General features: G+C 39.1%; 2 protein-coding genes and 1 pseudogene across 2 annotated transcripts; 2 read left to right on the top strand and 1 right to left on the bottom strand.

Moving 5' to 3' along the window:
* Positions 1-29,501: 29,501 nt before the first annotated feature.
* On the top strand, positions 29,502-32,178 carry LOC145907346 (microfibril-associated glycoprotein 4-like). Its single transcript, XM_082994767.1, has 6 exons — positions 29,502-29,742; positions 30,076-30,215; positions 30,525-30,621; positions 30,905-31,001; positions 31,064-31,131; positions 31,736-32,178. Exons 1-6 carry the CDS (start codon positions 29,502-29,504, stop codon positions 31,966-31,968), a joined length of 876 nt encoding a protein of 291 aa, XP_082850893.1. The 3' UTR covers positions 31,969-32,178.
* A 2,462-nt stretch (positions 32,179-34,640) lies between these two features.
* Positions 34,641-36,804, bottom strand: LOC145907345 (uncharacterized). The gene is made up of 4 exons (XM_082994766.1): positions 36,798-36,804; positions 35,307-35,435; positions 35,057-35,166; positions 34,641-34,862 (listed from the first exon to the last, which is right to left on the bottom strand). The coding sequence occupies exons 1-4, from the start codon at positions 36,802-36,804 to the stop codon at positions 34,641-34,643; spliced, it is 468 nt and encodes a 155-aa protein (XP_082850892.1).
* Positions 36,805-56,804: 20,000 nt separating this feature from the next.
* LOC145907344 (uncharacterized) overlaps positions 56,805-72,089 on the top strand; it is a 16,279-nt pseudogene continuing 994 nt past the window's right edge.

Genomic DNA, 72,089 nt, shown 5'->3' with positions numbered 1-72,089 from the left:
TCGTCATCCAGCGCATAAAGCACAACACACAATTGTATTCCACACAAGTCAACCATCGGGCAGCGACACCAACACGCCGGAACTGGAGCGCTTTCTCAATAAAAACTGGAACACAATGTATGCACAACTGATATTAAGCTGCACAAATTGAACACCCACTAACCTGAATTCGTGCGGATTCATCAGTTCCGTTACGTTTCAACGCCACTGACGTGCAAACTCGCTTCAAAACTGCTCCAAGACCGTCACAACACACACAGCTGTTTCCAATATAGAACATGATGGATGGCCGCGACAGCCAGCAACTGACGTAGTTTTTAATTGAAATTGCAATTCAATGTACCTACCGCCGATTTGAAGCACCAAAAGAACTGCACACGCACCAAACTTTAAGCTGTGGCAAACATAGAAATATATTTCTTTCTACATTTAATCCAAATATATTCTATGGGCACCAATTTTACACAGAAACAAAGATATATAAACAATTACCAAAACGTCATCATACGTCATCACTCGTTATCACCCTCTACGAATCATTGACGAACAACAAATCATAAGAAACTTTGAGAACGGTTTCAGTTATATATCTGAGAATATAGAGATATCCCCATACAACAGAAAATATTGACATGTTTTGAGTCGGGTTGTCGAGCACGTGTTTGCACACTCCCAACTTTGACGAAGAATGGTTGTTTTCTTGGTATGTGTGCACTACGGTATATAAGCATATTTTACCGTGCAAAATATTTTTTATGCTGCAGTATCTTTCTATTTCTTCAACTTACTTATAAATGCTTTGACAAATGCCTTAGCCAGGGGTTCACAAATGGATTCATCAGAATTGTCCACAAGCATATGAACAATGCACAATGTTACAGGACCTACGATGCGATGCGTGTTTATGATGCTAAAATGTCATTGCGTAAACCACTAAGTGGCGACAGCAACTCTGGAGCGATGTCTGACTGAAATAGGAAGTCATTATGTTCGTACAACTGACTTGGAGGTCCACAATACAACAGCACACATAGAAATCTGTTTTGAGACCAGATCTTATGCAGAAATATCTCGTCAACTATTTTGCAAGGGAAATATCTTGCGGTGCCAGGTCCGTCACCCAGCACATAGAACACAACACGCAATTGTATTCAATGTTGAGCAGAATGGGAGACGCGACGGAAACACAAACACTACAAAAATTCCCATTTGTTTTGATCTTGATTTATTAATAGCGGCTCGAGGCTCACGCTTTTGGGGAGAAGAGAAAAAAGAGTGTTTTTCTTGTAAATGTGTATTTGCCTTCCGCAGAGTTAATAAAATATGATAGGAATTCCATTTCATGGAAAAAGATTACTTGACCCACAAACAGTTTTTCAAAAAAACGCATGTAATCCATAGTCTAATCTTTTTGCATGTAATTGCTTTAAGCGTAGTTCTTGTTGGCGTTGGCAAAAATTGTTCTGTAAATAATATAACATTTTAAATTAGCCGCTAGATGTCGCAAGTGGTAGCGTATTGACAATATATTTTTATGTGTCATGATCAGTATACTGGGAAAATGTAAGCTGTTGGCTTAGTGCCCAACTTCTTATTTTATGGCAAGTGGTTGGTTTCGAACACGATTCACAAACAGGTTTTGTGATGACGATCACATGCTACTGTCACGTGATTTATGAAATCGGACCCAATCCATCTGTGACCACCTGTGTGATTATTATGTTTTTGTGTTGTGCTAATTACAATTATCTGTGTTTAAAGTGTGCTTGGTATCGAACCTTTTCATTCATTGGTTTAAAATCATTTCAATACGAACAATCCAAAGAAAAACAGCATGAATTTTATCGCAATTCTAGTCCCAGCATTTAGCAGGTTTCGAGACATTGAAATTAGCGAAATACTTGGTTTACTAACTTTTATAGAACATGATAGATGGTCGCGACAACAACGCACCGAAACTGACGTAGTTTTTTTTATTAAAATTGCAACTCAATATACGTACCACCGATTTGAAGCACCACAAAAATTGCACACGCACCAAACTTTAAACTGTGTCTAACACAGAAAAACATTACTTTCCACGTCTTTAATACAAATATTGAGCTCCAATTTTACATATAAACAAGGTTTACAAACAGTTGTTTGTACAGAGAATCCATGAGCAGGAGACGATACATGTCTCTTTGCGGTCGCTGAACTTAACTCTGTGAGTCGGGTTGTCGAGCACGTGTTTGCACACTTCCGACGTTGCCGATCGTTGATGTTCAGCGATGCGTGTCCACAAGTTTCTTCATATCTGTCCAATGTAGGATTGACCACATGAATATGGGAGTTTGTTAACGACGGACTAGAGGAGAAAGGTCGTCTTTTTTTTTAATGGAAAATGCTGCGCAAATTTGTGTTGATCATGTTCCACGATCTATACAGTCTTCCTGTCTGTGCAGCGAATCGGGTTAATTCCTGTCGGAATCGGTGGTTGATACGGTATTCATCACCGAGCATACGCAGTTGGCAATGAACTTGTGTAGGTACCCATCCCTTTGCAGCAAGTATTTATGTCTTCGAATTCACTGTCGATGATTTTATACGTGTTGTTTATCTTGTAGGTACGTAGAAGGATGCAAGAAGCGCATAAGGTTAACCTCTTAATGACGAGGGACAAGGCTCTACTATTTGCTATAGAGATTGGGGCTGGCTATAGCCTCCTGAAGGTTGTGCTGAAGACCTTTCCGGGCGTGGCATTTTTGCCTGAAAATAATCGTTCATTCCTCAAGCCTTCTCAAATATGCTGAATTTACCATTGCCTCCACTTTAACCTCCAACAGCAACGTGTTCGTCCAACCGTCGAGTTAACGTTTAGGGTAAAATGACCTCATCCAACCAGTTCTGTTGATCATTTGTTTCCACACTCCACTCATTTGGATGACCCTTGTGGGTTAAACGACCATTTCACTCTTTGCTGCCAGAAAATTTATGCTAATTTCCTTTATTTCTCAATGAATTTAAATGTAATAAAATGAGTCTGACACAAATTGCGAAGTTTTTAATTAATATTTTGCACATTTTTTGTAATTGTTTTGATGTTATGGACTCAGTTATTTGCACCTACAGAAGTAATTCATGCGTGTAAATGCTTTGCGAAAAGTTTATATGTTTCGATCGCAAGGGCTGGAGGAAATGATAAATACTGGATTGGTCAAAGGCGCTCGAGCCATATACCAAACAAAATGGTATTGGGGCAAACGTGTTCAATTTTCAGTAATGCTTTCTGCATCTCGATTTTAGTGTATATTTTACACTGAAAGCATTCGCTTATGACTATTTTGTCGTTAATATGTGTGCATGACTTTGTGACATACAATATTAATGCTTTCCTGTACTCTTTAACATGTAACATACAGCCACATATTTTTTCCTAATTTTGGGTTGATTTGTTCCCATTATATGTGTGCACTACGGTAAGCAGATAAGTTTGTTTCTAGCGCTGCAGTGATAGAGCATGAATTATGGATAGTAGCTCGAGGTGTCCAGGTTAAAAGCTGCAGGATCTTTGAGTTCGCAGAATCAAACAATATTTGGGAAGGTTTTATCACGATCATTATATTTATTATGAAAGAAACGACCGTTTGCAACTGTTCTGGTCTCGCCTTGTGATTAGTATAATGTGCCACAATCAATCTGTGACTACCTGTGTGATTATTAACACCGTGCGGCATACTGATAGCGATCAACTGTCATATAAATGCGTTCTTGTTATCGAACGTCTTCAGTTGTTGTTTAGCCTACAGTCATTTCGATACGAACAATATAAAGAAACTCAACATTAACAGGGAAACAAAAATGTTTATCTTGGGTTAATTTTTGTTCAATTATATCAACTCACTTATAAATGCTTTGACAAATGCCTTAGTCAGGGGTTCACAAATGGATTCATCAGGCTTGTCCACAAGCATATGAACAATGCACAATGTTACAGGACCTACGATGGGATGCGTGTTTATGATGCTTGAATGTCATTGCGTAAACCACTAAGTGGCGACAGCAACGCTGGAGCGATGTCTGACTCAAATAGGAAGTCATTATGTTCGCACAACTGACTTGGAGGACCGCAATACAACAGCACACATAGAAATCTGTTCAATATCTTGCGTTGCCAGATCCGTCACCCATCACATAGAACACAACACGCAACTGTATTCAATGTTGAGCAGAATGGGAGACGCGACGGAAACACAAACACTACGAAAATTCCCTTTGTTTGAGCTTGATTTATTAATAGCGGCTCGAGGCTCACGCTTTTGGGGAAAGCCTGTTTTTCTTAAAAATGTATATTTGCCTTCTGCAGAGTTATTAAAATACGATAGGGATTCCATTTGATGGCAAGTGATAACATAAGCCACAAAGCGTTTTTAAAAGAAAAAGCGCATGTAGACCATAGTCTAATCTTATGCATATAAATGCTTTAATTGTAGTTCTTGTTGGTGTTGGCTAAAATTGTAGTGGAAATAATAAACCTTTTCAATTTGCCGTTAGATGTCGCAGGTATTAGCTTATTGACAATATATTTTATGTGTTATGTTCACAAAACTGGGAAAATGTAATCTGTTGGCTTAGTGCCCAACTTCGTATTTTATGGCCAGTGGTTGGTTTCGTACACGAGTCATAAACAGGTTTTGACATAACGCATAATGCAGAATTTGAATGAAGTCTGTTTGCAACTGCTGTGACCACGTCCCATGCATTCCACACGACAATGATGACGTTTGCATGCCACTGTCACGTGATTTATGAAATCGGCCCCAATCCATCTGTGACCACCTGTGTGATTATTATGTTTTTGTGTTGTGCTAATTGCAATTATCTGTGTTTAAAGTGTGCTTGGTATCTAACCTTTTCATTCATTGGTTTAAAATCATTTCAATACGAACAATCCAAAGAAAAACAGCATGAATTTTATCGCAATTCCAGTCCCAGCATTTAGCAGGTTTCGAGACATTGAAATTAGCGAAATACTTGGTTTACTGACTTTTCTGACTCCTCTTGCTTAAAGTTCCAGATGATTGATAGGCCACGCTTTCGCGGTCTGTATTCATGCTGAAAATCAAGTGAGCTTTTGCCCTTTTACTCTACGCAAGGTTTCCGTCCTCGCTGAGCTCACCTAAGGTCACCTGTTTTATTCTTTGACAGATGTACCGCCCCAGTCAAACTCCCCGCCTGACAAGGTTTGCAGGGCGGGCGCCACACTTAAGACTAAACAGTGACCCGAAGGTCTCTTCTGCTTTACTGAATAATGACACAACAAGCAAAAGGTTCCATGTTTTAATGTTCCATGTATATTATTTTATGTGTGATGTTTTGTGAAGAAAAGTATTTACAAAATATTCACAGCATCAAGCAAACACACTTGTGAATTCGATGCAATCGTGGTGGTAATAAGTATATGCGGTTAATAAATTGGTAATCACTTTTCAAAGAGTAAAGAAAAAATAGTTTCAGTAATTACGATGATTTCTTTTTATTTTTAGTAAATCACGTAAATAATTCCATTCATTTGTTTTGTTTTATCTTTAATTTTGTTACATCACAGGTCTTATTTTCATTTTCGAACGTTTACGTGATACCGGACTCCAATAGTTCGAATCCTTTGCTCCTGTCGTCTCCTTGTAATACTTTCCGTTCAGGTTGGAGTGATGACAATTCCCATACCACCAAGCTCCATGACGCAAAACAGCACAGTTTTCCCAACTTCTCGAATCGTGATCTCGGTCATGTGTGGTGAATGGCCTCCGATTGTGATAATCCAGCCAATCACCTATTGGTGCAAATTTTTAAAAGTTTAGTTTGCGGTTCAGATGTTAACCATTCAATCACCTTGCATACAATTGAGAGCAGTGTATGTTTAATATATATAGATTTAACGCATTTTGTGCGCAACACAGACAAAAGTGCAAATAACGCTATAATTGCGTAATATTTTATTTTGTAGTTCCGAATTTTTCGTATCGCGGATTCAGACTTCGTAAAAATTTTAGTTCTTGGAGACATTTTTTTTTTTATATTATATATTTTTGTAAAAAAAATACATTTTTTTTTTATAATTTTTATCTTTTTTTTTTTATCTTTTTAATGTTTCGATTTTGGCGGCTAGCTATTTTCACGAATGATAAAAAAATGTTGATCAACCGCCACACAAGTGATTGGCTTGTATATTTACTACAAGTACGCGGACTGTTATGGAAAAAATTCTTGCATAAAAAAGGCGCATCCGAGCCAAATTTAGCACGTCATTAATTGGGAAATGGCACGCGAAAAATATTTCTATATTTGACCAATACAAGCCATAACGCTTGAAAATGACATCGCAGTTTTTTGTAGGATATAAACGGTTACCAGATGAGGATCTAAAAAGTCTTGTCAGGAGGCACGTGACCGAATAGTATAAAATATTTTAGCACGCAACATCATATGAGTTTTGTCACTCAACCACGATTTAGAGCAGGGCTGCACAACCTGCGGCCCTACACATGCTTTATATTACATTTGTATTGTCGGCCGTGCATTGTGAAAAATTTAACAGGTTTTGCTTGGATGTTTGGCTTATGGAATTGGTCAGTCTTTGTTATAAAACAGAATAAAATCATGTGTTTTTTCGTAAGAAATATTGTTAAATATAACATTTCATTACATTTCAAGACATAAGTAAATGCGAAATTGTCAGATTGGGACTCACTGGCGACTGTTGGTAAAATAAAGTCTGTGTGATGCGGCCGGTATTAATAAAAAGGCTGTGCGCCCCTGAGTTAGAGACTTTATTAAACCTCCTTTGTGTCAAGCTAATTAGTTAAACATGTTTGCTCATTTACCTGCGTTACCAGTGTACCCACCAACAGTCAGAGGGTAATTCTCCCCTGATGAACCGATGCTGAAGTTGCTGTCATGATGGTACAAATAGGAACTCAAAAACTTGGCACTCAAACGCACGCATGTAGTTACCTGTACTTTGCATAATACTTTGTGTTATTGAAATTTTGCAGGTCAACGCGGAGCTCTTGACGTTTCCAACTTGTAAGTTCGTGCATCAGCTCCAAGCCTTAATTAATCAACAAACGTTAAGTTTTATTTGTTTATGCTTTTGTAAATATTGTTGGAGTTTGACGATGAAAAGCTTGCACTCAAGAGCGCAGCCCAAGATATGATAATCGCGACGACGAGCAAATACTAACACATTTACACACAAGCCTATCTTCCTTTGTTAGTGTTTGATATTACCGCTGGTGGCGCTAAAGAACAAAACCTAATTGGGAGTTGGTAAAATCTAAATAAACAAAGGAAAAAATTGATTTAAATGCGGGTGATGCCATTGTCGCAATACCTAACCAAAACTCTCCAGTCAAGGAACCAAATCCATTTTCATATTCTCTCCAGTCCCGATAAAAATTAGTTAAACCATCAAATCTTTTCTGCACAACCTGAAAAATTAAAAAGAAAAACAAAATTGACATTGTCTTGCCTGGATTTTCGCTTAATATTTCCATCGAGCAATTACATGCATCTGTTATGTTGCAATGTTCTATGCATGTTATAATTAAATTTGAAACAGATACTTTTAAAGAAAACGTTTGTATTTCCTGCTGTAATTAATTTGAGACATTCCGATTTATTTGTAGTTTCGGTTGGATTGTTTGCATAACATTACCCTGTTTTTTTAATAAAATTAATCATTCTTTGTCAAACCACTACAATTAACCAAAAAATGAAAAAAAATATGAACTCACTAGCCAACCTCCACCATCAGTTTGCATGTCGCAATATCCTTGGTATGGCCGAGGAGAAGATAAATTGTAAACTCCGCTTTGTGTCATTCCGTGTTGCAACGCATCCTTGCAACTGGCGTAAACAACTCGATTCGTATCTCCTACAAAATGAAACGTAAGCATTGGTTTGTTCTCCAATTCATTCTGTTTTGATGCTAATTTCACGACAGAAACGTTTACGCCTGTTAAAAGAATATAATATATTAAAAATTACCTTAAATCATTTGTGCTTAAGGTTTAAACCAAGTGCCACTAACGCAGTTCCCAAATAAACGTAAATGTTTTAACTTTAGCAAAACTAAATACGCCTGAGTTCAGTTTCCATTGCTTCCATCTTTGCTTCCAATCTCCTGAATTCAACTTCCCAGGTGTTATTGGCACCGGGTTCTCCTTTCGGACCCTGGACACCACGAGGCCCAACAGCTCCCGGTGGACCCCGTTCTCCAGGAGGACCCGCTGGTCCTGGTATCGGATCTTCGTTGCTTCCGCCACAAGTCAGGATGACCTGATTTGGTCTTTGGCACAAACTTAGAATTGGACAAGTTAGAAAAAGCAGCAGAATGCAGCTGATATTTGCCATCTGAATTTTGAAAGTAGCCCTACAGAAGTTAAACAAGAAACAACATGAAATGTTACATGCTGATTATGTCAAGTCGGATACAGAAGAATGCCTCAAAAAAGGAAAAAACATTTTTTGTCACAATTTATCCGTTTGTTGTTCATTTGTGTTTAATTTTCATTCCGCATTTTGTTTTTGTATGACTTGTTATTCATCGAAAATTTAGTGTATTTTTTACCCACGACATATGAATGTACAAAAATTAGTAACGTGCAGATAGTTTCACATCACAACCATTACATTGGGTTTTCTCTTTATTAAGAGTTCTGTTTTAGGTTACCTGAATTGCGAAACTGCGTTTTTTCGGCGATTGTTGATTTGATAACTTGGTCGTTTGCAATTGAACTATCTTTTTGGACGTGTAACCTCATTTAAAAACTTAATATTTTACATACATAAACGACTGCACTTCACCCAGATGATTTTAGCGTTTCATATCTTTCGTCACAAACTCCTCACACTACGCAAACATACAACCACCTTTACACAGAGCAAGTATATCCCTCTGTCTTGATTTGCAACGATAATTAAAAACTCTGTCTCTTTTTCTTCCGACGGTTTTCAACAGTATGGGTAAGTCTCATTGTTCTCAGAATCTTACCAAGATCTGCATCAATATCTTAAGCTTTCAGGCGCTTATAAACTTGAATGTTATTTCAGTTTGTCGAAAAACAAAAAGGCGGTTTGCTGGTAATATTTGGATCTGGGAACCGTCAGGTACTTGTGGAAATATTGTTGTGAACCGTCAGGTACTTGTGGAAATATTGCAGGGAACCGTCAGGTACTTGTGGTAATATTGTTGGGAATCGTCAGGTACTTGTGGAAATATTGCTGGGAACCGTCCGGGTACTTGTGGAAATATTGTTGGGAACCGTCAGGTACTTGTGGAAATATTGCAGGGAACCGTCAGTTACTTGTGGTAATATTGTTGGGAACCGTCAGGTACTTGTGGATATATTGCAGGGAACCGTCAGTTACTTGTGGTAATATTGTTGGGAACCGTCAGGTACTTGTGGAAATATTGCTGGGAACCGTCAGGTACTTGTGGTAATATTGTTGGGAATCGTCAGGTACTTCTGGAAATATTATTGGGAACCGTCAGGTACTTGAGGAAATATTGCAGGGAACCGTCAGTTACTTGTGGTAATATTGTTGGGAATTGTCAGGTACTTGTGGAAATATTGTTGGGAACTGTCTGGTAATTGTGGAAATATTGTTGGGAACCGTCAGGTACTTGTGGAAATATTGCAGGGAACCGTCAGCTACTTGTGGTAATATTGTTGGGAACCGTGAGGTACTTGTGGAAATATTGCTGGGAACCGTGAGGTACTTGTGAAAATATTGTTGGGAACCGTCAGGTACTTGTGGAAATATTGCAGGGAACCGTCAGTTACTTGTGGTAATATTGTTGGGAATTGTCAGGTACTTGTGGAAATATTGTTGGGAACTGTCAGGTAATTGTGGAAATATTGTTGGGAACCGTCAGGTACTTGTGGAAATATTGCAGGGAACCGTCAGTTACTTGTGGTAATATTGTTGGGAACCGTGAGGTACTTGTGGAAATATTGCTGGGAACCGTGAGGTACTTGTGAAAATATTGTTGGGAACCGTCAGGTACTTGTGGAAATATTGCAGGGAACCGTCAGTTACTTGTGGTAATATTGTTGGGAATTGTCAGGTACTTGTGGAAATATTGTTGGGAACCGTCAGGTAATTGTGGAAATATTGTTGGGAACCGTCAGGTACTTGTGGAAATATTGCAGGGAACCGTCAGTTACTTGTGGTAATATTGTTGGGAACCGTCAGGTACTTGTGGAAATATTGCAGGGAACCGTCAGTTACTTGTGGTAATATTGTTGGGAACCGTCATGTACTTGTGGAAATATTGCTGGGAACCGTCAGGTACTTGTGAAAATATTGTTGGGAACCGTCAGGTACTTGTGGAAATATTGCAGGGAACCGTCAGTTACTTGTGGTAATATTGTTGGGAATCGTCAGGTACTTGTGGAAATATTGTTGGGGACCGTCAGGTACTTGAGGAAATATTGCAGGGAACCGTCAGTTACTTGTGGTAATATTGTTGGGAACCGCCAGGTATTTGTGGAAATATTGCTGGGAACCGTCAGTTACTTGTGGTAATATTGTTGGGAACCGTCAGTTACTTGTGGTAATATTGTTGGGAACCGTCAGGCACTTGTGGAAATATTGCAGGGATCCGTCAGGCACTTGTGGAAATATTGCTGGGAACCGTCAGGCACTTGTGGAAATATTGCAGGGAACCGTCATGCATTTGTGGAGATATATCTGGGAACCGTCATTTAATTGTGGAAATATTCTTGGGAACCGGGTTCATTAGCAAAGCCATCAGAAGTTTCTCGCAGGAGCTATACAGAAGGTAAAGTCTTGGTGATTAGTATGTTTGTGCGAGCGAAGCAACCGACACGTCAAAACCACTCGTACAGGATGCAATCAGGACTGGTATCGGCACTCAAACCTGGGAAATAATGTCAAAGTCATCGGCAAAAGGCGCAATGTGATTCCATCGAACCAATGTTCTTCGTATTAATGCAATGGATAAGTCCACAAAAGATTTCCCAAACATTTAAGTTCTGATACTGCGAAATGAAACAAAGTTTGGAGTTTGTCTGGATGGCAAATTTCTTGTGGTATGATACGTAGCTGTGATTTGGTGTGGAGTACAAAGAGGGTTTCCATACCATGCTTAATTCCAGAATTTGTGCATATTTCCACAAGCAGTGTTTATGAAAATAAAAATGTGCCCTTTTCCTAGACACGTGCTTTATTTGTACTTGCGTACTTGTTTTTTGTTTAGGTTTTGCGTCCTAACGGGTCTATTTCTTCAATAATTACGGATTATCAGTGACATGGCGTCGGTGGTAAACGATTTCCGATGGCCCACCTTCAGAAAAGTCGAATCATTCTGACGAATTAATATATCTTCTAGATCGGGCGAAGTGTGAAATGCATTAGAAATGTCGACGTAAAAAGTATAGTAGTAATTGCTGCAGATTGCTACATAATAAACCTGTGCAACTGAAAGCATTGGTTTGAGTTCGACTTTTGCATGGGGTTTTTATATTGGAAGACGAAGCTGGGCGTTTTCTGAAGGAAGGTTGGGAAATAGGAACGTTGACTTCTTTCTGCGTCTCTCTCTCGTATTTTAGCTGCATGTCTTGCACTTTTTCGGTGCGAGCTTGGAAGTATGCGTAATGTGTAGTCACAGACTAAACACACTGCATAACTACATGATTGACTCAAATGTTGCCAAATAAAAGGATAACATATATTAAGAATATAATTCAATTTAAATATTTCGTTTAATAGTTTTTTCTCATATATTTTTCATCAAATGTTCACTGGCATCGCAGCCAAGACTTGGCACCTAAGCTTGATCAACCACTGTGGCTCCTATAGGCGCAACAAATCCTGTGGAGGCGAAAGGCCTGTTGGCCAATAATTGCCTGAATGTCACTCTGTTGAACTTACAATGACAAACACTTTAATTGGAATAATAGTTAATTTTCAGGCCTTTTGTGAATAAATCTCAAGCCTCGGCAAATAGCTTATAGAGTCGCAGTGATGGTTTGCTTGTCACAATGATAATAAAGAATGCAATTGAACATGTACCAGACTGATATTAACACTGCTTGTAATAAATTGTTACTGATGCTGCCAGGCATATTTATTGCTTAATACTGCTCTTCTGGCAAACTTTATTGTATTAACGTCGAGAAACGTAAATACAATAAAGTTTGCCAGAAGAGCAGTATTAAGCAACTGCTTGTAATGCCATGCGTTGCGATTTGAAACGTAAAATCACGTGACAATGCTAGAGCAGCAGCGCCACATAGTGGAAGAGGAAAAAGGGAATGTCACGCAATGACTGTTAAAACTTGTCATTGTCCGCTGCAATATCCACATCGCTATATGACTTAAACCTTGCTTTCGTATGTGTGCAAGATTTTCCCCGAAAAGTTATGCTGAGTATTTTGTAAAGTAAATACTTTCACAATTTGCTCAGCAACAGACAACACATATGGAAATATTTTTGGAACCGTCAGGTATTTGTGGAAATATTGCTGGGAACCATTGGGTTCATTAGCAAAGCCATAAGAAGTTTCTCGCACGAGCTATACAGAAGGTCAAGCCTTGGTAATTAATATGTGTGCGGATGCGAAGCAACAGATTCGTCAAAACCACTCGTACAGGATGCAATCAGGACTGGTATCAACACTCAAACCTGGGAAACAATGTCAAAGACTTCCGCAAAAGGCGCAATTTGATTCCATCGAACCAACGTTCTTCGTATCAATGCAATGGATAAACACGGAAAACTGCATAATGGTTACTGAATTTAATGCCTCACAAAAAATAAAACAACATTTTGTTTTGGTACATACGAAGATGCATCAGCACAAAAAACACTTCCGATGTTTCTACCGGGGAAATTGCTTGCTACGTGCAAGTTTCATGTATTTTCCTTTACCAATGAAAGAGCGCACAAAACAGAAGAGTGTCATTGAATAGTGACATAGCCATATTTATGTGAATCATCAAACAGATCAAGTTATTTGAACTTGGGCATTGCGTGAGAATGAAAGTCCACAAAAGCTTCCCAAATATTTAAGTTCTGATACTGCGAAATGAATCAAAGTTTGGTGTTTGTCTGCATGGCAAATTTCTTGTTGTATTACACATAACTGTGATTTGGTGTGGAGTATAAAGAGGGTTTCCAAACCATGCTTATTTCTAGAATCTGTGCATATTTCCACAAGCAGTGTTTTTGAAAATAAAACTCCCTTTTGGAGTTGATGGACCACCTTCAGAAAAGTCCAATCATTCTGGCGAATTAATATATCTTCAAGATGGGACGAAGTGTGAAATGCATTAGAAATGTCGACATTTAAAAGCAACATGCTTACGTTGTCGATAATAACCCTGGGTGTAACACGTGATAGTAATTGCTGCAGATTGCTACATAATAAACCTGTGCAAATGAAAGCTTTGGTTTGAGTTCGACTTTTGCATGGGATTTTTATATTGGAAGACGAAGCTTGGCGTTTTCTGAGGGAAGGTTGGGAAAAAAGAACGTTGACTTCTTTCCACGTCTCTCTCTTTTGTTTTAACTGCATGTCTTGCTCTTTCTCGGTGCGAGCTTGGAAGTATGCGTAATGTGCAGTCACAGACTAAACTCACTGCACAACTATTTGATTTACTCAAATGTTGCCAAATGAAAGGGTAACAAATGTTAACAAAATAATGCAATTTAAATATTTTCATTAATAGTTTTTTTGTCATATATTTTTTTATCAAATGTTCACTGGCATCGCAGCCAAAACTTGGCACCTAAGCCTGATCATCCACTGTGGCCCCTATGGGCGCAACAAATCCTGTGGAGGCGAAAGGCCTGTTGGCCAATAATTGCCCTAATGTCTCTCTGTTGAATTTACAATGACAAACACATTAATTGGAATAACAGTTTATTATCAGGCCTTTTGGGAATAAATCTCAAGCCTCGGCAAATAGCTTATACAGTCGCAGTGATGGTTTGCTTGTCACAATAATAATAGATAATGCAATTGAACACGTAACAGACTGATCTTGACACTGCTTGTAATGCCATGCACTGCGATTTGAAACGTAACATCATGTGGCAATGTTAGAGCAGAAGCGTCATATAGCGGAAGAGGAAAAAGGGAATGTCAAGCAATGACTGTTAAAACTTGTCATTGTCCGCTGCAATATCCACATCGCTATATGACTTAAATCATTGTTTCGTATATGTGCAAGATTTTCCCCGAAAGGTTACGCTTAAAATTTTGTAAAGTAAATATGTTCACAATTTGCACAGAAACAGACAACACACATGGAAATGTTTTTGGGAACCGTAATGCATTTGTGGAAATATTGCTGGGAACCATTGGGTTCATTAGCAAAGCCATTAGATGTTTCTCGCAGGAACTGTACAGAAGGTCAAGTCTGGGTAATTAATATGTGTGTGCAAGCGAAGCAACAGATTCGTCAAAACCACTCGTACAGCATGCAATCAGGACTGGTATCGGCACTCAAACCTCGGAAATAATGTCAAAGTCAACCGCAAAAGGCGCAATGTGATTCAATCGAACGAATTTTCTTTCGTAGCAATGCAATGGATAAACACGAAAAACTGCATAATGGTCACTGAATTTAATGCCTCACAAAAAATAAAACAACATTTTGGTTTGGTAAATATGACGACCATCAGCACAAAAAACACTTCCCGTGTCTGTACGGGGGAAATTTCTTCTTACGTGCAAGTTTCAGGTATTTTCCTTTACCTATGAAAGAGCGCACAAAACAGAAGAGTGTCATTGAATAGTGACATTGCCATATTTATTTAAATCATCAAACAGATCAAGTTATTTGAACTTGGCCATTGCGTGAGAATGAAAATCCAATAAAGATTTCTCAAATATTTAGGTTCTAATAGTGTGAAATGAATCAAACTTTGGAGTTTGTCTGGAATGCAAATTTTTTGTGGTATGAGACGTAACTTTGATTTGGTGTCAGGTATAAAGAGGGTTTCCACACCATGCTTATTTCTAGAATTTGTGCATATTTCCACAAGTAGTGTTTTTGAAAATAAATCTATGCCCTTTTCCAAGACACGTGTTTCCTTTGGACTTGCGTACTTGTTTTTTGTTTAGGTTTTGCGTCCTAACGGGTCTATTTCTTCAACAATTACGGATTATCAGTGACATGGCGCGGTGGTAAACGATTTCTGATGGACCACCTTCAGAAAAGTCCAATCATTCTGACGAATTAATATATCTTCAAGATCGGACGAAGTGTGAAATGCATTAGAAATGATGACGTAAAAAGCAACATACTTACGTTGTCGATAATAACCCTGGGTGTAACACGTAATAGTAATTGCTGCAGATTGCTACATAACAAACCGTGCAAGTGAAAGCGTTGGTTTGAGTTCGATTTTTACATGGGGTTTTTATATTAGAAGGCGAAGCTGGACGTTTTGTGAAGGAAGGTTGGGAAAAAAGAACGTTGACTTCTTTCTACGTCTCTCTCTATTTTATTTTAGCTGCATGTCTTGCTCTTTTTCGGTGGGAGCTTGGAAGTATGTGTAATGTGTAGTCACAGACTAAACTCACTGCACAACTACATGATTGTATCAAATGTTGCCAAATCAAAGGGTAACAAATATTAACAAAATAATGCAATTTAATACATGTGCAAAAAAAGCCATAATATTGCAAAGCTGCAGACAGGGTGTGTACACGCACTGTTTCGACCTGTAAGGTCTCATCAGTGCAGCTGTTGTGTGGCACTGTGCTAGCTTTCACACTAGCAGGCAAGTGGAGACTAGTGTGCCTGCTAGTGTGAAAGCTAACACAGTGCCACACAACAGCTGCACTGATGAGACCTTACAGGTCGAAACAGTGCGTGTACACACCCTGTCTGCAGCTTTGCAATATTATGGCTTTTTTGCACATGTATTACATTGGTGTTTTATGCCTTTTGCACTATCGGTTACCAAGCAGTTCCGTTTGGCCATAGTGCGCTCCGCAGTGGTTCGTCGTCTCTGTTGTTCGGTACCTAGTATAGGGTACCCTGCAGATCGACGTTGACCGAAAGGTACCACAAAGTGGAGACTAGTGTGCCTGCTAGTGTGAAAGCTAGCACAGTGCCACACAACAGCTGCACTGATGAGACCTTACAGGTCGAAACAGTGCCTGTACACACCCTGTCTGCAGCAATGCAATTTAAATATTTTAATTATTAATTTTTTCTTATGTATATTTTTTTATCAAAATGTTCACTGGCATCGCAGCCAAGGCTTGGCACCTAAGCTTGATCATCCACTGTGGGCCCTATAGGCGCAACAAATCCTGTGGAGGCGAAAGGCCTGTTGGCTAATAATTGCCCGAATGTCTATTCGAACTGTCTCTCTGTAGAATTTACATTGATAAACACTTTAATTCGAATAACAGTTAATTATCAGGCTTTTTGGATTAAATTCCAATCCCCGGCGAATAGCTTATAGAGACTCAGTGTTGATAGTCTTGTTACAATGATAATAGAGAATGCAATTGGACATGTAACAGACTGATCTTAACACAGCTTGTAATGCCATGCACTGCGATTTGAAACGTAAGATCACGTGACATTGCTAGATCAACAGCGACACATAGTGGAAGAGGAAAAAGGGAATGTCACGCAATGTCTGTTAAAACTTGGCATTGTCCGGTGCAATATCCACATCGCTATGTGACTTAAACCTTGGTTTCGTATATGTGTAAGATTTTCCCCGAAACATTAGTATCGCAAATGTATTTGAACTCCCAGTACAAATTAGCGACTTATCGAAACCCAAAATTTAAGCTTACTCTGATGGCATTAAAAATCTTTCACGAAACATCTACTTTCAGTGTAGTTGCTATAAATGACGTAGGAAAACAAAGCGATTAAATTCATGCTTCCCATCGAACCTTTATGAAGAAATTAGTCGTGTTGTTTGAACACTGCAACTATATACCGTGTTGGAAACAGTTTTTTAGTTGTTTCGGTAACTTCACACACACCTGTGTCCAATATAGAACATAATGGAAGGCCGCGACAGCAACGCACCGGAACTGACGTAATTTTTTTTTTTATTGAAATTGCAGCTCAATGTACGTACCGCCGATATGAAGCACCACAAAAATTGCACACGAACCAAACTTTAAGCTGTGTCTAACATAGAAAAACATTTCTTTCTATATCTTTCCACAAAATATTGAGCACCAATTTTACACAGAAACAAGGTTTACAAACAGTTGTTTGTACAGCGATTCCAAGGGCAGGAGAAGATACATGTCTTCCGCCGAGGTAAGGATTTGCGGTCGCTGAACTTAACTCTGTGAGTCGGGTTGTCGAGCACGTGTTTGCACACTTCCGACTATGTTGATGTTCAGCGATGCGTGTCCACAAGTTTCTTGATATCTGTTCAATGTACGATTGACCACACGAATATGGGAGTTTGTTAACGACGGACGAGAGGAGAAAGGTCGTCTTTTTTTAATGGAAAATGCTGCGCAAGTTTGTGTGGATCATGTTCCACGATCTATACAGTCTTCCTGTCTGTGCAGCGAATCGGGTTAATTCCTGTCGGAATCGGTGGTTGATACGGTATTCATCACCGAGCATACGCAGTTGGCAATGAACTTGTGTAGGTACCCATCCCTTTGCAGCAAGTATTTATGTCTTCGAATTCACTGCCAATGATTTTATACGTGTTGTTTATCTTGTAGGTACGTAGAAGGATGCAAGGAACGCATAAGGTTAACCTCTTAATGACGCGGGACAAAGCTCTACTATTTGCTATAGAGATTGGGGCTGGCTATAGCCTCCTGAAGGTTGTGCTGAAGACCTTTCCGGGCGTGGCATTTTTGCCTGAAAATAATCGTTCATTCCTCAAGCTGTCTCAAATATGCTGAATTTACCATTGCCTCCACTTTAACCTCCAACAGCAACGTGTTCGTCCAACCGTCGAGTTAACGTTTAGGGTAAAATGACCTCATAATCATCCAACCAGTTCTGTTGATCATTTGTTTCCACACTCCACTCATTTGGATGACCCTTGTGGGTTAAACGACCATTTCACTCTTTGCTGCCAGAAAATTTAAGCTAATTTCCTTTATTTCTCAATGAATTTAAATGTAATAAAATGAGTCTGACACAAATTGCGAAGTTTTTAATTAATATTTTGCACATTTTTTGTAATTGTTTTGATGTTATGGACTCAGTTATTTGCACCTACAGAAGTAATTCATGCGTGTAAATGCTTTGCGAAAAGGTTATATGTTTCGATCGCAAGGGCTGGAGGAAATGATAAATACTGGATTGGTCAAAGGCGCTCGAGCCATATACCAAACAAAATGGTATTGGGGCAAACGTGTTCAATTTTCAGTAATGCTTTCTGCATCTCGATTTTAGTGTATATTTTACACTGAAAGCATTCGCTTATGACTATTTTGTCGTTAATATGTGTGCATGACTTTGTGACATACAATATTAATGCTTTCCTGTACTCTTTAACGTGTAACATCCAGCCACATATTTTTTCCTAATTTTGGGTTGATTTGTTCACATTATATGTGTGCACTACGGTAAGCAGATAAGTTTGTTTCTAGCGCTGCAGTGATAGAGCATGAATTATGGATGGTAGCTCGAGGTGTCCAGGTTTTTTGAGTTGAGAACAATTTAAAGAAACTCAACATCAAGAGGGAAATAAAGATGTTCATCTCGTGTTAGTTTTCGTTCACTTATATCAATTCACTTATAAATGCTTTGACAAATGCCTTAGTCAGGGGTTCACAAATAGATTCATCAGGCTTGTCCACAAGCATATGAACAATGCGCAATGTTACAGGACCTACGATGCGATGCGTGTTTATGATGCTTGAATGTCATTGCGTCAACCACTAAGTGGCGACAGCAACGCTGGAGCGATGTCTGACTGAAATAGGAAGTCATTATGTTCGTACAACTGACAGCAGACATAGAAATCTGTTAAATATCTTGCGGTGCCAGATCCGTCACCCAGCACATAGAACACAACACGCAACTGTATTCAATGTTGAGCAGAATGGGAGACGCGACGGAAACACAAACACTACAAAAATTCCCATTCGTTTTGAGCTTGATTTATTAATAGCGGCTCGAGGCTCACGGTTTTGGTGAAAAGAGCCTATTTTTCTTGTAAATGTGTAATTCCCTTCCGCAGAGTTATTAAAATATGATAGGAATTCTGTTTTGTGGCAAGTCATTACATGAGACACAAACAGTGTTTGAAAAACAAACGCATGTAACAATAGTCTAATCTTTTCCGTAGTTATTAGCGTGATCTTAGGTCAAAGGCTTCTCAGTGTGATCTTAAATAATAAAACAGGCTATGTAGCCTATATTACCATTTTAAGTGTTTTGTTTTATGTCGTATGAAATTGTAAAGTAAAACTGACCTTAAGGGATATCTTTCAAGCACGTTTCGTATACTTTGAATTCAAATCTAAAATACTGTAACTCACTGAAGCAAGTTTAAAATCAATCCAGGTGCAATTGTAGTTACCAACTTGATGGGTTCACATTAGAGCATTCCCTGTCTTTCATAAGAATTTTTTGATGAGTTTGACCATGTCCGTTTTTAACTATAGTCTAAGTATTGTTACGTTTTAGGCCATTTCTAGAATCAAATCGTTATTCCAAAACAGCGCTGTAAGTTTTTTTTTATCGTTCCTTTCTCCAAATTCTGTCTTTTCGTACAGTGCAAAATACCGCGAGTCAAATTGTTCCATTCGTACGAGCGACGTTCAATTTTCTTGACCGCAACGGCAACGGGTAATTTGAGCGTTCAGAATCAGAGGCTGCAATCGCAGCACTGCATCTACCTGGAGGTAGGATACGCAGTCAGAGCAGGTTTAAGACAATTTTTAAGACAACAACCAGCATTTAATAACGCGTTGGTCTCTTATAATTTAAACTGGGTCGAGTTTTGCAACTTCTATAACCCATTTATTGACTTTTGTGTGCAAAGAACATGAACAACGACAGAAGTTCGGTCTGTGCGATTCTGACAACAACGGCTACCTTGACAGGACCGAGTATGCAAGGTGTTCGGTAATATCTTACGGAGAAATTTTTGCGGTGAGTCTATTTTAACTTTTTGTACGCTACGGAATACCGGCAAAACAGCCAACAGTCACATACGATATATTCTAAAGTCGTTCGAGTTACTGCGATGAACTTAACGCTCATATTTTATGAAATACTTTCTCAAAGATATACATTAACCTGCTTTGTTCCAGCACAATTTAATCATACAGTAATGATTCAATCAGCGCGCAGATAGAGACCACGACGGACTGCTGTCAAAACAACAGATGATCAAACTCATCAAAGCCTTTGCCAAAGTCGTTTACACCGATGCGACATCAGAGGATCAGCGTGCAGCCATCCACAAATTAAGAAAAGATCCTATGCAGTACGACCTGGTTGATGTCGTCAAAGTTGACACCAAGCTTTTCGAAAATTACCTCGAAAAACACAGAAATCAAATGTAGCGGCCATTCATTGCTCTTTCGATGGCCTACACATACAATTCAAAATAATTTTTTTTGTAATTATTTTGATAATTATAAAAGGTGTTGGTGGTAAAATAATCCAGCAATTAAACGGTTTCAGTTGAACGTTTCTGTGCTAGATTCGCTCCAAAATGGATCACACCCAATTTAGCTTTGCAGACGGAGTAATATCCCAAGGCATACAAGCTTGTTTCCTTGACTATTGTCAGAGCAGCCAAAATGACTGAATGTAGTTGGAGGTAAACTTTTATTCATAGCTCCGACATCATTTCTGACACCAGACTGGGCGACCCATACCCCGACAATTGAAGATACACTGCTCTTTTCTGCTTTAGTGCTGTATTAAAAACTCACCTAACAGTTTGATTCCCATCTTACGCCAAACTTGTATTTCGACTCAAACAAGTTTGTTTGCCGGAGTAAAAGGTATGGTAAAGAACACGCAACAGCACAATAGAATTCAGGTTATCGCAGCCAACCGAAAATATACCAAAAAGAAAACCTAATCGGGATTTGCAAAAGCCGCAAAATTCCGCAAATAAATTGGATAGTTGGCATCCTATATTCCAAATATGTAGAAGGGAAGAAAGTAAAAAAAGAATTTTGACATCTTTTTGCATCTCACCCTATCAGTTTAGCTGCATGTCCTGCTCTTTCTCGTTGCGTGCTTGGAAGTATGTGCAATGTGTCGTCACAGACTGAAGGACGCATATTTTTATGAAAATAAGTTTCGGTGGCGGGAAATGCCCACCGTGTTGACCTTTGTCACAAAGGAAAGGGCCTCAATTTTTCAGTTGAATGGATGCACATGCGTGTGTTGTTGTCATGGCGAATTTGTGTGTTCGGGCAGTTTTAGCTATTTCAATCAGGTAGTTACTTGGTGGTGGGTGCTACTAAAAATTATTGTGAAATTGGAGCACAAAATTCAGGCTGTATTTGTAGAAAAATGAATCGTTTAAGTGGCCGATCATTCGTGATTTTATGAAAGATTCATCCCGAATCAACAAATTTTGATCAAAATTAGTCACTAGTAAAATGGTTTAGCCACACCCTGGGGGTATATTGTGACCAATGTACACTGGTGCGCAAACGTACAACTTGCCAGGCAACCTTCACATGTACGTAGTGGATCTCTACCACTATATCAGGCAATAATATTACATGCAAAGGCATGATTTTGTTTATTTAGATTTTTTTTTGACCAGACCGTGATTTGCACCCTGGAATATCCTATGCACGAATCCCGATCAGGTTTCATTTCTTGGTATACGGGTTGGGCGCTTGACCAATGCTGCCAATCACTACCAACTCTAAATTAGGTTTCGTTCTTTAGCGTCTCCAGCGGTAGTTTCAAACACTAGCAATCGAAGATGCAAATATGTTAGTATTTTCTTGTCGTCACGATTGTCATATCTTGGGCTGCGCATTAGTGTGAGCAAAGCTTTTCATCTTCAAAAACCAACAACGTTTGTGAAAGAAAAAACGAATAACTCATAACGTTTGTTGATTAATTAAGGCTTGGAGCTGATGCACGAACTTACTAGTTGGAAACGTCAAGAGCTCCGCGTTGACCTGCAAAATTTCGATAACACAAAGTATTATGCAAAGTACAGGTAAGTACATACGTGAGTTTGAGTGCCAAGTTTTTGAGTTCCTATTTGTACCATCTTGACAGCAACTTCAGCATCGGTTCACCAGGGGAGAATTACCGTCTGACTGTTGGTGGGAACACTGGTGACGCAGGTAAGTGAGCAAACAGGTTTAAATAAATTAGCTTGACACAAAGGTAGTTTAATAGAGTCTCTAACTCAGGGGTGCACAACCTTTAGATTAATACCGGCCGCATCACACAGACTTTATTTTACCAGCAGTCGCCAGTGAGTCCCAACTGAAAATTACGCATTTAATTATACCTTAAAAGTGTAATGAAATTTTGTAAAAAATACTTGATTTTATTCTGTTTTATAACAAAGACTGACCAATTCAATACGCCAAACAACCAAGCAAAACCTGTTAAGTTTTTCACAATGCACGTCCGACAATACAAATGTAATATAAAGCATGTTTACGGCCGCAGTTGAGTCAATGACGTGCTGAATTTCACTCGTTTTGCCCATTTTTTTGTGCAAGACTTTTTTCCATAAATGTCTGCGTACTTTAAAGGAAATATACGAGCCAATCACTTGTGTGGTGGTTAATAAACATTTTTTTATCATTTGTGAAATTCGCTAGCCGCCAAAATCGGAAGTTTAAAATAAATCGAAGAATGTCTCCAAGAACCAAAATTTTTACGAAGTCTGAATTCGCAATACTAAAAAATCGGAAATAAATAATAATGTGTTTCGCAATTATAGCGTTATTGGCACATTTGTCTATGTTACTCACAAAATGCGTTAAATCCACATATATTAAATATCCACTGCTCTCAATTATATGCAAGGTGATTAGCTGATTAACATCTGAACCGCAAACTAAACTTTTAAAAAATTTGCACCAATAGGTGATAAGCTGGGATATCACAATCAGAGGCCATTCACCACACATGACCGAGATCATGATTCACTTAGTGGTGAAAACTGTGCTGTTGATTACCATGGAGCTTGGTGGTATGGGAGATGTTATCAATCCAACCTGAACGGAAAGTATTACAAGGAGGAAACAGAAGCGGACGATTCGAACCGTTGGCATCCGGTGTCACGTGAACGTTCGGAAATGAAAATAAGACCTGTGATGTAATAAAACTGAAGATAAAACAAAACAAATAAATGAAACTATTTGCGTTATTAACGAGAAATCGTCGAAATTACTGGAAACGTTTTTTATTCTTTATTCTTTGAAGAAATGAACAATTTATTAACCGCATAGTTGTTACCACCACGATTGAATCGAACTCACAAGTGTGTTTTCTTTGTGCTGTGAATATTTTGTAAATACTTTGCCTAACAAAACATCACATGTGAAAAAATATACATGGAACTTTAAAACATGGAACCTTTTGCTTGTTGTGTCATTATTCAGTAAAGCAGAAGAGACCTTCGGGTCACGGTTTAGTCTTAAGTGTGGCGCCCGCCCTGCAGACCTTGTCAGGCGGGGAGTTTGACTGGGGCGGTACATCTGTCAAAGAATAACACAGGTGTCCTTAGGTGAGCTCAGCGAGGACGGAAACCTTGCGTAGAGTAAAAGGGCAAAAGCTCACTTGATTTTCAGCATGAATACAGACCGCGAAAGCGTGGCCTATCAATCATCTGGAACTTTAAGCAAGAGGAGTCAGAAAAGTCAGTAAACCAAGTATTTCGCTAATTTTAATGTCTCGAAACCTGCTAAATGCTGGGACTAGATTTGCGATAAAATTCATGCTGTTTTTCTTTGGATTGTTCGTATTGAAATGATTTTAAACCAATGAATGAAAAGGTTAGATACCAAGCACACTTTAAACACAGATAATTGCAATTAGCACAACACAAAAACATAATAATCACACAGGTGGTCACAGATGGATTGGGGCCGATTTCATAAATCACGTGACAGTAGCATGTAATCGTCATCACAAAACCTGTTTGTGAATCGTGTTCGAAACCAACCACTTGCCATAAAATAAGAAGTTGGGCACTAAGCCAACAGCTTGCATTTTCCCAGTATACTGATCATGACACATAAAAATATATTGTCAATACGCTACCACTTGCGACATCTAGCGGCAAATTGAAAATGTAATATTATTTCCACAACAACTTTTGCCAACACCAACAAGAACTACGCTTAAAGCAATTACATGCAAAAAGATTAGACTATGGATTACATGCGTTTTTTTTTTTGAAAAACTGTTTGTGGGTCAAGTAATCACTTCCCATAAAATGAAATTCCTATCATATTTTAATAACTCTGCGGAAGGCAAATACACATTTACAAGAAAAACACTCTTTTTTCTCTTCTCCCCAAAAGCGTGAGCCTCGAGCCGCTATTAATAAATCAAGCTCAAAACGAATGGGAATTTTTGTAGTGTTTGTGTTTCCGTCGCGTCTCCCATTCTGCTCAACATTGAATACAATTTCGTGTTGTGTTCTATGTGCTGGGTGACGGATCTGGCACCGCAAGATATTTCCCTTGCAAAATAGTTGACGAGATATTTCTGCATAATATCGGGTCTCAAAACAGATTGATGTGTGTACTGTTGTATTGTGGACCTCCAAGTCAGTTGTACGAATATAATGACTTCCTATTTCAGTCAGACATCGTTCCAGAGTTGCTGTCGCCAGAGGTTTACGCAATGACATACAAGCATCATTAACACGCATTGCATCGTAGGTCCTGTAACATTGTGCATTGTTCATATGCTTGTGGACAAGCCTGATGAATCCATTTGTGAACCCCTGACTCAGGCATTTGCCAAAGCATTTATAAGTGAATTGATATTAGTGAACGAAAACTAACACACGATAAACATTTTTGTTTCCCTGTTGATGTTGCGTTTCTTTAAAATGTTCGTATCGAAATGACTGTAGGCTAAACCATCAACTGAAAACGTTCGATAACAAGAACGCATTTATATGACAATTAATTGTTATCATTATTCCGCACGGTGGTAGTAATCACATAGGTAGTCACAGATTGATTGTGGCACATTATACTAATCATACAGCGTAACCAGAACAGTTGCAAACGGTCGTTTCTTTTAGATTAAATACAATGATAATACGTTTTTGTTTGTGACACGTGTACGCTAACCTATCGCTTGCTATAAAAATAACTTTCCTAATATTTTTTAATGTCTTCGAATACAAAGATACTGCAGCTAAAAAAAAACCTGGCCCTTTTTCCGTAATATCTTTTGCCACGATCCATAATTCCTGCTCCATCACTGTAGCGCTAGAATCAAACTTATTTTGCACGGTAATATATGCTTATATACCGTAGTGCACACATATCAACAAAACAACCATAATTTCGAAAAAAATAGGTTAAAACAAGTTCGTTGCTTTGTGGGTAAGTTCGGTAATGAATAAACAATATGAGGTGGACATTCCAAAACCCACACACAAAAACGCAAAATTCTGTGTGATGAGGTTGTCATACCCAGACCGTGTCAACCACCGAGTCCATCGGAAATCAACACGTTTCGATTACCGCTGCACAGCCAGGAAGACTGTGTAGTGCGTGGGACATGACCCACTCAAACTTACCCAAAATTTTCCATTCAAAAAGAAAACCTTTCACCTCCCATCCGTCGTTAACAAACTCCCATATTCGTGTGGTCAATCCGACATTGGACAGATATCAAGAAACTTGTGGACACGCATCGCTGAACATCAACGATCGGCAAAGTCGCGAGTGTGCAAACACGTGCTCGACAACCTGAGTCGTTAGAGTTCAGTTCAGCGACCGCAAATCCTTGCGTCGGCGAGAGACATGTATCGTCATCTGCTCATGGAATCGCTGTACAAACAACATCAACAGTTGCAACTTAAAGCGGACAACACCTCTTTTCCACTATTTCTGTTTGAAACCTAATGTGTTTATTGTTTGCGTTTTGTGCCTTTTATTGTGCGTTAATTGTTTTTTCCGCTCCTGCGTGGGTGTGACTAAAATCAATAATACATGACGTCACCACCCATGAAAGTCTTATCTACGATCAATGACGTCAGTTTGGTCAGCTCTAATAATTGTGGAGCTGGACCAGTCACGAGATTTTTAAACATATTATGGCATGAGTTTTTGCCGAAACGTCTTTTAATCAAATAGAACATGTCAATATTTTCTGTTGTATGGGGAAGCCTCTGCATTCTCAGATATATGAATGAAATCGTTATCAAAGTTTCTTGTGATTTGCTGTTCATCAATGGTTTGTAGCGAGTGATTGTTGTAACTGTTTGTAAACTTTTGTTTATGTGTAAAGTTGGTGCCGATAAAATATATTTGGATTAAAGACGTGGAAAGAAGTGTTTTTCTATGTTGGGCACAGCTTAAAGTTTGGTGCGTGTCCCATTTTTGTGGTGCTTCAAATCGGCGGTACGTACATTGAGCTGCAATTTAATAAAAAACTGCTTCAGTTCCTTGCTGTCACGGTCATCCATTATGTTCTATATTGGACACAGGTGTGTGTGAATTTACCGTAACAACTAAAAAACTGTTTCTAACACGGTGTATTGTTGCACTGTTCAAACAACACGACTAATTTCTTCATGAAGGTTCGATGTATGAATTGAATCGCTTTGTTTTCTTACGTTATTTATAGCAACTACATTGCGCCCAATTGAAAGTGGAAATTTCATATAAGATTTTTAACGCCATAAGAGTAAGCTTGAAATTGTGGGTTTCGATAAGTCGCTATTTTATACTGAGAGTTCATATACATTTGCGATCTTGTTGGGGAAAATCTTACTTATATAGAAAACCAAGGTTTAAGACATATAGCGATGTGGATATTACAGCGGACAATGACAAGTTTTTACAGTCATTGCGCGACATTCCCTTTTTCCTCTTCCACTATATGTCGCTGCTGCTGTAGAAATTCTCGTGATCTTACGTTTCAAATCGCAGTGCATGGCATTGCAAGCTGAGTTAAGATCAGTCTGTTACGTGTTCAATTGCATTATCGATTATTATTGTGACAAACAAATCATCACTGGGTCTCTATAAGCTATTCGCCGAGGCTTGAGATTTATTCCCAAAGGGCCTGATAATTAACTGTTATTCGAATTAAAGTGTTGGTCGTTGTAAATTCAACAGAGAGACATTCAGGCAATTATAGGCCAATAGGTCTTTCGCCTCCACAGGATTTGTTGCGGGGCCACAGTGGCTGATCAAGCTGAGGTGCCAAGCCTTGGCTGCGATGTCAGTGAACATTTGATATAAAGAAATAAGAGAACAAATTCAAAATTAAAATATTTAGATTTCATATCTAAAAAGTAAAATTAAAATCATTAAAATTCTATATTTTGTTCATATTTTTTCCTTTCATTTGCGAACATTTGAGTCAATCATGTAGTTGTGCAGTGTGTTTAGTCTGTGACTACACATTACGCATACTTCCAAGCTCGCACCGAGAATGAGCAAGACATGCAGCTAAAATAAAGGAGAGAGACGTACAAAGAAGTCAACGTTCTTTTTTCTCAATCTTCCTTCACAAAACGTCCCTCTTCGTCTTAGCCAACTTATGTACGTTATTGCAGGTTCCAGTAAAAAAACCTTACGCAAGTTTTGTCTGCGATCGGAAGTCATGCCATTTTACCCACTGGGAATGATACCAATGCTTTCCTATGCACAGTTTATTATGTAGCAATAATCAGCAATCACAATTAAGTGTTACATATAGGGTTACCACCGACATGGACTCAGAAATAAACACGTTGCTATGATGTCGACATTTCTAATGTATTTCACACTTCGTCCGATCTTGAAGATATATTAATTCGTCAAAACGATTGGACTTTTCTGAAGTCCATCAGAACATGTTTAACACCGCGCCATGTCATTGATAATCCGTAACTGATGAAAAAATAGTCACACTTGGATGCCAACACTAAACAAAAACCGAGCACGCCAGACAAAAAACCGCGCAAAAAGACACTGTATCAGAACCTATGCGTTTGGGAAATCTTTTGTGGATCTTCCATTCTTACGCAATGCCCAAGTTCAAATAAGTTGATCTGTTTCATAATTTACATAAATATGGTTATGTCGCAATTGCCGTACTTTTTCTTCTGTGCATTAAACTAAAATTTAAACTATTGATAATACTGATGACTGACAAGTCTGAAGCATTGGATTGATCACTTGTAAATATGGATATTATGACGCAGATTGCGGTGTTTGAATGTTATTGGGCGCAAAATGAATAAAACAGAATAATAACGACCATATCTATCAAGATAACTGTTAATGAATGCTTATGATGCATCAGAAAATCACAGCCATCTTAAAAAATTGCACCTAGGGCAGATGTATTGCAAAATAAAATGCAAATGTAACCTCTTCGTTACATTTGATCAAAGATTAAAGCAAGTCGTGTTGAAATCATCGTCGCGTGCGTCACGGATGTCATTAACTTTCATTCTATCTGTCACGTTTCTTTGAAATCTGAAAATGAAATGTTCGGTCCCCGAAAGCTCTGCAATCGTGGTGTTCGTCCGGCAGAACTGTAATTAACAATCAATTTGTTTGTCACGTTTGAATAAGAACCTACCAAATTGTTTCAACCATGAATCATACCCGACGCTGCATACTGAGCACGAACTGTATTTTAAGTTACCGCATTGCTTGTTTCAAGCTGCAAGATGATGTTCAAGTTATTGATGAAATGTCTCGCTCTAGTCCTTATGACTTGTCCAATTCTAAACTAAAATTTAAGCTATTGATAATACTGATGACTGACGAGTCTGAAGCATTGGATTGATCACTTGTAAATATGGATATTACGACGCAGATTGCGGTGTTTGAATGTTATTGGGCGAAAATGGATAAAACAGAATAATAACGACCATAACTATCAAGATAACTGTTAATGAATGCTTATGATGCATCAGAAAATCACAGCCATCTTAAAAATTTGCACCTAGGGCAGATGTATTGCAAAATAAAATGCAAATATGCGATGTAACCCCTTCGTAACATTTGACCAAAGAATAAAGCAAGTCGTGTTGAAATCATCGTCACGGATGTCATTAACTTTCTATCTGTCTGTCACGTTTTTTTTTGTAATCTGAAACGTTCGGTTCCCGAAAGCTCTGCAATCGTGGTGTTCGTCCGTCAGAACTGTAATTAACAATCAATTTGTCTGTCACGTTTGAATAAGAACGTACCAACTTATTTCTACCACGAATCATACCCGACGATGCATACTGAGCACGAACTGTATTTTAAGTTACCGCATTGCTTGTTTCCAATTGCAAGATGATGTTCAAGTTATTGATGAAATGTCTCGCTCTAGTCCTTATGATTTGTCCAATTCTAAGCTTGTGCCAAAGAGCAAACCAGGTCATTCTTACTTGTGGAGGAAGCAACGAAGATCCGATACCAGGACCAGCGGGTCCTCCTGGAAAACGGGGTCCACCGGGAGCTGTTGGGCCTCGTGGTGTCCAGGGTCCGAAAGGAGAACCCGGTGCCAATAACACCTGGGAAGATGAATTTAGGAGATTGGAAGCAAAGATGGAAGCAATGGAAACTGAACTCAGGCGTATTTAGTTTGGCTAAAATTAAAACATTTACTTTTATTTTGGAACTGCGTTAGTGGCACTTGATTTAAACCTCAAGCAAAAATGATTTAAGGTAATTTTTAATAGTTTGTATTTTTTTAACAGGCGTTAACGTTTCTGTCGCGAAATTAGCATCAAAAGAGGTTGATTTGGAGAACAATGTTACAGTAACAGCAGGTTTGGTGATTGTTCATTTTTATTATTGCAATTGTCGATATCAGTAAAGATGTATCAGCGTTAAAGGGACATAATTCATATCGGCGTTATAGGGACATCATTCCTATTCAAACCAATGATTACGTTTCATTTTGTAGGAGATACGAATCGTGTAGTTTACGCCAGTTGCAAGGATGCGTTTCAAAACGGAATGACACAAAGCGGGGTTTACAATTTATCTTCTCCTCGGCCTTACCAAGGATATTGCGACATGCAAACTGATGGCGGTGGTTGGCTGGTAAATTCATCTTTTAAGATAAAAAATATATTTTTATTCGGTTAATTGTACAGGTTTGACAAAGAATGATTAATTTTGTTTTAAAAAACAAGGTAATGTTATGCAACCGAAACTGTAATATAACGGGATGCCTTAAATTAATTACTACAGGAAATACAAACGATTATTATAAAAGTATCTGTTTCAAATTTAATTATAACATGCATAGAACATTGCAACATGACGGATGCATGTAATTGCTTGATGGAAATATTAGGCGAAAATCCACGCGAGACAATGTCAATTTTGTTTTTCTTTTTAAATTTTCAGGTTGTGCAGAAAAGATTTGATGGTTCAACTAATTTTTATCGGGGCTGGAGAGAATATGAAAAGGGATTTGGTTCCTTGACTGGACAGTTTTGGTTAGGTATTTCGACAATGGCATTACCCGCATTTAAATTAATTGTTTCTTTTGTTTATTTACATTTTACCAACTCCCAATTAGATTAAGTTCTTTAGTGCCTCCAGTGGTAATTTCATATAATACCAGGTAAATAGGCTTGTGTGCAAATGTGTTAGTATTTCCTCGTCGTCACGATTGTCATGTGTTGGGCTGCGCATTAGTGCAAGGAAAGCTATTCGTCGTCAAACTCCAACAACATTTGCAAAAGCATAAACAAATAAAACTTAACGTTTGTTGATTAATTAAGGCTTGGAGCTGATGCACGAACTTACAAGATGGAAACGTCAAGAGCTCCGCGTTGACCTGCAAAATTTCGATAACACAAAGTATTATGCAAAGTACAGGTAACTACATGCGTGCGTTTGAGTCCCAAGTTTTTGAGTTCCTATTTGTACCATCTTGACAGCAACTTCAGCATCGGTTCATCAAGGGAGAATTACCGTCTGACTGTTGGTGGGTACACTGGTGATGCAGGTAAGCGAGCAAACACGTTCAAATAAATTAGCTTGAAACAAAGGTAGTATAATTTTGATTCTGTTCATAACAAAGACCGACCAATTCCATAAGCCAAACATCCAAGCAAAACCTGTAAACCAAGTTTTTCACAATGCACGGCCGACAATACAAATGTAATATAAAGCATGTTTACGGCCGCAGGTGAGTTAACCACGTGCTGAATTTCACTCGTTTTGCCCATTTTTTTATGCAAGACATTTTTCCAAAAAAGTCTGCGTACTTTAAAGTAAATATACGAGCCAATCACTTGTGTGGCGGTTAATAAACATTTTTTTATCATTTGTGAAATTCGCTATCCGCCAAAATCGAAAGTTTAAAATAAATCGAAAAATGTCTCCAAGAACTAAAATTTTTACGAAGTCTGAATACGCAATACTAAAAATTGGAATTAAAAAATAATGTGTTTCGCAATTATAGCGTTATTGGCACGTTTGTCTATGTTACTCACAAAATGCGTTAAATCCATATATATTAAACATTCACTTCTTTCAAATGTATGCAAGGTGATTGGCTGGTTAACATCTGAACCGCAAATTAAACTGTTAAAAATTTGCACCAATAGGTGATATGCTGGATTATCACAATCAGATGTCATTCTCCACACATGACCGAGATCATGATTCAAATAGTGGAAACTGTGCTGTTTTGCGGCATGGAGCTTGGTGGTATGGGAGTTGTCATTACTCCAACCTGAACGGAAAGTATTACAAGGAGGAGACAAGTGCATACGATTCGAACAATTGGTATCCGGTATCACGTAAACGTTCGGAAATGAAAGTAAGACCTGTGATGTAATAAAACCGGAGACAAAACAAAACAAATAAATGAAACTATTTGCGTGATTAACGAGAAATCGTCGAAATTACTGGAAAGTTTTTTTTTTATTGTTCTTTAAAAAGTAATTAACAATTTATTAACCGCATATACTTATTACCACCACGATTGCATCGAATTCACAAGTGTGTTTTCTTGATGCTGTGAATATTTTGTAAATACGTTCCTTCACAAATCATCACATATAAAATAATATACATGGAACTTTAAAACATGGAACCTATTGCTTGTTGTGTCATTATTCAGATAAGCGGAAGAGACTTTCGGGTCACAGTTTAGCGTTAAAGTTCATATGACATGGAAAATAACTTAAACATAAAATGGTCAGAACTTTCTTCAATTTTTGGTGAAAAAAGTAGCTTGATACGATCTCAAGTTTCTAAGATACAGCCGATCACACTTACGTTTAAACCGTTGCGAACGTAATCGTGCGAAAGCGAGATCATTGTTGCGTGACGTCTTACAAGGCGATTCATTCGTGCGGGAGCTGATGCGCGCAAAAGGAAAACATTGTAAAACTGCTGGTTTGGTAATTTTCCAAAAACAGGAGCACAAAAAGTGAATGACGAGCTAGGGAGACGAACCGTTATTGGTTTATTTATCGCGTCAATTAGTATTTATTGAAGCCTTGTCGATTTGTCCACTGCCGGCAAATGATAAGTACCGGTAATTAATTTTTTAAGGCCGGCAAAGACCGCTGAGAAAAACCCACAAAACTAAAATTTATGGAACACAGATATCTTTTCGTAGAACTACTTCTTGTCTGGCAGTATCTTTGCCTACGGGTTCGCGGAACATCTTATATGATTCGATTAATTTATCCGAATAAATTCGTGGTGCTCAATAATCAGTTTCGGTCACAACTTAGTTAAACGATGAGGGACTTCACTGGTGATTGTTCAGGTTTATTATCACAACTAAATTCGCCGCAATCAACCACAAAACACTTATCGCAATACAGTTTGTAACTAGAAATGTTACAAACATCAGATTACGTCACCACAAAGGTGAGGTTAAAGTTATGACATCAAACCCCAAATGACGTCATGTAATGTCACTGAGCGAAGCAACGCACCATCCACGTCTATTGAAGTGAAGAGTAATAACGTTGCTGCTATACCATGTTTTTGTGACGTTTGCCGGCTTGAGATTTATGCCCGAAAGCCTAACAATAAACTGCTATTCGAATTAATGTGTTTGGCATAGTGAATTTTACAGAGAGGCAGTTGGAATGGATATTCGGGCAATTGTTAGCCAACAGGCCTTTCGCCTCCACGGGATTTGTTGCGCCTATAGGGGCCACAGTGGCTGATCAAGCTTGGGTGCCAAGTCTTGGTTGCGATGCGGGCAAAGATTCGATTAAAAGAAATAACAAAAACCTAAAATTTAAATAATTTAAATTCTTTATTTTGCACTGTTGAGTCAGGCAGTTGTGCACTGTTCTTAGGACCTTGATGCCATTGCATAGAGAAGAGTATGAACTTACACAAAAATGCAAATAAGTGGGCAGTTGAACGATTCATATCAAAATATTGACTAACCAGAGAGGCAAATGCCCCCAGGGTGTGGCTAAACCATTTTACTAGTGACTAATTTTGATCAAAATTTGTTGATCCGGGATGAATCTTTCATAAAATCACGAATGATCGGCCACTTAAACGATTCATTTTTTACAAATACAGCCTGAATTTTGTGCTCCAATTTCACCATAATTTTTAGTAGCACCCACCACCAAGTAACTACCTGATTGAAATAGCTAAAACTGCCCGAACACACAAATTCGCCATGACAACAACACACGCATGTGCATCCATTCAACCGAAAAATTGAGGCCCTTTCCTTTGTGACAAAGGTCAACACGGTTGGCATTTCCCGCCACCGAAACTTATTTTCATAAAAATATGCGTCCTTCAGTCTGTGACGACACATTGCACATACTTCCAAGCACGCAACGAGAAAGAGCAGGACATGCAGCTAAACTGATAGAGTGAGATGCAAAAAGATGTCAAAATTCTTTTTTTACTTTCTTCCCTTCTACATATTTGGAATATAGGATGCCAACTATCCAATTTATTTGCGGAATTTTGCGGCTTTTGCAAATCCCGATTAGGTTTTCTTTTTGGTATATTTTCGGTTGGCTGCGATAACCTGAATTCTATTGTGCTGTTGCGTGTTCTTTACCATACCTTTTACTCCGGCAAACAAACTTGTTTGAGTCGAAATACAAGTTTGGCGTAAGATGGGAATCAAACTGTTAGGTGAGTTTTTAATACAGCACTAAAGCAGAAAAGAGCAGTGTATCATCAATTGTCGGGGTATGGGTCGCCCAGTCTGGTGTCAGAAATGATGTCGGAGCTATGAATAAAAGTTTACCTCCAACTACATTCAGTCATTTTGGCTGCTCTGACAATAGTTAAGGAAACAAGCTTGTATGCATTGGGATATTACTCCGTCTGCAAAGCTAAATTGGGTGTGATCCATTTTTGAGCGAATCTAGCACAGAAACGTTCAACTGAAACCGTTTAATTGCTGGATTATTTTACCACCAACACCTTTTATAATTATCAAAATAATTACAAAAAAAATTATTTTGAATTGTATGTGTAGGCCATCGAAAGAGCAATGAATGGCCGCTACATTTGATTTCTGTGTTTTTCGAGGTAATTTTCGAAAAGCTTGGTGTCAACTTTGACGACATCAACCAGGTCGTACTGCATAGGATCTTTTCTTAATTTGTGGATGGCTGCACGCTGATCCTCTGAAGTCGCATCGGTGTAAACGACTTTGGCAAAGGCTTTGATGAGTTTGATCATCTGTTGTTTTGACAGCAGTCCGTCGTGGTCTCTATCTGCGCGCTGATTGAATCATTACTGTATGATTAAATTGTGCTGGAACAAAGCAGGTTAATGTATATCTTTGAGAAAGTATTTCATAAAATATGAGCGTTAAGTTCATCGCAGTAACTCGAACGACTTTAGAGTATATCGTATGTGACTGTTGGCTGTTTTGCCGGTATTCCATAGCGTACAAAAAGTTAAAATAGACTCACCGCAAAAATTTCTCCGTAAGATATTACCGAACACCTTGCATACTCGGTCCTGTCAAGGTAGCCGTTGTTGTCAGAATCGCACAGACCGAACTTCTGTCGTTGTTCATGTTCTTTGCACAAAAAAGTCAATAAATGGGTTACAGAAGTTGCAAAACTCGACCCAGTTTAGTTTATAAGAGACCAACGCGTTATTAAATGCTGGTTGTTGTCTTAAAAATTGTCTTAAACCTGCTCTGACTGCGTATCCTACCTCCAGGTAGATGCAGTGCTGCGATTGCAGCCTCTGATTCTGAACGCTCAAATTTCCCGTTGCCGTTGCGGTCAAGAAAATTGAACGTCGCTCGTACGAATGGAACAATTTGTCTCGCGGTATTTTGCACTGTACGAAAACACAGAATTTGGACAAAGGGACGATAAAAAAAAACTTACAGCGCTGTTTTGGAATAACGATTTGATTCTAGAAATGGCCTAAAACTTAACAATACTTAGGCTATAGTTAAAAACGGACATGGTCAAACTCATCAAAAAATTCTTATGAAAGACAGGGAATGCTCTAATGTGAACCCATCAAGTTGGTAACTACAATTGCACCTGGATTGATTTTAAACTTGCTTCAGTGAGTTACAGTATTTTAGATTTGAATTCAAAGTATACGAAACGTGCTTGAAAGATATCCCTTAAGGTCAGTTTTACTTTACAATTTCATACGACATAAAACAAACACTTAAAATGGTAATATCGGCTACATAGCCTGTTTTATTATTTAAGATCACACTGAGAAGCCTTTGACTTATAATTTAAGATCACGCTGATAACTACGGAAAAGATTAGACTATTGTTACATGCGTTTGTTTTTCAAACACTGTTTGTGTCTCATGTAATGACTTGCCACAAAACAGAATTCCTATCATATTTTAATAACTCTGCGGAAGGGAATTACACATTTACAAGAAAAATAGGCTCTTTTCACCAAAACCGTGAGCCTCGAGCCGCTATTAATAAATCAAGCTCAAAACGAATGGGAATTTTTCTAGTGTTTATGTTTCCGTCGCGTCTCCCATTCTGCTCAACATTGAATACAGTTGCGTGTTGTGTTCTATGTGCTGGGTGACGGATCTGGCACCGCAAGATATTTAACAGATTTCTATGCCTGCTGTCAGTTGTACGAACATAATGACTTCCTATTTCAGTCAGACATCGGTCCAGCGTTGCTGTCGCCACTTAGTGGTTTACGCAATGACATTCAAGCATCATAAACACGCATCGCATCGTAGGTCCTGTAACATTGCGCATTGTTCATGTGCTTGTGGACAAGCCTGATGAATCTATTTGTGAACCCCTGACTAAGGCATTTGTCAAAGCATTTATAAGTGAATTGATATAAGTGAACGAAAACTAACACGAGATGAACATTTTTATTTCCCTCTTGATGTTGAGTTTCTTTAAATTGTTCGTGTCGAAATGACTGTAGGCTAAACCATCAACTGAAAACGTTCGATAACAAGAACGCATTTATATGACAGTTAATTGCTATCAGTATTCCGCACGGAGGTAGTAATCACACAGGCAGTCACAGATTGATTGTGGCACAATTTACTAATCACTTGGCGAGACCAGAACAGTTGAAAAATGTCGTTTCTTTCATAATAAATATAATGATCGTGATAAAACCTTCCCAAATATTGTTTGATTCTGCGAACTCAAAGATCCTGCAGCTTTTAACCAGGACACCTCGAGCTACCATCCATAATTCATGCTCTATCACTGCAGCGCTAGAAACAAACTTATCTGCTTACCGTAGTGCACACATATAATGGGAACAAATCAACCCAAAATTAGGAAAAAATATGTGGCTGGATGTTACATGTTAAAGAGTACAGGAAAGCATTAATATTGTATGTCACAAAGTCATGCACACATATTAACGACAAAATAGTCATAAGCGAATGCTTTCAGTGTAAAATATACACTAAAATCGAGATGCAGAAAGCATTACTGAAAATTGAACACGTTTGCCCCAATACCATTTTGTTTGGTATATGGCTCGAGCGCCTTTGACCAATCCAGTATTTATCATTTCCTCCAGCCCTTGCGATCGAAACATATAACCTTTTCGCAAAGCATTTACACGCATGAATTACTTCTGTAGGTGCAAATAACTGAGTCCATAACATCAAAACAATTACAAAAAGTGTGCAAAATATTAATTAAAAACTTCGCAATTTGTGTCAGACTCATTTTATTACATTTAAATTCATTGAGAAATAAAGGAAATTAGCTTAAATTTTCTGGCAGCAAAGAGTGAAATGGTCGTTTAACCCACAAGGGTCATCCAAATAAGTGGAGTGGGGAAACAAATGATCAACAGAACTGGTTGGATGATTATGAGTGGAGGCAATGGTAAATTCAGCATATTTGAGACAGCTTGAGGAATGAACGATTATTTTCAGGCAAAAATGCCACGCCCGGAAAGGTCTTCAGCACAACCTTCAGGAGGCTACAGCCAGCCCCAATCTCTATAGCAAATAGTAGAGCTTTGTCCCGCGTCATTAAGAGGTTAACCTTATGCGCTCCATGCATCCTTCTACGTACCTACAAGATAAGCAGCACGCATAAAATCATCGACATTGAATTCGAAGACATAAATACTTGCTGCAAAGGGATGGGTACCTACACAAGTTCATTGCCAACTGCGTATGCTCGGTGATGAATACCGTATCAACCACCGATTCCGACAGGAATTAACCCGATTCGCTGCACAGACAGGAAGACTGTATAGATCGTGGAACATGATCCACACAAATTTGCGCAGCATTTTCCATTAAAAAAAAAGACGACCTTTCTCCTCTAGTCCGTCGTTAACAAACTCCCATATTCATGTGGTCAATCCTACATTGGACAGATATCAAGAAACTTGTTGAGTTCAGCGACCGCAAACAAAAATGTATCGTTTCCTGCTCATGGATTCTCTGTACAAACAACTGTTTGTAAACCTTGTTTATGTGCAAAATTGGAGCTCAATATTTGGATTAAAGACTTGGAAAGTAATTTTTTTCTATGTTAGACACAGCTTAAAGTTTGGTGCGTGTGCAATTTTTGTGGTGCTCCAAATCGGCGGTACGTACATTGAGTTGCAATTTTAATAAAAAAACTACTTCAGTTTCGGTGCGTTGTTGTCGCGACCATCTATCATGTTCTATAAAAGTTAGTAAAACAAGTATTTCGCTAATTTCAATGTCTCGAAACCTGCTAAATGCTGGGACTAGAATTGCGATAAAATTCATGTTGTTTTTCTTTGGATTGTTCGTATTGAAATGATTTTAAACCAATGAATGAAAAGGTTAGATACCAAGCACACTTTAAACACAGATAATTGCAATTACCACAACACAAAAACATAATAATCACACAGGTGGTCACAGATGGATTGGGGCCGATTTCATAAATCACGTGACAGTAGCATGTGATCGTCATCACAAAACCTGTTTGTGACTCGTGTTCGAGACCAACCACTTGCCACAAAATAAGAAGTTGGGCACTAAGCCAACAGCTTACATTTTCCCAGTGTACTGATCATGACACATAAAAATATATTGCCAATACGCTACTACTTGCGACATCTAGCGGCAAATTGAAAATGTTATTTTATTTACATAAAAATTTTTGCCAACACCACAAGAACTACGCTTAAAGCATTTACATGCAAAAAGATTAGACTATGGATTACATGCGTTTTTTTTTGAAAAACTGTTTGTGGGTCAAGTAATCACTTTCCATAAAATGGAATTCCTATCATATTTTCATAACTCTGCGGAAGGCAAATATACATTTACAAGAAAAACACTCTTTTTTCTCTTTTTCCCAAAAGCGTGAGCCTCGAGCCGCTATTAATAAATCAAGCTCAAACAAATGGGAATTTTCGTAGTGTATGTGTTTCCGTCGCGTCTCCCATTCTGCTCAACATTGAATACAATTGCGTGTTGTGTTCTATGTGCTGGGTGACGGATCTGGCACCTCAAGATATTTCCCTTGCAAAATAGTGGACGAGTTATTTCTGCATAATATCAAGTCTCAAAACAGATTTATGTGTGTGCTGTTGTATTGTGGAGCTCCAAGTCAGTTGTACGAACATAATGACTTCCTATTTCAGTCAGACATCGCTCCAGCGTTGCCGTCGCCACTTAGTGGTTTACGCAATGTCATTCAAGCATCATAAACACGCATCGCATCGTAGGTCCTGTAACATTGTCATTTTCCATATGCTTGTGAACAGCCTGATGAATCCCATGGTGAACCCCTCGCCCTGTTGATGGTGCGATTCTTTAAATTGTTCGTGTCGAAAAGGCTGAACCATCAACTGAAAACGTTCGATAACAAGAACGCATATATGTGACAGTTAATTGCTATTTGAATAAGGCAAGCATCATACGTGAGTTACCTACTGTTTCGACAAGCTATTTTCTCTATTTAATCATTTGCAAGTTGTTCAAAGCAGTTATCGGAAGGATTTACCAGTTTGTTTTTGGAACTTCTTTTGAAACGTAATTGTCAGCTGTGAATGTGTTTGGAGGAGATTCTTGAGGTCGCTTGTTTAGCCAGCTCGGCCCTTTTCAGTAGAGGTTATCGACAAGCGCCCAGGGTGTGTCCTTTGTCACTTGACACACCATTTTTCTGTTTTGCAATATGTCTGTTATAAATTTTGCAAAAGCTGTAGCCGGGCCCGAACTGTGCAAGCTAAAGATCCGTTCGACACGGATGAGAATTTGGAAGTGGACGCCCGTTTCAATCCCGGGCTGAAGCGTCCCGAAATCTTAACGTTGCTGCGGCAACATAACATTCGTTGGCGGACCTTCCTAGAAGATCTGTTGCAGTTCTCTAACGGCAGAGTAAAGTTTTACTGCCCCACAAGGATAAGGCGCGTGAATTCGCCATGGCACTTCGAGCGACCGGAAAGCCGGTTTACGCAACCGCGAGATGTGAAGATGAAGAATGTGTTACACTTACCAAGGTCCCCCCGCGTATACCAATGCAAGCGCTCCTCGCATATTTTGCCAAGTACGCCCCAACACTAAGAGGGTGGAAAACCAATGATGATTGCGGCCTCTACGGAGGCAAGCGAATTATTATTATGAAAGGGTCTGTGCTGAAAGAGAACCCGATCCCAGAGCGGGTTCGACTTGGTAAGAACGTGGTCGAGATAAAATACAACGGCCAGCCAAAAAAATGCGAATTTTGTTTGGAAATGGGCCACCAGAAAAGCGACTGCCCAAGCTTTGCGAGGCAAGCGGTGGAGCGCAAGCAGGCAGCCGAAAAGAATAGTGCCGGCGATAAGGAGCCGAATGTGCCAGCTGAAGATAAGAAGACATCAGAAGCTAACGCTACAACAGGTCTGACAGCTGTTATTGCGCCGGACCAAAATATGCAAGCGACCGCCGAGGTCACACCATCTGTGCACCTGCATGTGCCAGAAGTTACACTGATACTGATAAGAGCGGGCCAGGGTGAAACCAGCAACGCGACAGCTGTTGTCGCAAGTGCTGAACCATTGACTGTGATGGCTGACGTCACAGCGAGCAAGCGCAAAACATCAGCTGCGGACCGTGCGCCCCCGACCGTGACGGCTGACGTCACACAAAGGGGCGTGAAGTCTCCAGAGGCGTCACTCAAGCGCGCCCCAACGCCCGCGAAGAAGAATAAATTCAAGTCACCAGAGGCGGTACAGTGGCTACTACCGCTACAACGCACCATAACATCAACAAGACGGCAGAGGCGCTACCACCCTCTAGCGCCGCAACGCTCATCGTGAGTCCAAAATGCAAGACATCAGGGGCGGTACAACACCGTATCCCGCAGCCCGAGTTGGCTATTACCGCTCCGACACACCAACCATCACCCGTGGCAACGTCAACACCCAGAGCAGCCAAGCGTGACGAAGAAGGCTTCACCGAGGTGCGTTCCCGCAAACGAAAACAGAGTGACTCACCACCCATACCGAAGAAAACGACATGTTGTCTCACTGCATATACAGGCAAGGATATTAAATGTTCATGTGGTACTGTGCATTTTAAATGCCGATGCGGCAATTGGGCGCCGGATGAGGCCTATACAAGCCCATCCCGCTGCACTAATAAGAACTGCCGGCGGATTCTAATCAGCTGTACCTGCGGCGCGGTTTACAATCTTTTGCCCGGAGAAAAAGTTGTTCGTAGTGGTAAAGCGAATATACCGGACGACTTTAATTCCACCTGTTTTTGAAATAACCCCACTGACCACGTGACTTTGTTTTTATTTTGTTTTTATAATGGCGCCAATTTCTCATCTACGCATTTGCACTCTGAACGTTAACGGCTTAGGCCAGGCAACCAAGAAAAGGGCCCTATTTCGGTACCTTTCCTCTTTGAACTTTGACCTTTTTTGCCTCCAAGAAACTCACTTTATCCCCCATACCGAATCCCTGTGGAAGTCCGAATGGACTTCCGGCCCAATCCTCTTAAACTGGGCACCTCTAAAAGGCTCTGCCTACGGGGGGTGTCGCAGTTCTTCTAAACTCCTCCAGCCTCCGAATTCTTAATTCAACTTCCGACTCTGACGGTCGCATTATTGCGGCCGATATATCAACCCTGACCCACACCTTTCACTTAGTTAATATATACGCACCCTCCGGCACAAAAAATTACATATTCAATAACAAATTCTTCGACTCTCTCTACCCCTACATCTCTTCTACCCACCCAATTGTTTTTACTGGAGATTTTAATTGCGTAACCGACCCTACCTTAGACAGATACCCATCACTACCCAATCGACAACCCAGCTATAACCTCATAAAATTACTAACCACTTTTAATTTACAGGATTCTTTTCGGCTTCTACACCCAAATCTCCGTCAATTTTCCCGCCGCGCCCCAAACTCTCAGTCTAGAATAGATCGAATTTACCTCTCCCTTTCATTATCTCCCAATAATCATCTTTTTACTCCTTGCCCCTTTTCGGACCATGACTCAGTTTCGGTCTCTCTTAACCTTATCTCTTCTCCACCCAGAGGCCGTGGCACATGGAAAAATAATACTAAAACTCTTAACGACCCTCTTTTCCGTCTCGACTTTCACCGCTTCTAACCCCTTTGGCAAACTCTCGCTCCCTTACACCCTAACCCCATGGATTTTTGGCTAACACTTAAATTTAAATTTCAATCCCTGACAAAATCACATTCGAAACGTTTGGCTAAACAATCCCGAGAAGAAACTTACACCCTACAGCAACAACTCGACACCGCCCGCCAAATTCTCAACGACAATCCCTCTTCTGAAAACTTTCGTTCCTTTCAATCTATCAAAAAATCCCTAAATTCTCTCTACCTTTCTAAATCCCGCGACTCTATTCTAAAATCTCTTTCCTCCGACTCCCATTTTTAAAACATTACCGATAAATTACTCTATTCCGAATTACTACCCTCACGCATTCACAATCCCATTTTCGAACTACAAGACGACCACGGCCTCCCTCTCTCTACCCCCAAGGAACTTCTTTCTCACACTCGGCAATTCTTCGAAACTCTATATTCTAAACAAAACCTTCCAATACCTGACCCCTCTAATTTATTCGCTAAAATTCCTCTAAAATTAAATTCGGACCAACACATTGAAACCCTATCAATCCCCATCACGCAACATGAAATTAGAAAAACTCTTTCCCTCTTTCCCTCCGGCAAAACCCCCGACCTCACCCAAGCTCTTAACTTCTCATATTTTAATTCCTACACCCCTTCAGAATACAACCTTGGACATCTTACCCTTATCTTAAAAAAAAATGACCCCACTCTTCTTAATAATTACCGGCCAATCTCTCTTTTAAATACGGACCTTAAAATTCTTTACAAGCTTCTAAATTTCAGACTCAAACCCTTCTTTCTTCAAATCAATTCGCTACCCCCGGCTCTTCCACCACCGACGCAACTTCTCTCCTACGCGATCTCCACCATCACGCTTCCTCCATCAATTCGGACACTTACTTCATTTCCCTCGATTTTCAAAAAGCCTTCGATTCTGTTTCATTTTCTTGGCTACTCCTTCAGTTAACTCTTAAACGCTTTCCCACTTGCTTTACTAATTACCTTTCTGCACTTCACTCTAGCGCCAACTCCCGGGCCTTCATAAACGGCTTTGCCACCAGGAGAGGAGTCAGACAAAGAGACCCCCTTAGTCTGAACCTCTTCCTGATTGCCCTAGATCCGCTCCTCGTTGCCCTTCAAAATAACTCTTCTATCGACTCAACCCCAGTGCCATGCCGCAACACACCCAAGGCAATCGCTTACGCCGATGACGTCACCCTAGTGGTGGCGCATCGGCACTCCCTCACCAAAGCCCTCGGCCTCATTGATCATTTTGGTAAATTTTCTGGATTAAAACTAAACCCCACCAAAACCGAAGCGATTGCCATCCTTCGACCTCCCATTGATGACCCGACCTTGTGTAATATAAAGTGCAACCCTAAATCGATAACTCCGTTAAACACCCCAATAGGCGCACCATCAGACATTACAGCGACATGGCACAAAACAATTACCTCTTTGCAATCCCGCGCCAAATCTATCAGCAACCCGTTTCTTACCTTTGATTCTAAATGCATCCTCTCATAAACTTTACTTTTGCCCCAAATTTCATACCTTGGTAAAACTTACCCTTTATCTCCCCAGCAACGAGAACGGATCGACGGCATTGTGGTAAAGTTCGTCGTCGGCCCAAACAGCCCAACCCTGCCAATTAACATCCTGGCAGCCCGTCGTGACCATGGCGGTTACGGCGCGGCAAACATTCCCCTCTACGCTGACCTATCACTTCTCTCTCCTATAAAGCAATATTACAACCACCGCCTTTTGGAATCCCCAACCTCTCCACAACTTTCCTTTATAGAATATAACATTGGACTCCCCCCAAACTTTTTAACCTTCGTTCTAGAAACTTTCTTCCACACGCTTCAACACCTTCTCCGCACTATCTTCATATTCTTATTTTCTCAAATCTTTCAAACTCACCGAAACTGAGCTCATGACCAAAAAATTCAAACCCCTCTATCTCCGGATCATCGACGAAACCAACACACCACATCCCTTCAACGACTGGCACCAAATTCACCATCCCATCTTTCCAAATTATCTCAAAACTTTTAATTTTCGGCTAACACATAAAATTCTTCCGTTAAATTGTCAAAAATCATACCTCCCCTTGGACCAACAACCCCACTGCTACCTGTGCAAATTCCCCTTTGAAACTTTTACTTACCTATTCCACAACTGTCCTTCCATTCAACCTCTGATCACCTTAATTCGCAACGTCTTTCGAACTTTATCTGACCTGAACACCTGTCCTTTCGACACCCCTTTACACATCACATTTCCACAACTTCACAACACAACACCTTACACGAAAACATTAGGAGCACTGTTAAACACCGCACTAACACACACTATCAGGAAAACACGCAACAGAATTAAACACGCCCCATCAACGACATACCCCGCCACCTAGTAACATCCTACAAATCCTCCTTTTGCTTAAGACTCACTGTCCAGCGAAATAGGGACAACCCCTTTCTCGAGGAAATCCTGGCCGATGTCGTAAACACGCTTAACATCACGCATACCGACACCCCATAAAAGCGCCCACTTCGCCCGCCATTTAGCTGCGCCAACACGTGGTCAGTTACACCATGTTAAATCAACCACTAGGGGACGATAGCCCCCCATGCGATTATTTTTTATGTGTTTTGCGTTTGTTTTTTTCCTTGTGTTTTCTCGTATGCCTACTAGGTATTTGCGCCAACTAGTGCGTTACCCGCGAGGGACTGGCTGCCGCAAGGAGTCGCTGTGTATCGTCAAGACCTTTCCCTTATTCGTTGCGTTTCCCCACTTACTTTGTTCAATTTTATGCGTGGCGTTATTCGTTCACGTGGTGTGATATTCGTGGGGATTTGATGTGCCCCGAATAAAATAGTTAAATATAGCTTTCCTAATATTTTTGTTATGTCTTCGATTACAAAGATACTGCAGCTAAAAAATCGGGCCTTTTTTCCCGTAATATCTTTTGCCACGATCCCTAATTCATGCTCTTTCCATGTAGCGCTAGAAACAAACTTATTTTGCACGGTAAAATATGCCTATGCATCGTAGTGCACACATATCAACAAAACAGTCATAATTTCGAAAAAAATAGGTTAGAACAAATTCGTTGCTATGTGCGTAAGTTCGGTAATGAATAAACAATATGAGGTGGCCATTCCAAAATCCACACACAAAAACGCAAAATTCTGTGTGATGAGGCTGCCAGCACACCCAGATCGTATCAACCACCGAGTCCATCGGAAATCAACACGTTTCGATTACCGCTGCACAGACAGTAAGACTGTATAGGGCGTGGAACATGACCCACTCAAACTTGCGCAGCATTTTCCATTTAAAACGAAGACCTTTCGTCCGTCGTTAACAAACTCCTATATTCGTGTGGTCAATCCTACATTCAACAGATATTAAGAAACTTGTGGACACGCATCGCTGAACATCAACGATCGGCAACGTCGGAAGTGTGCAAACACGTGCTCGACAACCCGACTCACAGAGTTAAGTTCAGCGACCGCAAATCCTTGCGTCGGCGAGAGACATGTATCGTCTCCATTTCATGGAATCGCTGTACAAACAACTGTTTGTAAAACTTGTTTCTGTGTTTAATTGGTACTCAATATTTTGTGGAAAGATGTCGAAAAAAATGTTTTTCCATGTTAGACACAGCTTAAAGTTTGGTGCGAGTGCAATTTTTGCGTTGCTTCTAATCGGCGGTACGTACGTTGAGTTGCAATTTCAATTAAAAACTACGTCAGTTCCGGTGCGTTGCTGTCGCGACCATCCATTATGTTCTATTGGACACAGGTGTGTGTGAAGTTACCGAACCAACTTCAAAACTGTTTCTTACAAGGTATAATGTTGCAGTGTTCAAACAACACGACTAATTTCTTCATAAAGGTTCGATGGGAAGCATGAATTTAATCGCTTTGTATTCTTACGTCATTTATATCAACTATACTGAAAGTAGATGTTTCGTGAAAGATTTTTAACGCCATGAGAGTAAGCTTGAAATTTTGGGTTTTGATAAGTCGCTATTTTATACTGGGAGTTCAAATACATTTGCGAACTTTTCGGGGAAAATCTTACACATATGGGACCAACGTTTAAGTCATATAGCGATGTGGATATTGCAGCGGACAATGACAAGTTTTGACAGTCATTTCGTGACATTCCCTTTTTCCTCTTCCACTATGTGTCGCTGTTGCTCTAGCAATGTCACGTGATCTTACGTTTCAAATCGCAGTGCATGGCATTACAAGTTGAGTTAAGATCAGTCTGTTACATGTTCAATTGCATTCTCTATTATTATTGTGACAAGGCCATCAATACTGAGACTCCATAAGCTATTCGCCGGGGCTTGGAATTTATTCCCGAAAGCCTGATAATAAACTGTTATTCGAATTGATGTATTTACCATTGTGAATTCTACAGAGAGACATTCAGGCAATTATTAGCCAACAGGCCCAAAAGACCCATTGCGCCTGTAGGGGCCACAGTGGCTGATCAAGTTTGGGTGCCAAGCCTTGACTGCGATCCCAGTGAACATTCGATTAAAAGCGATAGAAGAAAAAACTAATAATTCAAATATTTAAATTCCATTATTTTGTTAATATTTGTTACCCTTGATTTGGCAACATTTGAGTCAATCATATAGTTGTGCAGTGAGTTTAGTCTGTGACTACACATTACACATACTTCCAAGCTCCCGCCGAGAAAGGGCAAGACATGCAGTTAAAATACGGGAGAGACGCAGAACGAAGTCAATGTTCCTTTTTCCCAAAATTCCCCCAGAAAACTTCCCGCTTCGTTGCTTTCTTGTCTGAGTATCAGTGCCTTAATTAGTGGTTCTTAACCTTTCAACCTCATCGAAGCCCTTGGATTCTCTGCAAGGATTCGTCGAACCCACGAAAACATGCAAAAATAGCAATAATTAGAATATATAGACTTAAAACGAAACAGAATACGAATTGAAATCAATCTGACACAATTTTAGTATTTGGATACTGCGTACAAGCAAAGACATTTTCGCATGCAGGATGTTATGTTTTTTTGTTTACCGCAACCAGAATGCAATGGTGTTGAAGATGGGTCGGGGAGAGATGACTAAAGTCCAAGATTTTAAATTCGCATAATATTCCATGGGGGTCATCACCATACGTGGCCAGATATGGTCGCTCTATAAAGCATAATCCTAACCACGGGAATGTGTTTTGATTGCATCACAGCACGAAAAAATATGTTTTGGAACGCCCTTTTCTGCACAACAGACGCGGTTGTCTGCGGATTTTTCGCGCACCGTCTGAAGCGACAGCGGGATTCATGCCCGAAGTGCGATTTAAAACACCTTGACCCTCTGTGTCGTAAAATCGTCGATAGGACAAATTGTTGTTAACGTTTAACTTCAAAATCAATAAAATAATCATGTACAGAGCGTGACTCAAAACAAATGCATTATTTAGTTTGCTATTACTTTTGGTTCAGAAAATGACCAGGTTTGTGGCTCTGATCTACAAGATTTAATTAAATAAACGTTTTCAAAACAAAACAAAAAATTATTGCGTCATTGGCAACAATAATAATCTATTAATTAATTTCTGGTAATTTTTCACCAAACACTCAACGTATAAATAAAAGTATTTTAAACCACCCAAAATGTATCATAACAAACGAAATACCATGCGAAAACAATCTTCCGATCACTGAGGTTGACGGAAAAGTTAAATCAGATTTAACTCCGCCGTCAGTCGCTGCAAGGGAGAAAATCACGTCTTCACGGCATGGCGCCGCCTCGTATGAACGTCCGGCAGTTTGCCGCGATATCGAAAACCGCACCCCCAGCCACTAATGTTGTACGTGTGTGATGAATGTTTACGACAGTCGTGACTACGAACGATTTTCAAATCCACGCAAGTGCTCAGCAATTACCATCTTAACTCATGCGAGTGAAAGTATTCAATGATTACAATCCAACCTCCCAGTGCCAGCAAAAAAAATGTGACTGAAACGTTCGCTGATTTTTGTAAATCATTGGAGCTTCGTCGAACCCCTGAAACGTCGGAATCGAACCCCTGGGGTTTGATCTAACCAAGATTAAGAACCACTGACCTAAATATTTGGGAAATCTTTTCAGGAACTTTCATTCTTACGCAATGCCCAAGTTCCAATAAATCGACCTTTTTGATGATTCACACAAATATGGCAATGTCACTATTCCAGTATATTCCCTTCTGTATTGTGCGCCCTTTCTTTGGTAAAGGAAAATGCATGAAACTTGCACGTAAGAAGGAATATACTTGGTGGAGGCGTCGAAAAAATTAGTTGATGGCTTTTTTGTGTTGATGCATCGTCATATATGTACCGAACCAAAATGTTGTTTTATTTTTGAGAGGCATTAAATTCAGTAACTGTTATGCAGTTTCCCGCGTTTATTCATTGTATCAATACGAAGAACGTTGGTTCGATGGAATCACAATGCGCCTTTTGCCGATGTCTTTCGCATTATTTCCGAGGTTTGAGTGCCGATACCAGTCCTGATTGCATCCTGTATGAGTGGTTTTGTCGTATCTGTTGCTTCGCTTGCACAAACATATTAACTACCAAGGTTTGACCTTCTGTATAACTTCAATGACAAACTTCTTGTGGCTTTGCTAATGAACTCAAAGGTTCCCAGCAATATTTCCACAAATGCATGACGGTTCCCAAAAATATTTCCATGTGTGTTGTCTGTTGCTGAGCAAATCGTGAACATATTTATTTTACAAAATATTGAGCATAACCTTTCGAGGAAAGTCTTGCACATATACGAAACCAAGGTTTAAGTCATATAGCGATGTGGATATTGCAGCGGACAATGACAAGTTTTAGCAGTCATTGAGTGACATTTCCATTTTTCTCTTCCGCTATGTGGCACTGGTGCTTTAGCAATGTCACGTGATCTCACGTTTCAAATCGCAGCGCATGGCATTGCAAGTTGAGTTAAGATCAGTCTGTGACGTGTTCAATTGCATTCTCTATTATCACTGTATCAAGCAAATCATCGCTGGGACATAATAGGCTATTCGCCGGGGATTGGAGTTATTTCCCAAAAGCCTGATGATAAACTGTTATTCAAATAAAGTGTTTGTCATTGTAAATTCTACAGAGAAACATTCAGGCAATTATTGGCCAACAGGCCTTTCGCCTCCACAGGATTATTTACGCCTATAGGGGCCACAGTGTCTGAACAATGCTTAGGTGCCAAGCCTTGGCTGCGATGCCAGTGAACATTTGATACAAAAATATATAAGAAAAAACTATTAAATAAAATATTTAAATTGCATTATTTTGTTAACATTTGTTACCCTTTCATTTGTCAACATTTGAGTTAATCATATCATATGTTGCAGTGACTTTAGTCTGTGACTACACATTACACATACTTCCAAGCTCCCACCGAAAAAGAGCAAGACATGCAGTTAAAATAAAAGAGAGGGACGTGGAAAGAAGTCAAATTTCTTTTTTCCCAACCTTCATTCAGAAAACGCCCAGCTTCGTCTTCCAATACAAAAACCCCATGCAAAAGTCGAACTCAAACCAACGCTTTCATTTGCACAGGTTTATTATGTAGCAATCTGCAGCAATTACAATTACGTGCTACGCCCAGGAAACCCTCTTTATACCTCATAACAAATCACAGTTACGACTCATGCCACAATAAATTTGCCATCCAGACAAACTCCAAACTTTGTTTCATTTCGCAATATTAGAACTTAAATATTTGGGAAATCTTTTGTGGAATTTTTATTCTAACGCAATGCCCAAGTTCAAATAAATTGATCTGTTTGATGATTCACATCAATATGGCAATGTCACTATTCCAGTTTTTACAGTCATTTCGTGACATTCCCCTTTTCCTCTTCCACTATGTGTCGCTGTTGCTCTAGCAATGTCACGTGATCTTACGTTTCAAATCGCAGTGCATGGCATTACAAGTTGAGTTAAGATCAGTCTGTTACATGTTCAATTGCATTCTCTATTATTATTGTGACAAGGCCATCAATACTGAGACTCCATAAGCTATTCGCCGGGGCTTGGAATTTATTCCCGAATCCCTGATAATAAACTGTTATTCGAATTAATGTATTTGCCATTGTGAATTCTACAGAGAGACATTCAGGCAATTATTAGCCAACAGGCCCAAAAAACCCATTGCGCCTATAGGGGCCACAGTGGCTGATCAAGCTTGGGTGCCAAGCCTTGGCTGCGATGCCAGTGAACATTCGATTAAAAGAGATAGAAGAAAAAACTAATAATTAAAATATTTAAATTCCATTATTTTGTTAATATTTGTTACCTTTGATTTGGCAACATTTGAGTCAATCATATAGTTGTGCAGTGAGTTTAGTCTGTGACTACACATTACACATACTTCCAAGCTCCCACCGAAAAAGAGCAAGACATGCAGTTAAAATACGAGAGAGACGAAAAAAGAAGTCGATGTTCCTTTTTCCCAAAATTCCCCCAGAAAACTTCCCGCTTTGTTGCAAACGTTTTCAAAATAACAAAAAAATAATTATTGCGTTATTGCGAACAATAATAATCATCTATTAATTGATTTCTGGTATTTTTTTACCAAACACCCAATGAATAAATAAAAGTATTTTAAACCACATAAAATTCATCATAACCAACCACATACCATGCGAAAACAATCTTCCGAGCATTGCGGTTGACGGAAAAGTAAAATCAGATTTAACTCCGCCGTCAGTCGCTGCAAGGGAGAAAATCACGCCTTCACGGCAGGTTTGAGTACCGATACCAGTCCTGATTGCATCCTGTACGAGTGGTTTTGACGAATCTGTTGCTTCGTTTGCACAAACATATCACTTACCAAGGTTTGACCTGCTCTATAGCTCCTGAGAGAAACTTCTTATGGCTTTGCTAATGGACCCAAAGGTTCCCAGCAATATTTCCACAAATGCGTGACGGTTTGTCTGTTGCTGTGCAAATTGTGAACATATTTACTTTAAAAGTATTGAACGTAACTTTTCGGGGAAAATCTTAAACATATAGGAAACGAAGGTTTAAGTCATATAGCGATATTGCAGCGGACAATGACAAGATTTAACAGTCATTTCGTGACATTCCACTTTTCCTCTTCCACTATGTGTCGCTGTTGCTCTGTCACGTGATCTTACGTTTCAAATCGCAATGCTTGGCATTACAAGTGGAGTTAAGATCAGTCTGTTGCATGTTCAATTGCATTGTCTATTATAATTGTGACAAGCAAATCATCACTGGGACTCTATAAGCTATTCGCCTCGTCATATATGTACCGAACCAAAATGTTGTTTTATTTTTGTGAGGCATTAAATTCAGTTACCATTATGCAGTTTTCCGCGTTTATCCATTGCAATGATACTAAAGAACGTTGATGGAATCACTTTGCGCCATTTGCCGATGTCTTTGACATTGTTTCCCAGGTTTGAATGCCGATACCAGTCCTGATTGCATCCTGTACGAGTGGTTTTGACGAATCTGTTGCTTCGCTTGCACACACATATTCCTTACCAAGGCTTGACCTTCTGTATGGCTCCTGCGAAAAACTTCTTGTGGCTATGCTAATGAACCCAAAGGTTCCCAGCAATATTTCCACAAATGCACGACGGTTTCCAAAAATATTTATAATTGTGTGTTGTCCGTTGCTGTGCAAATTGTGAACATATTTACTTTACAAAATATTGAGCGTAACTTTTCGGGGAAAATCTTAAACATATACGAAAGCAAGGTTTAAGTCATATAGCGATGTGGATATTGCAGCGGACAATGATAAGTTTTAACAGTCATTGCTAGACATTCTCTTTTTCCTCTTCCACTATGTGTCGCTGCTGCTCTAGCAATGTCACGTGATCTTACGTTTCAAATCGCAGTGCATGGCATTACAAGTTGAGTTAAGATCAGTCCGTGACGTGTTCAATTGCATTCTCTATTGTCACTGTAACAAGCAAATCATCACTGGGACTCTATAAGCTATTCGCCGGGGATTGGAATTTATTCCCAAAAGCCTGATAAAAAACTGTTATTCGAATTAAAGTGTTTGCCATTGTTAATTCTACAGAGAGACATTCGGGCAATTGTTAGCCAACAGGCCTTTCGCCTCCAAAAGGGTCATTGTGCCTATAGGGGTCACAGTGGCTGATCAAGCTTGGGTGCGAAGCCTTGGCGGCGATACCAGTAAACATTTGATTTGAATAAATAACTAAAATCTACCATTTAAATCATTAAAATTCTTTATTTGGGTTATATTTTTTTCCATTCATTTTGCGAACATTTGAGTCAATCATATAGTTGTGCAGTGAGTTTAGTCTGTGACTACACATTACACATACTTCCAAGCTCGCACCGAAAAAGAGCAAGACATGCAGCCAAAATAAAAGAGAGAGACGTAGAAAGAAGTCAACGTTCTTTTTTCCCAGTTATCTTGCAGAAAACGTCCAGCTTCCCCTTTCAATATAAAAACTCCAGACAAGTTTTGTCTACGATCGGAAGTCGAACTCAAACCAATGCTTTCATGTGCACGGTTTATTATGTAGCAATCAGCAACAATATTTACGGAAATAATTTTTGTGGAACTTCCATTCTTATGCAATGCCCAAGTTGAAATAAATTGATCTGTTTGATGATTCACATCAATATGGCAATGTCATTATTCCAGTATATTCTCTTCTGTTTTTGTGCGCCCTTACTTTGGTAAAGGAAATTACATGAAACTTGCACGTAAGTTGGAATTTCCCCCGTGGAGACAACGGAAGTGTTTTTTGTGCTGAAGGTCGTCATATGTACCAAACCAAAATGTTGTTTTATTTTTTGTGAGGCATTAAATTCAGTTACCATTATGCAGTTTTCCGTGTTTATCCATTGCATTGATACGAAAGAACGTTGGTTCGATGGAATCACATTGCGCCTTTTGCCGATGTCTTTGTAATTATTTCCGAGGTTTGATTGCCGATACCTGTCCTGATTGCATCCTGTACGAGTGGTTTTGACGAATCTGTTGCTTCGCTTGCACAAACATATTACTTACCAAGGTTTGACCTTCTCTATAGCTCCTGAGAGAAACTTCTTATGGCTTTGCTAATGAACCCAAAGGTTCCCTGCAATATTTCCACAAATGCGTGACGGTTTCCAAAAAATATTTCCATGTGTGTTGTCTGTTGCTGTGAAAAATGTGAACATATCTACTTCACAAAATATTGAGCGTTACTTTTCGGGGAAAATCTTAAACATATTCGCAAACAAGGTTTAAGTCATATAGCGATGTGGATATTGCAGCGGACAATGACAAGTTTTAACAGTCATTTCGTGACATTCCCTTTTTCCTCTTCCACTATGTGTCGCTGTTGCTTCAGCATAGTCATGTGATCATACGTTTCAAATCGCAGTGCTTAGCATTACAAGTTGAGTTAAGATCAGTCTGTTACTGTTCAATTGCATTCTCTATTATCATTGTGACAAGCAAACCATCACTGAATTTATACTGGAATTTATTCCCCAAAGCCTGATAATAAACTGTTATTCGGATTCAAGTGCTTGCCATTGTAAATTCTACAGAGATACATTCAGGCAATTATTAGCCAACAGGCATTTGGCCCCAAAAGACCTATTGCGCCTATAAGGGCCATAGTGGCTGTTCAAGCTTGGGTGCCAAGCCTTGAACATTCGATTAAAAGAGATAGGAGAAAAAACTAATAATTAAAATATATAAATTCCATTATTTTGTTAGTATTTGTTACCTTTTTATTTGCGAACATTTGAGCCAATCATACAGTTGTGCAGTGAGTTTAGTCTGTGACTACACATTACGCATACTTCCAAGCTCGCACCGAAAAAGAGCAAGACATGCAGCTCAAATACGAGAGAGACGCAGAAAGAAGTCGATGTTCCTTTTTCCCAAAATTCCCTCAGAAAACTTCCCGCTTCGTTGCTTTCTTGTCTGAGTATCAGAACCTTAATTAGTGATTCTTAACCTTTCAACCTCATCGAACTCCTTCGATTCTCTGCAAGGATTCGTCGAACCCACGAAAACATGCAAAAAAAGCAATAATTAGAATACATAGACTTAAAACGAAACGGAATACGAACTGAAATCAATCTGACACAATTTTAGTATTTGGATACAGCGTACAAGCAAAGACATTTTCGCATGCAGGATGTTATGTTTTTTTGTTTACCGCAACCAGAATGCAATGGTGTTGAAGATGGGTCGGGGAGAGATGACTAAAGTCCAAGATTTTAAATTCGCATAATATTCCATAGGGGTCATCACCATACGTGGCCAGATATGGTCGCTCTATAAAGCATATTTATCCTAACCACGGGAATGTGTTTCGATTGCATCACAGCACGAAAAAATATGTTTTGGAATGCCCTCTTCTGCACAACAGACGCGGTTGTCTGCGGATTTTTCGCGCACCGTCTGAAGCGACAGCGGGATTCATACCCGAAATGCGGTTTAAATAACCAAAACACCTTGACCCTCTGTGTCGTAAAATCGTTGATAGGACAAATTGTTGTTAACGTTTAACTTGAAAATCAATAAAATAATCATGTACAGAGCGTGACTCAAAACAAATGCATTATTTAGTTTGCAATTACTTTTGGATCAGAAAATGACCAGGTTTGTGGCTCTGATGCACCAGATTTATTTAAACAAACGTTTTCAAAAAATAACAAAAAAATAATTATTGCGTCATTGGCAACAATAATAATCTATTAATTAATTTCTGGTAATTTTTTACCAAACACCCAATCAACAAATAAAAGTATTTTAAACCACCTAAAATTCATCATAACAAACCAAATACCATGCGAAAACAATCTTCCGAGCATTGCGGTTGACGGAAAAGTTAAATCAGATTTAACTCCGCCGTCAGTGGCTTCAAGGGAGAAAATCACGCCTTCACGGCATGGCGCCGACTCGTATGAACGCCCGGCAGTTTGCCGCGACATCGAAAACCGCACCGCCAGCCACTAATGTTGTACGTGTGTGATGAATGTTTACGTCAGCCATGACTACGAACGATTTTCAAATTCACGCAAGTGCCCAGCAATTACCATCTTAACTCATGCGAGTGAAAGTATTCAATGGTTACAATCCAACCTCCTCGTGCCAACTTAACTTGCGAAACTATTTAAGAGAAAAATGTGACTGAAACGTTCGCTGATTTTTGTAAATCATTGGAGCTTCCTCGAACCCCTGAAACGTCGAAATCGAACCCCTGGGGTTTGATGTAACCAAGATTAAGAACCACTGACCTAAATATTTGGGAAATCTTTTGTGGAACTTTCATTCTTACGCAATGCCCAAGTTCAAATAAATTGATCTGTTTGATACTTCACATATATATGGCAATGTCACAATTCCAAATGACGGTTCCCTGCAATATTTCAACAATTACATGACGGTTCCCAAAAATATTTCCACGATTAGATGACGGTTCCCAGCAATGTTTTGACAAGTACCTGACGGTTGCCTGCACTATTTCCAGAAATACCTGACGGTTCCCAGCTATATTTCCACAATTACGCGACGGTTCCCAGCCATATTTCCACAATTACATGACGGTTCCCTGCAATATTTACGCAAATACCTGACGGTTCCCAGCAATGTTTTGACAAGTACCTGACGGTTGCCTGCACTATTTCCAGAAATACCTGACGGTTCCCAGCTATATTTCCACAATTACGCGACGGTTCCCAGCCATATTTCCACAATTACATGACGGTTTCCAGCAATATTTACGCAAATACCTGACGGTTCCCAGCAATGTTTACGCAAATACCTGACGGTTCCCAGCAAACTGAAATAACATTCAAGTATAAAGGCGCCAGAAAACTTGAAATATTGTTGCAGATTTAGGTAAGATTCTGAGAATAAAGAGACTGGCCCGTACCGTTAAACACTTTGCCCTGTTTTATATATTTAAAACGTTTCGTCAAGTGCTTATACCATCATCAGTTGAAACTCTCGAATCTCAAGTGGTTACGTGCTAATGTTGGCAGTGCCGTCGTCAGAAAAAGAGATAAAGTGTTTAATATATCGTTACAGATCAAGACAGAGGAACATACTTGCTATGTGTAAAGGTGGTTGCATGTTTGCACAGTGTGAGGAGTTTGTGACGAAAGATATGAAACGCTAAAATCATCTGGATGAACTGCAGTCGTTTTTGTATGTTAAATATTAAGTTTTTAAATAAGGTCACACGACTAAAAAGATAGTTCAATTGTAAACAACCAAGTTATCAAATCAACAATCGCCGAAAGAACGCTGTGGTTTCGAAATTCAGCTAACCTAAAACAGAACTCTTAAAACCCAATGTAATGATTGTGATATGAAACTATCTGCACGTTACTAATTTTTGTACATTCATATGTCGTGTAGAAAAAACACCACACTTTCGATGAATAAAAAGTGATACAAAAACAAAATGCGCAACTCAATTAAACACAAATGGACAACAAGCGGATAAATTGTAATAAAAAGGGTAGTTTCCTTTTGTAATGCATTCTTCTGTATCCGACTTGAAATAATCAGCATGTAACATTTCATGTTGTTTCTTGTTTAACTTCTGTAGGCCTACTTTCAAAATTCAGATGGCAAATATCAGCTGCATTTTGCTGCTTTTTCTAACTTGTCCAATTCTAAGCTTGTGCCAAAGAGCCAATCAGGTCATCCTGACTTGTGGAGGAAGCAACGAAGATCCGATACCAGGACCAGCGGGTCCTCCTGGAAAACGGGGTCCAAAGGGAGCTGTTGGGCCTCATGGTGTCCAGGGTCCGAAAGGTGAACCAGGTGCCAATAACACCTGGGAAGATGAATTCAGGAGATTGGAAGCAAAGATGGAAGCAATGGAAACTGAACTTAAACGTATTTAGTTTTGCTAAAGTTAAAACATTTACTTTTGTTTTGGAACTGCGTTAGTGGCACTTGGTTTAAACCTTAAGCACAAATGATTTAAGGTTATTTTTAATATATTCTATTCTTTTAACAGACGTAAACGTTTCTGTCGTGAAATTAGCATCAAAACAGGATGAATTGGAGAACAATCTTACAGTAATGTCAGGTTTGGTGAAAGTTTTTTTTTTATTATTGCAATGTTGTCGATATCAGTAAAGATGTATCTGCGTTAAAGGGACATAATTCATATTCAAACCAATGATTACGTTTCATTTTGTAGGAGATACGAATCGTGTTGTTTACGCCAGTTGCAAAGATGCGTTGCAACACGGAATGACACAGAGCGGGGTTTACAATTTATCTTCTCCTCGGCCTTACCAAGGATATTGCGACATGCAAACTGATGGTGGTGGTTGGCTAGTGAGTTCATATTTTTTTTCATTTTTTTGTTAATTGTAGAGGTTTGACAAAGAATGATTAATTTTATTAAAAAAAAGCAGGGTAATGTTATGCAAACAATGCAACCGAAACTACAAATAAAACGAAATGTCTTAAATTAATTACAGCAGGAAATACAAACGTTTTCTATAAAAGTATCTGTTTCAATTTTAATTATAACAAGCGTAGAACACTGAAACATAACGGATGCATGTAATTGCTCGATGGAAATATTAAGCGAAAATCCAGGCAAGACAATGTCAATTTTGTTTTTCTTTTTAAATTTTCAGGTTGTACAGAAAAGATATGATGGTTCAACTAATTTTTATCGGGGCTGGAGAGAATATGAAAATGGATTTGGTTCCTTGACTGGAGAGTTTTGGTTAGGTAATTCGACATTAGCAATACCCGCATTCAAATCAATTGTTTATTTTGTTTATTTACATTTTACAAACTCCCAATTAGATTTCGTTCTTTTGTGCCTCCAGCGGTAGTTTCAAACACTAACAATGGTAGATAGGCTTGTGTGTAAATGTGTTAGTATTTCCTCGTCGTCACGATTGTCATATATTGGGCTGCGCATTAGTGCAAGCACAGCTTTTTCATCTCTAAACACCAACAACATTTGTAAAAAGCATAAAAAAATAACACGTTTGTTAATTAATTAAGGCTTGGAGCTGATGCACGAACTGACAAGTTGGAAACGTCAAGAGCTCCGCGTTGACCTGCAAAATTTCGATGACACAAAGTATCATGCAAAGTACAGGTAACTACATGCGTGAGTTTGAGTGCCAAGTTTTTGAGTTCCTATTTATACCATCTTGACAGCAACTTCAGCATCGGTTCATCAGGGGAGAATTATCGTCTGACTGTTGGTGGGTACACTGGTGACGCAGGTAAGTGAGCAAACATGTTTATCTAATTACCTTCATACAAAGGAGGTTTAATAAAGTCTCTAACTCAGGGGCGCACAGCCTTTTTATTAATACCGGCCGCATCACACAGACTTTATTTTACTAACAGTCGCCAGTGAGTCCAAACTAATAATTTCGCATTTACTTATCCCTTATAGTGTAATGAAATTTTACATTTACCAATATTTCTTGCATAAAAATGAAAGATTTTATTTTGTTTTGTAACCAAAACTGAACAATTCAATAAGCCAAACATCCAAGCAAAACCTGTTAGGTTTTTTACAATGCACGGCCGACAATACAAATGTAATATAAAGCATGTTTACGGCCGCAGTGTGCGCACCCCTGCTCTAAATCGTGGGTGAGTTACAAAACTCACATGAGGATGCGTGCTAAAATATTTTGTATTATCCGGTCGCGTGCCTCCTGACAAGACTTTTTAGATCCTCATCTGTTGACCGTTTATACTTTTGAAGTAAATATACGAACCAATCACTTGTGTGGAGGTTAATAAACATTTTTTTATCATTTGTGAAAATCGCTAGCCGCCAAAACCGAAAGAATAAAATAAACGGAAAAATGTCTCCAAGATCTAAAATTTTTACGAAGTCTGAATACGCAATACTAAAAATTGGAATTAAAAAATAATGTAAAGCTGCAGACAGGGTGTGTACACGCACTGTTTCGACCTGTAAGGTCTCATCAGTGCAGCTGTTGAGTGGCACTGTGCTAGCTTTCACACTAGCAGGCACACTAGTTTCCACTTTGTGGTACCTTTCGGTCAACGTCGATCTGCAGGGTACCCTATACTAGGTACCGAACAACAACAAAAATAATGTGTTTCGCAATTATAGCGTTATTGGCACATTTGTCTATGTTACTCACAAAATGCGTTAAATCCATCTATATTAAACATTCACTTCTTTCAAATGTATGCCAGGTGATTGGCTGGTTAACATCTGAACCGCAAATTAAACTGTCAAAAATTTGCACCAATAGGTGATTGGCTGGAATATCACAATCAGATGCCATTCTCCACACATGACCGAGATCATGATTCATATGGTGTAAACTGTGCTGTTAGTGATCATGGAGCTTGGTGGTATAAGAGTTGTTATCACTCCAACCTGAACGGAAAGTATTACAAGGAGGAGACAGGAGCACTCGATTCGAACTGTTGGTTTCCGGTATCACGTAAACGTTCGGAAATGAAAATAAGACCTGTGATGTAATAAAACTGAAGATAAAACAAAAGAAATGAATGACTATTAGCGTTATTAACGAGAAATCATCGAAATTACTGGAAACATTTTTTATTCTTTATTCTTTGAAGAAATGAACAATTTATTAACCGCACATACACGTTACCACCACGATTGCATCGAATTTACAAGTGTGTTTGCTTGATGCTGTTAATATTTTGTAAATACTTTGCTTCACAAGTCATCACATATAAAATAATATACATGGAACTTTAAAACATGAAAGCTTTTGCTTTTTGTGTCATTATTCAGATAAGCGGAAGAGACTTTCGGGTCACAGTTTAGCGTTAAAGTTCATATGACATGGAAAATAACTCAAACATAAAATGGTCAGAACTTTCTACAATTTTTGGTGAAGAAAGTACCTTGATACGATCTCAAGTTTCTAAGATACAGCCGATCACACTTACGTTTAAATCGTTGCGAACGTAATCGTGCGAAAGCGAGATCATTGTTGCGTGACGTCTTACAAGGCGATTCATTCGTGCGGGAGCTTATGCGCGCAAAAGGAAAACATTGTAAACTGCTGGTTTGGTAATTTTCCATCAACAGGAGCACAAAAAGTGAATGATGAGCTAGGGAGACGAACCGTTATTGGTTTATTTATCGCGTCAATTAGTATTTATTGAAGCCCTGTCGATTTGTTCACTCCCGGCAAATGATAAGTACCGGTAATTAATTTTTTAAGGCCGACAAAGCCCGCTGAGAAAAACCCACAAAACTAAAATTTATGGATCACAGATATCTTTTCGTAGAACTACTTTTTGTCTGGCAGTGAAATTGCTTACGGGTTTGCGTAACATCTTAAAGCGCTTACATGAAAAAAGATTAGACTATGATTACATGCGTTTTTTTTTCAAAAACTGTTTGTGGCTCATGTAATGACTTTTCCTTAAATAGAATTCCTATCATATTTTTATAACTCTGCGGAAGGTAAATAGACATTCAGAAGAAAAACAGGCTCGTTTCACCAAAAGCGTGTGTCTCGAGCCGCTATTAATAAATCAATCTTAAAACAAATGGAAATTTTCGTAGTTTATGTGTTTCCATCGCGCCTCCCATTCTGCTCAACATTGAATACAATTGCGTGTTGTGTTCTATGTGCTCGGTGACGGACCCGGCACCGCGCAAAAGGAAAACATTGTAAAACTGCTGGTTTGGTAATTTTACACTAAACAAAAGCACAACAAGTGAATGATGGGTTAGGGCAGCGGTGCACAACCTGCGGCCGTAAGGCCGCATGCGGCCGTGCACATTTATATCAAAATATATGCATTGGCGGCCGTCGTTGCTTCTGAAACTTGTTTTTCTAGCGGTCTCAAGAGTTAGGCTTTTAATTAGGACCATTTCCATTTCCGCGTAATACACATTCGTTCGATGTAGCGAGTAGTAACTGGTGCAGCCACCGCAACCGAGACAAAGCGCAACAATAGGGATGGTGACGTCATAAAACATTAATAGCATATTGGTGAATTGTCAAGTACGCATGTGCAGTTGTCGAAAAGCTAAACAGTGGAATCGCTCAGTCATGTCGCTGAAACGCAAAAGGCTGTTAAAACAAGAGAAAAGGGCATTTAATCCCAAATGGGAAGTGGATTGTTTTATGATGGAGACGTGAACCTAGCGTGCAAGAACAAGGCAGTCATTGAATAATTCGACATTTCATTACATTGTAATATACGTAATTTGGCAAATGTAAATAATAAATAGTGCACATTATTTCAGATATGGAATCACTTCCATTCCTTTCTAATAATGCTCACGTCAACTTGTCGTAATTATCAGGGGTATATCGTTGAAAAAATAGTATATTCAGTGGCGGCCGTTAGCACACAGTGGTGTGTGTGATGCGGTCGGCAATAGTAAAAAGGTTGTGCACCCATGGATTACAAGAACGCATTTATATGACAGTTAATTGCTATCAGTTTTCCGCACGGTGGTAGTAATCACACAGGTAGTCACAGATTGATTTTGGCACATTATACTAATCACACGACGTAACCAGAACAGTTGCAAACGGTCGTTTCTTTTAGATTAAATACAAATGACAACGGTTTGTGACTCGTGTACGAAAACCTATTGCTTGCTATAAAAATAGCTTTCCTAATATTTTTGTTATGCCTTCGGATACAAAGATACTGCAGCTAAAAAATCGGGCCCTTTCTTCCGTAATATCTTTTGCCACGATCCATAATTCATGCTCCTTCCATGTATAGCGCTAGAATTAAACTTATTTTGCACGGTAATATATGCTTATATACCGTAGTGCACACATGTTAACAAAATAACCATAATTTCGAAAAAAAAATAGGTTAAAACAAGTTCGTTGCTATGTGCGTAAGTTCGGTAATGAATAAACAATATGAGGTGGCCATTCCAAAACCCACACACAAAAACGCAAAACTCTGTGTGATGAGGTTGTCATACCCAGGCCGTATCAACCACCGAGTCCGTCGGAGATCAACACGATTCGATTACCGCTGCACAGACAGTAAGACTGTATAGGGCGTGGAACATGACCCACTCAAACTTGCGCAGAATTTTCGATTCAAAAAGAAGACCTTTCGTCCGTCGTTAACAAACTCCTATGTTCGTGTGGTCAATCCTACATTGTTTGAGTGGGTCATGTTCTACAATCCTACATTATACTGAGCGTTCAAACGCATTTGCGAACATTTCGGGGAAAATCTTACTTATGTAGGAAACCAAGGTTTAAGTCACATAGCGATGTGGATATTGCAGCGGACAATGTCAAATTTTAACAGTCATTGCTTAACATTCCCTTTTTCCTCTTCCACTATGTGTCGCTGCTGTACTAGCATTGTCACGTGATATTACGTTTCAAATCGCAGCGCATGGCATTACAAGTTGAGTTAAGATTAGTCTGTTACGTGTTCAATTGCATTCTCTATTATCAATGCAACAAGACTATCAACACTGAGTCTCTATGAGCTATTCGCCGTGGATTGGAATTTATTCCCAAAGCCTGATAATAAAATGTTATTCGAATTAAAGTGTTTGTCATTGTAAATTCTACAGAGAGACAGTTGGAATAGACATTCGGGCAATTATTGGCCAACAGGCCTTTCGCCTCCACAGGATTTGTTGCGCCTATAGGAGCCACAGTGGTTGATCAAGCTTAGGTGCCAAGCCTTGGCTGCGATGCCAGTGAACATTTTGATAAAAAAATATATAAGAAAAAACTATTATATAAAATATTTAAATTGCATTATTTTGTTAATATTTGTTACCCTTTTTGAGTCAATCATATAGTTGTGCAGTGAGTTTAGTCTGTGACTACACATTACACATACTTCCAAGCTCCCACCGAAAAAGAGCAAGACATGCAGTTAAAATACGAGAGAGACGTGGAAAGAAGTCAAAGTTCCTTTTTCCCAAAATTCCCCCAGAAAACTTCCCGCTTCGTTGCTTTCTTGTCTGAGTATCAGAACATTGATTAGTGATTCTTAACCTTTCAACCTCATCGAAGCCCTTGGATTCTCTGCAAGGATTCGTCGAACCCACGAAAACATGCAAAAATAGCAATAATTAGAATATATAGACTTAAAACGAAACGGAATACGAATTGAAATCAATCTGACACAATTTTAGTATTTGGATACTGCGTACAAGCAAAGACATTTTCGCATGCAGGATGTTATGTTTTTTTGTTTACCGAAACCAGAATACAATGGTGTTGAAGATGGGTCGGGGAGAGATGACTAAAGTCCAAGATTTTAAATTCGCATAATATTCCATAGGGGTCATCACCATACGTGGCCAGATATGGTCGCTCTATAAAGCATACTTATCCTAACCACGGGAATGTGTTTTGATTGCATCACAGCACGAAAAAATATGTTTTGGAACAACCTCTTCTGCACAACAGACGCGGTTGTCTGCGGAGTTTTTCGCGCACCGTCTGAAGCGACAGCGGGATTCATACACTAAGTGCGATTTAAAACACCTTGACCCTCTGTGTCGTAAAATCGTTGATAGGACAAATTGTTGTTACGTTTAACTTTAAAATCAATAAAATAATCATGTACAGAGCGTTACTCAAAACAAATGCATTATTTAGTTTGCTATTACTTTTGGACCAGAAAATGACCAGGTTTGTGGCTCTGATGCACCAGATTTATTTAAACAAACGTTTTCAAAATAACAAAAAAATAATTATTGCGTCATTGTAAACAGTAATAATCATCTATTAATCTATTTCTGGTATTTTTTTACCAAACACTGAATGTATAAATAAAAGTATTTTAACCACCTAAAATTCATCATAACAAAGCAAATACCATGCGAAAACAATCTTCCGAGCATTGCGGTTGACAGAAAAGTCAAATCAGATTTAACACCGGTCGCTTGAAGCCAGAAAATCACGCCTTCACGGCATGGCGCCGGCTCGTATGAACGCCCGGTCATTTGCCGCGATATCGAAAACCGCACCGCCAGCCACTAATGTTGTACGTGTGTGATGAATGTTTACGTCAGCCATGACTACGAACGATTTTCAAATTCACGCAAGTGCCCAGCAATTACCATCTTAGCTCATGCGAGTGAAAGTATTCAATGGTTACAATCCAACCTCCTCGTGCCAACTTAACTTGCGAAACTGTTTAAGAGAAAAATGTGAACACATTTGCTTCAAAAATATAGAGCGTAACCTTTCGGGGAAAATCTTGCACATATACGAAACCAAGGTATAAGTCATGTAGCGATGTGGATATTGCAGCGGACAATGACAAGTTTTAGCAGTCATTGAGTGACATTTCCATTTTTTCTCTTCCGCTATGTGGCGCTGGTGCTCTAGCAATGTCACGTGATCTTACGTTTCAAATCGCAGTGCATGGCATTACAAGTTGAGTTAAGATCAGTCTGTTACGTGTTCAATTGCATTCTCTATTATCACTGTATCAAGACTATCAACACTGAGTCTCTATAAGCTATTCGCCGAGGATTGAAATTTATTCCCAAAAGCCCGATAATTAACTGTTATTCGAAGTGTTTGTCATTGTAAATTCAACAGAGAGACAATTGGAATAGACATTTGGGCAATTATTAGCCAACAGGCCTTTCGCCACCATAGGATTTGTTGCGCCTACAGTTCCCACAGTGGCTGATCAAGCTTAGGTGCCAAGCCTTGGCTGCGATGCCAGTGAACATTTAAAAAAAAAATATATAAGAAAAAACTATTATATAAAGTATTTAAATTGCATTGTTTTGTTTATATTTGTTACCCTATGATTTGGCAACATTTGAGTCAATCATATAGTTGTGCAGTGAGTTTAGTCTGTGACCACACATTACGCATACTTCCAAGCTCGCACCGAAAAAGAGCAAGACATGCAGCTAAAATAAAAGAGAGAGAGACGTAGAAAGAAGTCAACGTTCTTTTTTCTCAATCTTCCTTCAGAAAACGCCCAGCTTCGTCTTCCAATATAAAAATGCCATGGAAATTCGAACTCAAACCAACGCTTTCATTTGCACGGTTTATTATGTAGCAATCTGCAGCAATTACTATTACGTGTTACACCCAGGGTTATTATCGTCAACGTAAGCATGTTGCTTTTAGATGTCGACATTTCTAATGCATTTCACACTTCGTCCGATCTTGAAGATATATTAATTCGTCAGAATGATTGGACTTTTCTGAAGGTGGTCCATCAGAAATCGTTTACCACCGCGCCATGTCACTGATAATCCGTAATTGTTGAAGAAATAGACCCGTTAGGACGCAAAACCTAAACAAAAAACAAGTACGCAAGTCCAAAGGAAACACGTGTCTTGGAAAAGGGCATAGATTTATTTTCAAAAACACTACTTGTGGAAATATGCACAAATTCTAGAAATAAGCATGGTATGGAAACCCTCTTTATACCTGACACCAAATCACAGCTACGTCTCATAACACAAGAAATTTGCCATCCAGACAAACTCCAAACTCTGTTTCGTTTCGCATTATCAGAACTTAAATATTTGGGAAATCTTTTGTGGAACTTTCATTCTCACGCAATGCCCAAGTTCAAATAACTTGATCTGTTTGATGATTCACATAAATATGGCAATGTCACTATACAATGACACTCTTCTGTTTTGTGCGCCCTTTCATTGGTAAAGGAAATTACATGAAACTTGCACGTAAGAAGCGATTTCCCCCGTAGAGACACCGGAAGTGTTTTTTGTGCTGATGCATCGTCATATCTACCAAACCAAAATGTTGTTTTATTTTTTGTGAGGCATTAAATTCAGTTACCATTATGCAGTTTCCGTGTTTATCCATTGCATTGATACGAAGAACGTTGGTTCGATGGAATCACATTGCGCCTTTTGCCGATGTCTTTCACATTATTTCCCAGGTTTGATTGCCGATACCAGTCCTGATTGCATCCTGTACGAGTGGTTTTGACGTATCTGTTGCTTCGCTTGCACACACATTTTAATTACCAAGGTTTGACCTTCTCTATAGCTCCTGAGAGAAACTTCTTATGACTTTGGTAATGAACCCAAAGGTTCCCAGCAATATTTCCACAAATGCGTGACGGTTTCGAAAAATATTTCCATGTGTATTGTCTGTTGCTGTGTAAAATGTGAACATATCTACTTTACAAAATATTGAGCGTAACTTTTCGGGGAAAATATTAAACATATACGAAACTAAGGTCTAAGTCATATAGCGATGTGGATATAGCAGCGGACAATGACAAGTTTTAACAGTCATTTCGTGACATTCCCTTTTTCCTCTTCCACTATGTGTCGCTGTTGCTCTAGCATAGTCACGTGATCTTACGTTTCAAATCGCAGTGCATGGCATTACAAGTTGAGTTAAGATCAGTCTGTTACATGTTCAATTGCATTCTCTATTATCATTGTGACAAGGCCATCAATACTGACACTCCATAAGCCATTCGCCGGGGCTTGGAATTTATTCCCAAAAGCCTGATAATAAACTGTTATTCGAATTAATGTATTTGCCATTGTGAATTCTACAGAGAGACATTCAGGCAATTATTAGCCAACAGGCCCAAAAGACCCATTGCGCCTATAGGGGCCACAGTGGCTGATCAAGCTTGGGTGCCAAGCCTTGGCTGCGATGCCAGTGAACATTCGTTTGAAAGAGATAGAAGAAAAAACTAATAATCAAAAAAATTTAAATTCCATCATTTTGTTAATATTTGTTACCTTTTTATTTGGCAACATTTGAGTCAATCATATAGTTGTGCAGTGAGTTTAGTCTGTGACTACACATTACACATACTCCCAAGCTCGCACCGAAAAAGACCAAGACATGCAGCTCAAATACGAGACAGACGTAGAAAGAAGTCGATGTTCCTTTTTCCCAAAATTCCCTCTGAAAACTTCCCGCTTCGTTGCTTTCTTGTCTGAGTATCAGAACCTTAATTAGTGGTTCTTAACCTTTCAACCTCATCGAACTCCTTCGATTCTCTGCAAGGATTCGTCGAACCCCCGAAAACATGCAAAAATAGCAATAATTAGAATATATAGACTTAAAACGAAACGGAATACGAACTGAAATCACTCTGACACAATTTTAGTGAATTTAGGTTACAGCGTACAAGCAAAGACATTTTCGCATGCAGGATGTTATGTTTTTTCGTTTACCGCAACTAGAATGCAATGGTGTTGAAGATGGGTCGGGGAGATATGACTAAAGCCCGAGACTTTGAATTCGCATACGTGGCCAGATATGGTCGCTCTATAAAGCATATTTATCCCAGCCACGGGAATGTGTTTTAAATGCACTACAGCACGAAAAAATATGTTTTGGAACGCCCTCTTCTGCACAACAGACGCGGTTGTTCGCGGATTATTTTCGCACCGTCTGAAGCGACAGCGGGATTCATACCCGAAGTACGGTTTAAATAACCAAAACACCTTGACCTCTGTATCGAAAAATCGTTGATAGGACAAATTGTTGTTAACGTTTAACTTCAAAATCAATAAAATAATCATGTACAGAGCGTGACTCAAAAAAAAATGCATTATTTAGTTCGCTATTACTTTTGGATCAGAAAATGACCAGGTTTGTGGCTCTGATGCACCAGATTTATTTAAACAAACGTTTTCAAAATAACAAAAAAATAATTATTGCGTCATTGCGAACAATAATAATCATCTATTAATTAATTTCTGGTATTTTTTTACCAAACACTCAATGTATAAATAAAAGTACTTTAAACCACCTAAAATTCATCATAACAAACCAAATACCACGCGAAAACAATCTTCCGAGCATTGCGGTTGACGGAAAAGTTAAATCAGATTTAACTCCGCCGTCAGTCGCTGCAAGGGAGAAAATCACGTCTTCACGGCAGGCGCCGACACGTATGAACGTCCGGCAGTTTGCCGCGATATCGAAAACCGCACCGCCAGTAACTAATGTTGTATGTGTGTGATGAATGTTTACGACAGCCATGACTACGAACGATTTTCAAATTCACGCAAGTGCCCAGCAATTACTATCTTTACTCATGCGAGTGAAAGTATTCAATGGCTACAATCCAACCTCCTCGTGCCAACTTAACTTGCGAAACTATTTAAGAGATAAATGTGACTGAAACGTTCGCTGATTTTTGTAAATCATTGGAGCTTCGTCGAACCCCTGAAACGTCGGAATCGAACCCCTGGGGTTTGATGTAACCAAGATTAAGAACCACTGACCTAAATATTTGGGAAATCTTTTGTGGAACTTTCATTCTTACGCAATGCCCAAGTTCAAATAAATTGATCTGTTTGATACTTCACATATATATGGCAATGTCACAATTCCAAATGACGGTTCCCAGCAATGTTTTGACAAGTACTTGACGGTTGCCTGCACTATTTCCACAAATACCTGACGGTTCCCAGCAATGTTTTGACAAGTACTTGACGGTTGCCTGCACTATTTCCACAAATACCTGACGGTTCCCAGCTATATTTCCACAATTACGCGACGGTTCCCAGCCATATTTCCACAATTACATGACGGTTCCCTGCAAAATGTTCACAATTAAATGACGGTTTCCAGCAATATTTACGCAAATACCTGACGGTTCCCAGCAATGTTTACGCAAATACCTGACGGTTCCCAGCAAACTGAAATAACATTCAAGTATAAAGGCGCCAGAAAACTTGAAATATTGTTGCAGATTTAGGTAAGATTCTGAGAATAAAGAGACTGGCCCGTACTGTTAAACACTTTGCCCTGTTTTATATATTTAAAACGTTTCGTCAAGTGCTTATACCATTATCAGTTGAAACTCTCGAATCTCAAGTGGTTACGTGCTAATGTTGGCAGTGCCGTCGCCAGAAAAAGAGATAGAGTGTTTAATATATCGTTGCAGATCAAGACAGAGGGACATACTTGCTATGTGTAAAGGTGGTTGTATGTTTGCACAGTGTGAGGAGTTTGTGACGAAAGATACGAAACGCTAAAATCATCTGGATGAACTGCAGTCGTTTTTGTATGTTAAATATTAAGTTTTTAAATTAGGTCACAGGACTAAAAAGATAGTTCAATTGCAAACGACCAAGTTATCAAATCAACAACCGCCAAAAGAACGCTGTGGTTTCGAAATTCAGCTAACCTAAAACAGAACTCTTAAAACCCAATGTAATGATTGTGATGTGAAACTATCTGCACGTTACTAACTTTTGTATATTCATATGTCGTGTAGAAAAAACACCACATTTTCGATGAATAAAAAGTAAATCAAAAATGAAATGAGCAACTCAATTAAAGACAAATGAACAACAAACGGATAAAATGTAATAAAAAGGGTAGTTTCCTTTTATAAAGCATATTGCTGCGTCCGACTTGACATGATCAGCATGTAACATTTCATGATGTTTCTTGTTTAACTTCTGTAGGCCTACTTTCAAAATGCAGATGGCAAATATCAGCTGCATTCTGCTGCTTTTTCTAACTTGTCCAATTCTAAGCTTGTGCCAAAGAGCGAATCAGGTCATCCTGACTTGTGGAGGAAGCAACGAAGATCCGATACCAGGACCAGCGGGTCCTCCTGGAAAACGGGGTCCAAAGGGAGCTGTTGGGCCTCGTGGTGTCCAGGGCCCGAAAGGAGAGCCCGGTGCCAATAACACCTGGGAAGACGAATTTAGGAGATTGGAAGCAAAGATGGAAGCAATGGAAACAAAACTTCAAGTTAATACAGGTATTTGTGGCATGAAGTTTGTAATATCGTATTTTTTTATTAATTAAATCGTGTTGCTTTTGTTTTGAGAATCTGTTTCTCACTTAAAATTGACAAGTTGCAAAGATGCACTGGACAAGGGTTTTAACAGGAGCGGAATATATTTCTTCACTAACCCTGTTTACTATCAAGGATATTGTGACATGGAAACGGACGGTGGTGGTTGGCTCGTGAGTTAAATCATTTCTTGTTCATTGACATTGACAAAGGAAAACTTTATTTGAATGAACATGGTAATGTTATGCAAACACATTAAAAAGGCACCGAAGCTCAAATAAAACGGGATGCTGTTGCAACTTATATGCCAAAATTTAGCCTCGAGTCGGGTCTTCACAATATTATTGATGATCAATGGGAAATCCTATTTAATTAACGCGTTTGACATAAGATCGCACGTGAGTTCTAATTGTTGTGTTTTCCTAACCTGACTTAAATTGAAACTTGATGCAAACATTCCTTCAAAATTTATTTACCATGAACAATTTTGAATACGAAATTAACATAACTATATCAACGCCAAACTGAGTGAATTTATGCCCAAACGCTCAGACAGAATTGAACAGAACCGAATCACACAACCAATGAACTGAGGTGCCTCGGCCCGCCTCAGCTAAACGCACACGGAAAGTTACATTATTTAAATCGGAGAGAAACATGTGATCGAAGTGTTGTGAAAAGAAGGACGATCAAAGAAATCAAAGGTCAGCGGACATTGAAGAAAGGTCGGTTACTGAAAGACTATAAAGGACAGTCACATGGGAAAACTTAAAGTCTCTAAGCGACCAAATCACTTAACATTAATTTGACGCCAAACACCTGCTAAACCATTTTACACAAGGGACAAAAAAAGACACAAATCACATGAATGAACAGATGTTGCTATCGCTACACTCTAAATGAAACACGCTTGACAAGACGACCTAAAAATACCATTACCCAAAACCCAGTGGAAAGAAATTCCGAACAATGACAAACTGGCCATGCATCAATGCAACCGTTGACATGAAGCATAAATTATCCCACAGATGCCCTAAATCAAATTATACAAAAAAGGCGTTTTCTATTGTTTTTTCTGCCAAATTTCAACATTAGGTCACGAAAAATCTACAACAACTATACCTTACCAAGTGTATTGCGACATGATAAATGAAGGCGGTGAGCCGATGGAAATATCAAACAAAAACGCACTTACTGACAAAACAAAACGTCAATTAGGTTTGAAATTCCTGTTGCTGCCAGGCATATTGCAATTTAAAAATGTACTGCTGTACTTTTATGCCAGAAGAGCAGTACATTTTAAAAATGTCAATTAGGCTTGTTTTAAATTTTCAGGTTGTACAGAAAAGATTTGATGGTTCAACTGATTTCTACCGGGACTGGAGAGAATATGAAAATGGATTTGGTTCCTTGACTGGAGAGTTTTGGTTAGGTAATTCGACATTAGCAATACCCGCATTCAAATCAATTGTGTATTTTGTTTACTTCAGATTTTACCAACTCCCAATTAGGTTCCTTCTTTGGCGCCTCCAATGGTAGTTTCAAACACTAGTAATGGTAGACGGGCTTGTGTGTAAATATGTTAGTATTTCCTCGTCGTCACGATTGTCTATCTTGGGCTGCGCATTAGCGCAAGCAAAGCTTTTTCATCTTCAAACACCAACAACGTTTGCAAAAGCAAAAACGAATCAAACTTAATGTTTGTTGATTAATTAAGGCTTGCAGCTGATGCACGAACTTACAAGTTGAAAACTTCAAGAGCTCCGCGTTGACCTGCAAAATTTCGATAACACAAAGCATTATGCAAAGTACAGGTAACTACATGCGTGCGTTTGAGTGCCAAGTTTTTGAGTTCCTATTTGTACCATCTTCACAGCAACTTCAGCATCGGTTCATCAGGGGAGAATTACCGTCTGACTGTTGGTGGGTACACTGGTGACGCAGGTAAGTGAGCAAACATGTTTAACTAATTAGCTTGATACAAAGGAGGTTTAATAGACTCTCTAACTCAGGGGCGCACAACCTTTTTATTAATACCGGCCGCATCACACGAACTTTATTTTACCAACAGTCGCCAGTGAGTCCCAACTGACAATTACGCATTTAATTATGTCGTGAAGTGTAAAGAAATATTTCTTACGTAAAAATGAAAG

This window comes from Ascidia mentula, chromosome 6, assembly GCF_947561715.1.
Source record: "Ascidia mentula chromosome 6, kaAscMent1.1, whole genome shotgun sequence".
NCBI classification, from domain to species: domain Eukaryota; kingdom Metazoa; phylum Chordata; class Ascidiacea; order Phlebobranchia; family Ascidiidae; genus Ascidia; species Ascidia mentula.
The sequence above is the reverse complement of the archived record's forward strand: the minus strand, read 5'-3'. Positions and strand labels throughout refer to the sequence as shown.

What these genes read in the sequence shown, in the direction of transcription:
- LOC145907346 (XM_082994767.1), top strand. Translation starts at nt 29,502, where the DNA reads ATGATTTGTCCAATTCTAAGCTTGTGCCAAAGAGCAAACCAGGTCATT. An exon ending in CTGATGGCGGTGGTTGGCTG is followed by an intron (nt 30,216 to 30,524) that starts GTAAATTCATCT and finishes TTAAATTTTCAG; the next exon opens with GTTGTGCAGAAAAGATTTGA. An exon ending in TGGGTACACTGGTGATGCAG is followed by an intron (nt 31,132 to 31,735) that starts GTAAGCGAGCAA and finishes TTGCACCAATAG; the next exon opens with GTGATATGCTGGATTATCAC.
- LOC145907345 (XM_082994766.1), bottom strand. An exon ending in AGCACTGCATCTACCTGGAG is followed by an intron (nt 35,167 to 35,306) that starts GTAGGATACGCA and finishes TTTTGTGCAAAG; the next exon opens with AACATGAACAACGACAGAAG. An exon ending in CTTACGGAGAAATTTTTGCG is followed by an intron (nt 34,863 to 35,056) that starts GTGAGTCTATTT and finishes TGATTCAATCAG; the next exon opens with CGCGCAGATAGAGACCACGA.